General features: G+C 45.0%; 2 protein-coding genes across 9 annotated transcripts in view; both read left to right on the top strand.

Annotated features, from left to right (window-relative positions):
- The first annotated feature begins 17536 nt into the window (after window positions 1-17536).
- On the top strand, window positions 17537-52596 carry LOC139379137 (2-acylglycerol O-acyltransferase 1-like). 3 transcript variants are annotated; one of them, XM_071121968.1, is made up of 6 exons: window positions 17537-18013; window positions 19166-19344; window positions 20741-20945; window positions 27721-27895; window positions 46986-47185; window positions 48996-52596. In XM_071121968.1, exons 1-6 carry the CDS (start codon window positions 17920-17922, stop codon window positions 49160-49162), a joined length of 1020 nt encoding a protein of 339 aa, XP_070978069.1. In that variant the 5' UTR covers window positions 17537-17919; the 3' UTR covers window positions 49163-52596. The 3 variants fall into 3 exon arrangements, with proteins under 3 accessions (XP_070978069.1, XP_070978071.1, XP_070978070.1); XM_071121970.1 differs by having other exon boundaries at window positions 17541-18013; window positions 49053-52596; XM_071121969.1 differs by having other exon boundaries at window positions 17556-18013; window positions 49109-52596.
- An 11053-nt stretch (window positions 52597-63649) lies between these two features.
- LOC139379138 (TSC22 domain family protein 4-like) overlaps window positions 63650-72089 on the top strand; it is a 40660-nt gene continuing 32220 nt past the window's right edge. For 5 of the 6 annotated variants that reach the window (XR_011628373.1, XR_011628372.1, XM_071121972.1 and 2 more), the window contains exons 1-2: window positions 63650-64151; window positions 64305-64380. Coding sequence is in view for 3 of the 6 variants with exons in the window: in XM_071121972.1 (XP_070978073.1) it covers window positions 63988-64151; window positions 64305-64380 (240 nt within the window). In the remaining 3 variants the exon portion in view is untranslated. Of the gene's footprint in view, window positions 64152-64304; window positions 64381-68197; window positions 68257-72089 lie in introns of those variants that run through there. The other variant, XM_071121974.1, reaches the window with a different exon arrangement.

Consider the following 72089-nt stretch of genomic DNA (forward strand, 5'->3'; position numbering starts at 1 on the left):
TGGTGTAAAATACTTGTATGTTTGAGAAATTTGATTTATGAGATTTCTGTTGATTTGTATTTGGTGCCCTGCAATTTCATTGGCTGTTGGCGAGGCGGAACCCCAGTCCTAGACAGGTCAAGTAGCCACGCCCCGAGTGAGGTCAGAAGAGCGTGTCGGTCTGATAGAACCATCCTTTTCGACCAGAGTAATTAAAAGAACTGGCTAAGAATTAACATACTAGACCAGAACATTGCCAGGTTGCTGCAGTGCGTGTTAAGTGGTCTGAATCCTGAATCCTGAATAATCAACATGAGGTGTAGGCTAGAAGTTCTCCTTCCAGACAATCACTGGTACGGCTGATTAGCTGCCCTAAATCAGAAATGGAGGAAAGCATATCTAAGAGGGGCCATCCCACTACGCTTCAAACCCTCCAACCCTACTACGAGTCTTACATCACCATATTCTCCTACCATCATCACCAACGGGAATCGTCGACATGGCTGGCTGTCTTCCAGAGTGAACAACAGTAGAAGAGACAGGTCTGGACCCTTTCGGGTGCCGCTGAAAGGCTAACAAGGCCTGGTTCCGACAGAGATAGATGGCGAGTAAGGGCACTCACAAGTAAATACATTCATGATTTCTTATTCCAAACGGGCGGCAGTTCGTGTGCAAAGTATGATTAATGTGAGAATAGTTCTAGAATGTATCCACGATAAGTGTCCCTTTTTCTCTCTCTCTCCCTTTTACCGCTCTCCATCTCTGTGTAACAAATCATCATATTGTCAGTCCGCTAGGGACTTTCTTCTCATGTATTAAGTGTGCATGTTATCCTGTTTACTCATTTTAGTAGCTAATAAATAAATAATTAAACCAATTGGTGTAGTACTGAATCATGAGTAAGGCTGTTTTTTTTTGCAGATGCATAAGGTTACAACTGTTCAGAATGATGATATGGTAAGAGGTAATGATTAATCAGATGACTGTTTATTGATGTAATAGATACAGATACCTTATAAAGATAATTTCAGGAGATGGTAACTTTTGGGCTAGGGGGCAGTATTCGGATATCTGATGATTGACGTGCCCAAAGTAAACTGCCTGCTACCCAGGCCCAGAAGCTAGGATATGCATATAATTGGAAGCATTGGATAGAAAACACTCTGAAGTTTCTAAAACAAAAATAATGTCTGTAAGTATAACAGAACTGATATGGCAGGCGAAAACCAGAGGAAACTTTTTTTGATGTGAGGGGTTTTCCATTGAAAGCCTATTGACTATATAGGGGTTTAGCGCCCAGATTGTAGTTCCTATGGCTTCCACTAGATGTCAACATGCTCTTCGTTCTTTTTCCTTTCTATTGAATACCCTATCGTCCGGTTGAAGTATTATCGATTATTTAGATAATTGACAACCTGATGATTAATTATAAAGATCATTTGACATGTTTCGACGAACTTTACCGGTACTATTAGGATGTATTCGTCTGCATGTTTTGACCGCCTTTGAGCCAATGGATTACTGAACAAAACGCGACAAAAAAACTTTTTTTGGTTTTGGGGATATAAAGAGGGACTTTTTCGAACAAAACAACCATTTATTGTGTAGCTGGGACCCTTTGGAATGCCAACAGAGGAAGATCTTCAAAGGTTAGTGATTTATTTTATCGCTATTTCTGACTGGAAAATGTTTGTATGCTTTTGTAAGCAGGGCGTCCTCAGATAACCGCATGGTATGCTTTCGCCGTAAAGCCTTTTTGAAATCTGACAAAGCAGCTGGATTAACAAGAAGTTCATCTTTTAACTGTATAACACTTGTATTTTCATGAATGTTTATTATTACTATTTTTGTCATTTGAATTTGGCGCTCTGCAATTTCAACGGATGTTGTCAAGGTGGGATGCTAGCCTCCCAATGAGCTGAAAGAACTTAACTTCTTATGGTATAGAGAATGCTTGCGTCTCACTTGGGGAAAAAAACAGGGAAAATGCAGAGCGGCAAATTCAAATGATGATATAAAATCAAACATTCATTAAATCAAAATGTAAGATACTCAATTTAAGCTACACTCGTTGTGAATCCAGCCAACATGTCAGATTTTAAAAAGCTTTTCAGCGAAAGCATTAAGAAGCTATTATCTGACGATAGCACTATGTCAATAAAGAGGGTAGCATATTTCAAACCTGCAGGCGCTACACAAAACGCTGAAATAAAATATAAAACATGCATTACCTTTGACAAGATTCTTTTGTTGGCACTCCAATATGTCCTATAACCATCACAATTGGTCCTTTTTTTCGATTAATTCTGTCCATATATACCCAAAATATCCATTTATAAAGCGCGTTTGATCCAGAAAAAAACAGCTTACAAAAACAGAATGTCACTACAAAACATTTCAAAAGTTGCCTATAAACTTTGCCAAAATATTTCAAACTACTTTTGTAATACAACTTTAGGTATTTTTAAACGTTAATAATCAATCAAATTGAAGACGGGGCAATCTGTATTCAATACAGCAAGTAAACAAACCATGCTCCTTTTAACATTGTTCCAGGATGTGCTTCTTCTTCTTTGCACAAATGAATAACATCAACCAAATTCTAAAGACTGGTGGCATCCAGTGGAAGTGGTATTAAATGTAAAATGGTCCCTATCAAATATCCCTTGGCAAAGACAACAGAGGGCACAGTCAGAGGCAAAAAAGAAAAAAAAATCTGAACAGTTAGTCTTCAGGGTTTTGCCTGCTACATAAGTTCTGTTATAGTCACAGACATGATTGAAACAGTGTTAGAAACTTCAGAGGGTTTTCTATCCACATCTACTAATCATATGCATATCATATATTCCTGGCATGAGTAGCAGGAAGTTGAAATTGGGCACGCTATTTATCCAAAAGTGAAAATGCTGCCCCCTATACCTTAAGAGGATTTATTAAACAAACTCTTCCGTTGTGCCCCGAATCCTAACTAGTTTATTGTTACATGATTAATTGAATCGAGTAATAATTTAACATAGTTAGCGGATTAAATAAATAACAATCATCAGATTAATGAAAGTAAAGTCAAGACATTGGCTATGATGCTACAAGCTTAGCATTATTATTTTTACCCTTCTCTGTTGATTCTCTCAAACTCTAGCAGGTTGGATGAGGAGCATCGCTGAACAGCTATTTTCAGGTCTCTCCAGAGATGTTAGATCGGGTTCAAGTCTGGGCTGTAGCTGGGCCACTTAAGGACATTCAGTGACTTGTCCCAAAGCCACTGATGCGCTGTCTTGGCTGTGTATTTAGGGTTGTTGTCCTGTTGGAAGGTGAACCTTCATCCCAGTCTGAAGTCCTGAGCTCTCTGGTGAAAGTTTTCAACAGGGATCTCTCTACTTTGCTCCATTCATCTTTCCCTCGATCCTGACAAGTCTCCCAGTCCCTGCCGCCTAAAAATATCCCCACAGCATGATGCTGCCACCACCATGCTTCACCGTAGGGATGGTGCCAGGTTTCTTCCAGACGTGACGCTTGGCATTCAGACCAAAGAGTTAAATCTTGGTTTCATCAGACCAGAGAATCTTGTTTCTCATGGTCTGAGAGTCCTTTAGGTGCCTTTTGGCAAACTCCAAGCTGGCTGTCATGTGCCTTTTACTGAGGAGTGGCATCCGTCTGGCCACTCTACCATAATCACCTGATTGGTGGATTGCTGCAGAGATGGTTGTCCTTCTAGAAGGTTCTCCCATCTCCACAGAGGAGCTATGTCACAGTGACCATCGGGTTCTTGGTCACCTCCCTGACCAAGGCCCTTCTCCCCTGATTGCTCAGTTTGGCCGGGAGACCAGCTCTAGGAAGAGTCTCGTGGTTCTAAACTCCTTCCATTTAATAATTGTCTCGTCTTTGGCATCATTAAAACTGAAGACTTATTTATCAAATAATTCTCTGTAATTATTATTACGCGATTAAACTGATGAATCATGTAACTGTAATTAACTAGGAAGTCTGGGCACCAAGGAAAATATTCAGATTACAAAGTTATAATTTTCCTAATATAACTTTCAGATATTTTAATATCTGCTCAATAGTCCTCGAATTAATAAATTATTATTTACCTCATGTTAGTCTCATTCCAAACGTCGTAAATAGTTGGTTATCTGCACAAACCCAGTCTTCACTATGAGTCATCCATACATCACTTGTCTGAAATTCTTAATTTACTAACTAAGTAATTCACAGAAATGCATAACAAACAGTAGATATGGTTACAAGGAAATGATAGGGGAATGTGCCCTAGTGGGCTAAACCGGTATCGCGGCTTGGTGGACAACAGGGAGTCGACTGAGATGACACACTACAAAGTTGATAATTATAACAATTGAAATGCTAATCCTTTGAATATGAACGCTCACTCATTTAGGAATAATTGCAATCAATATATATATTTACGCTCAGGGTGTCGTCGGGATCTCTGTTGAAAAGTTTGTTTCTGTTGGAGAGTTTGTCCGCCCTCTCTCTCTCTATGCCGTGGTTAGAATGGAAAGTTCAGAGTAACCTCTCTGATCTCCCAATCCCGGATCCGGTATCAGGAATACAGACTCAAGCTCATTACCATAACGCAACGTTAACTATTCATGAAAATCGCAAATGAAATGAAATAAATATGCCATCTCTCAAGCTTAGCCTTTTGTAAACAACACTGTCATCTCAGATTTTCAAAATATGCTTCTCAACCATAGGAAAACAATAATTTGTGTAAAAGTAGCTAGCTAGCATAGCATTTAGCGTTAGCATTAGCGTTAGCATCCAGCACGCAACATTTCAACAAAAACATAAAAGCCTTCAAATAAAATCATTTACCTTTGAAGAACTTCTGATGTTTTCAATGAGGAGACTCTCAGTTAGATAGCAGATGCTCAGTTTTTCCAAAAAGATTCTTTGTGTATTAGAAATAGCTCCGTTTTATACATCACATTTGGCTACCAAAAAAAAACGAAAATTCAGTCCTCAAAACGCGAACTTTTTTCCAAATTAACTCCATAATATCGACTGAAAACATGGCAAACGTTGTTTAGAATCAATCCTCAAGGTGTTTTTCACATATCTCTTCAATGATATGTCGTTCATGGAAGCATGGTTTCTCCCCTCAATCAAATGGAAAAGTACAAGCAGCTGGCAATTGCGCACCGAATTCCACGCAGGACACCAGGCGGACACTTGGAAAATGTAGTCTCTTATGGTCAATCTTCCAATGATATGCCTACAAATACGTCACAATGCTGCTAACACCTTGGGGGAACGACAGAAAGTGTAGGCTCATTCCTTGCGCAATCACAGCCATATAAGGAGACAATGGAAAACAGAGCTTCAGAAATTCTGCTCATTTCCTGGTTGACGCATCATCTTGGTTTCGCCTGTAGAATGAGTTCTGGGGCACTTACAGACAATATCTTTGCAGATTCTGAAACTTCAGAGTGTTTTCTTTCAAAAACTGTCAAGAATATGCATAGTCGAGCATCTTTTCGTGACAAAATATCGCGCTTAAAACGGGAACGTTTTTTATCCAAAAATGAAACAGCGCCCCTAGAGATCAAAGAGGGTAACATTCATTCATGTTGTTATAGAATAGATGTTTCGGCGGTTGACGGGTCCTCGCATTCACAGGTACATAATTCCTAGCTGCAGACTAGTAATGAATATCAAAGACTTGTTCTTATTCTGTCTGTATCGATAGTCTAAGAGTTTAACCACGTGGGATGGTTAAAAGATTCAGCAATCTACTTAAACCTTATTTCCCTCTGTGATAGAGGTACTGGTCTGGTCTCAAACCTTGGCCCTCTCGTTATCGAGGTAAGCTGGACTGAAGTGGGAAAATCCAGGTGGGGTTTGGTCCACGACGCCAGACCATAACTGTGCTCATGGGCGGTCCTCTGATTTAGTTAAACTCCAAAGGGAATTGAACAGTCTAAAATCACATGACATAATTTCACAAATAGTTGAATCTTTACTCATTCATTTTATACAACAATTAGATGTAAGCCTCATAACGGAGTCTCTTGTATAAACATGGTTATGGTAATGTGGTTGTATTGTCTCATGAGTTTCACAAAATTGTACCAAACGGACCAGTTCGTAGATGGATTCTTCACCGATCTTTTATACCTTCTCCAGAACAGGAATATTGTTCGTTGTCATGTTCTGTGAGGTGGAAGAAATCCCCTTGTTCTCTCTATGAAAACTCACACTCTCTATACTGTCTGGCCATGAGGCAGGATTCTCCTCCAGGTATTTACGACGAGGTCGCAGCAGCCTTGGTGTAGGAGAGACAGAGAGAGGGGATTGTGCAGAGGGAGGGGGAATAGTGCTCACTGTACCCAAAGAGGGCAACGTCATGACATAATGATGGAGGCCACTGAGTTCTTGGGTACCCTCAATACTGAAGACATTTTTTGGTACCCTTCTCCAGATCTGTGCCTCGACACAATCCTGTCTCAGAGTTCTACGGAAAATTCCTTTGACCCCACGGCTTGGTTTTTGCTCTGACATGTACTGTCAACTGTGGGACCTTATATAGACAAGTGTGTGCCTTTCCAAATCATGTCCACTCAATTGTCCACTCAATTGAATTTACCACAGGTGGTTAGGGTGTTTAGGGTTAGGTTGGTTAGGGATAGGGTGTTTAGGATTAGGGTGGTTAGGTGGATTATGGTTCGGGGGATTAGGATTTTTAGGGGGAATGGGGTTAGGAGGATTAGGGTTAGGGTGGTTAGGATTTGGGTGATTAGGGTGGTTAGGGTGGTAAAGGTGGCTAGGGTTAGGGGGATTAGGATTAGGGTGGTTCGGGTGGTTAGGGATAGGGGGATTAAGGTGGTAAGGGTGGTTAGGGTTAGGGGGATTAGGGTGGTTAGGGTGGTTAGGGGGATTAGGGTGGTTAGGGTGGTTAGGGTTAGGGGGATTAGGGTGGTAAGGGTGGTTAGGTTAGGGGGATTAGGGTGGTAAGGGTGGTTAGGTTAGGGGGATTCGGTGGTTAGGGTGGTTAGGGTTAGGGGGATTAGGGTGGTAAGGGTGGTTAGGTTAGGGGGATTAGGGTGGTAAGGGTGGTTAGGGTTAGGGGGATTCGGTGGTTAGGGTGGTTAGGATTATGGGGATTAGGGTGGTAAGGGTGGTTAGGGTTAGGGTTAGGGTTAGGGGGGTTAAGGTGGTTAGGGTTAGGGGGGTTAAGGTGGTAAGGGTGGTTAGGGTTAGGGTGGTAAGGGTGGTTAGGGTTAGGGGGATTAGGGTGGTAAGGGTGGTTAGGGTTAGGGGGATTAGGGTTAGGGGTATTAGGGTGGTTAGGGTGGTTAGGGCTAGGGGGATTAGGGTTAGGGGGATTAGGGTGGTTAGGGTGGTTAGGGTTAGGGGGATTAGGGTGGTTAGGGTAAAGGGGATTAGGGTTAGGAGGATTAGGGTGGTTAAGGTTAGGGGGATTAGGGGGATTAGGGTGGTTAGGGTTAGGGTGGTTAGGGTTAGGGGGATTAGGGTTAGGGGGATTATGGTGGTTAGGGTGGTTAGGGTTAGGGGGATTCGGTGGTTAGGGTTAGGGAGATTAGTGTGGTTAGGGGGGTTAGGGTGTTTTAGGGTTAGGGTTAGGGTTAGGGTGGTTAGTGTTAGGGTTAGGGTTGTTAAGGTGGTTAGTGTTAGGGTTTGGGTTGTTAGGGTGGTTAGGGTTAGTGTTGTTAGGGTGGTTAGGGTTAGGGAGATTAGTGTGGTTAGGGTAGTTAGGGTGGTTAGGGTTAGGGTTAGGGTTGTTAGGATGGTTAGTGTTAGGGTTGTTAGGGTGGTTAGGGTTAGGGTTGTTAGGGTGGTTAGGGTTAGGGTTGTTAGGGTGGTTAGGGTTAGGGTTGTTAGGGGGATTAGGGTGGTTAGGGTGGTTAGGGTTAGGGGGATTAGGGTGGTTAGGGTAAAGGGGATTAGGGTTAGGAGGATTAGGGTGGTTAAGGTTAGGGGGATTAGGGTGGTTAGGGTTAGGGTGGTTAGGGTTAGGGGGATTAGGGTTAGGGGGATTATGGTGGTTAGGGTGGTTAGGGTTAGGGGGATTCGGTGGTTAGGGTTAGGGAGATTAGTGTGGTTAGGGGGGTTAGGGTGTTTTAGGGTTAGGGTTAGGGTTAGGGTGGTTAGTGTTAGGGTTAGGGTTGTTAAGGTGGTTAGTGTTAGGGTTTGGGTTGTTAGGGTGGTTAGGGTTAGTGTTGTTAGGGTGGTTAGGGTTAGGGAGATTAGTGTGGTTAGGGTAGTTAGGGTGGTTAGGGTTAGGGTTAGGGTTGTTAGGATGGTTAGTGTTAGGTTTGTTAGGGTGGTTAGGGTTAGGGTTGTTAGGGTGGTTAGGGTTTGGGTTGTTAGGGTGGTTAGGGTTAGGGTTGTTAGGGTGGTTAGGGTGGTTAGGGTTAGGGGGTTAGGGGGGTTAGTGTTGGGTGGTTACGGGGGTCAGGGTTAGGGGGGTTAGGGGGGTTAGGGTTAGGGGGGTTAGGGTTAGGGGGGTTAGGAGGGTTAGGGTTAGGGGGGTTAGGAGGGTTAGGGTTAGGGGGGTTAGGGTTAGGGGGGTTATTTTTTTTATTCACCTTTATTTAACCAGGTAGGCTAGTTGACAACAAGTTCTCATTTAGAACTGCGACCTGGCCAAGATAAAGCAAAGCAGTGCGAGACAAACAACAACACAGAGTTAGAGACCTGACTGCCCATCTATCTTCAGAGTTCGTTCTGTTAGGTGACCTAAACTGGGATATGCTTAATAACAACCTGGCAGTCCTACAATCTAAACTAGATGCCCTCAATCTCACACAAATTATTGGGGAACCCACCATGTGCAACCCTAAATCTGTAAACATGGGCACCCTCACAGATATTATCCTGACCAACTTGCCCTTCAAATACACCTCTGCTGTTTTCAATCAAGATCTCAGCGACCACTGCCTCATTGCCTGCATCAGCTATGGGTCCGTGGTCAAACGGCCACCCCTCATCACTGTCAAACACTCCCTATAACACTTCAGCGAGCAGGCCTTTCTAATCGACATGGCCCGGGTATCCTGGAAGGATATTGACCTCATCCCGTCAGTAGAGGTTGCCTGCTAATTTCCTCACCATCTTAAATAATCATGCCCCATTAAAAACATTTAGAACAAAGAACAGATATAGCCCTTGGTTCACTCCAGACCTGACTGCCCTCGATCAGCACAAAAACATCCTGCTCGCTGAAGTGTTATAGGGAGTGTTTGACAGTGATGAGGGGTGGTCGTTTGACCACGGACCCAGATACATGAGGTTGTATCATGTTGGTATAGCATCGAATTGTCCCCGTGATATGCAACTTTTCAGGGAAGTCAGGAACCAATACACGCAGTCAGTCAGGAAAACAAAGGCTAGCTTTTTCAAACAGAAATTTGCATCCTGTAGCTCTGACTCCAAAAAGTTTTGGGACACTATAAAGTCCATGGAGAATAAGAGCACCTCTTCCCACCTGCGAACTGCACTGAGGCTAGGTAACACTGTCACCACCGATAAATCCACGATAATCAAGAATTTCAAGAAGCATTTCCCTACGGCTGGCCATACTTTATTCCTGGCTACCCCAACCCTGGCCAACATCTCCGCACCCCCCGCAGCTACAGTGCCTTGCGAAAGTATTCGGCCCCCTTGAACTTTGCGACCTTTTGCCACATTTCAGGCTTCAAACATAAAGATATAAAACTGTATTTTTTGTGAAGAATCAACAACAAGTGGGACACAATCATGAAGTGGAACGACATTTATTGGATATGATAGGGGGATTAGGGTTAGGGGGATTAGGGTGGTTAGGGTGGTTAGGGTTAGGGGTTAGGGTTAGGGGGATTAGGGTGGTTAGGGTAAAGGGGATTAGGGTTAGGAGGATTAGGGTGGTTAAGGTTAGGGGGATTAGGGTGGTTAGGGTTAGGGTGGTTAGGGTTAGGGGGATTAGGGTTAGGGGGATTATGGTGGTTAGGGTGGTTAGGGTTAGGGGGATTCGGTGGTTAGGGTTAGGGAGATTAGTGTGGTTAGGGGGGTTAGGGTGTTTTAGGGTTAGGGTTAGGGTTAGGGTAGTTAGTGTTAGGGTTAGGGTTGTTAAGGTGGTTAGTGTTAGGGTTTGGGTTGTTAGGGTGGTTAGGGTTAGTGTTGTTAGGGTGGTTAGGGTTAGGGAGATTAGTGTGGTTAGGGTAGTTAGGGTGGTTAGGGTTAGGGTTAGGGTTGTTAGGATGGTTAGTGTTAGGGTTGTTAGGGTGGTTAGGGTTAGGGTTGTTAGGGTGGTTAGGGTTAGGGTTGTTAGGGTGGTTAGGGTTAGGGTTGTTAGGGGGATTAGGGTGGTTAGGGTGGTTAGGGTTAGGGGGATTAGGGTGGTTAGGGTTAGGGTGGTTAGGGTTAGGGGGATTAGGGTTAGGGGGATTATGGTGGTTAGGGTGGTTAGGGTTAGGGGGATTCGGTGGTTAGGGTTAGGGAGATTAGTGTGGTTAGGGGGGTTAGGGTGTTTTAGGGTTAGGGTTAGGGTGGTTAGTGTTAGGGTTAGGGTTGTTAAGGTGGTTAGTGTTAGGGTTTGGGTTGTTAGGGTGGTTAGGGTTAGTGTTGTTAGGGTGGTTAGGGTTAGGGAGATTAGTGTGGTTAGGGTAGTTAGGGTGGTTAGGGTTAGGGTTAGGGTTGTTAGGATGGTTAGTGTTAGGGTTGTTAGGGTGGTTAGGGTTAGGGTTGTTAGGGTGGTTAGGGTTAGGGTTGTTAGGGTGGTTAGGGTTAGGGTTGTTAGGGTGGTTAGGGTGGTTAGGGTTAGGGGGTTAGGGGGGTTAGTGTTGGGTGGTTACGGGGGTCAGGGTTAGGGGGGTTAGGGGGGTTAGGGTTAGGGGGGTTAGGGTTAGGGGGGTTAGGGGGGTTAGGGTTAGGGGGGTTAGGGTTAGGGGGGTTATTTTTTTTATTCACCTTTATTTAACCAGGTAGGCTAGTTGACAACAAGTTCTCATTTAGAACTGCGACCTGGCCAAGATAAAGCAAAGCAGTGCGAGACAAACAACAACACAGAGTTAGAGACCTGACTGCCCATCTATCTTCAGAGTTCGTTCTGTTAGGTGACTTAAACTGGGATATGCTTAATAACAACCTGGCAGTCCTACAATCTAAACTAGATGCCCTCAATCTCACACAAATTATTGGGGAACCCACCATGTGCAACCCTAAATCTGTAAACATGGGCACCCTCACAGATATTATCCTGACCAACTTGCCCTTCAAATACACCTCTGCTGTTTTCAATCAAGATCTCAGCGACCACTGCCTCATTGCCTGCATCAGCTATGGGTCCGTGGTCAAACGGCCACCCCTCATCACTGTCAAACACTCCCTATAACACTTCAGCGAGCAGGCCTTTCTAATCGACATGGCCCGGGTATCCTGGAAGGATATTGACCTCATCCCGTCAGTAGAGGTTGCCTGCTAATTTCCTCACCATCTTAAATAATCATGCCCCATTAAAAACATTTAGAACAAAGAACAGATATAGCCCTTGGTTCACTCCAGACCTGACTGCCCTCGATCAGCACAAAAACATCCTGCTCGCTGAAGTGTTATAGGGAGTGTTTGACAGTGATGAGGGGTGGTCGTTTGACCACGGACCCAGATACATGAGGTTGTATCATGTTGGTATAGCATCGAATTGTCCCCGTGATATGCAACTTTTCAGGGAAGTCAGGAACCAATACACGCAGTCAGTCAGGAAAACAAAGGCTAGCTTTTTCAAACAGAAATTTGCATCCTGTAGCTCTGACTACAAAAAGTTTTGGGACACTATAAAGTCCATGGAGAATAAGAGCACCTCTTCCCACCTGCGAACTGCACTGAGGCTAGGTAACACTGTCACCACCGATAAATCCACGATAATCAAGAATTTCAAGAAGCATTTCCCTACGGCTGGCCATACTTTATTCCTGGCTACCCCAACCCTGGCCAACATCTCCGCACCCCCCGCAGCTACAGTGCCTTGCGAAAGTATTCGGCCCCCTTGAACTTTGCGACCTTTTGCCACATTTCAGGCTTCAAACATAAAGATATAAAACTGTATTTTTTGTGAAGAATCAACAACAAGTGGGACACAATCATGAAGTGGAACGACATTTATTGGATATTTTAAACTTTTTTAACAAATCAAAAACTGAAAAATTGGGCGTGCAAAATTATTCAGCCCCCTTAAGTTAATACTTTGTAGCGCCACCTTTTGCTGCGATTACAGCTGTAAGTCGCTTGGGGTATGTCTCTATCAGTTTTGCACATCGAGAGACTGACATTTTTTCCCATTCCTCCTTGCAAAACAGCTCGAGCTCAGTGAGGTTGGATGGAGAGCATTTGTGAACAGCAGTTTTCAGTTCTTTCCACAGATTCTCGATTGGATTCAGGTCTGGACTTTGACTTGGCCATTCTAACACCTGGATATGTTTATTTTTGAACCATTCCATTGTAGATTTTGCTTTATGTTTTGGATCATTGTCTTGTTGGAAGACAAATCTCGGTCCCAGTCTCAGGTCTTTTGCAGACTCCATCAGGTTTTCTTCCAGAATGGTCCTGTATTTGGCTCCATCCATCTTCCCATCAATTTTAACCATCTTCCCTGTCCATGCTGAAGAAAAGCAGGCCCAAACCATGATGCTGCCACCACCATGTTTGACAGTGGGGATGGTGTGTTCAGCTGTGTTGCTTTTACGCCAAACATAACGTTTTGCAATGTTGCCAAAAAGTTCAATTTTGGTTTCATCTGACCAGAGCACCTTCTACCAACATGTTTGGTGTGTCTCCCAGGTGGCTTGTGGCAATCTTTAAACAACACTTTTTATGGATATCTTTAAGAAATGGCTTTCTTCTTGCCACTCTTCCATAAAGGCCAGATTTGTGCAATATACGACTGATTGTTGTCCTATGGACAGAGTCTCCCACCTCAGCTGTAGATCTCTGCAGTTCATCCAGAGTGATCATGGGCCTCTTGGCTGCATCTCTGATCAGTCTTTTCCTTGTATGAGCTGAACGTTTAGAGGGACGGCCAGGCCTTGGTAGATTTGCAGTGGTCTGATACTCCTTCCATTTCAATATTATCGCTTGCACAGTGCTCCTTGGGATGTTTAAAGCTTGGGAATTTTTTTTGTATCCAAATCCGGCTTTAAACTTCTTCACAGCAGTATCTCGGACCTGCCTGGTGTGTTCCTTGTTCTTCATGATGCTCTCTGCGCTTTTAACGGACCTCTGAGACTATCACAGTGCAGGTGCATTTATACGGAGACTTGATTACACACAGGTGGATTGTATTTATCATCATTAGTCATTTAGGTCAACATTGGATCATTCAGAGATCCTCACTGACCTTCTGGAGAGAGGTTGCTGCACTGAAAGTAAAGGGGCTGAATAATTTTGCACGCCCAATTTTTCAGTTTTTGATTGTTAAAAAAGTTTGAAATATCCAATAAATGTCGTTCCACTTCATGATTGTGTCCCACTTGTTGTTGATTCTTCACAAAAAAATACAGTTTTATATCTTTATGTTTGAAGCCTGAAATGTGGCAAAAGGTCGCAAAGTTCAAGGGGGCCGAATACTTTCGCAAGGCACTGTACTTGCCCAAGCCTCCCCAAATCCAGATAGCAGATGTTCTGAAAGAGCTGCAAATCCTGGACCCGTACAACTCAGCCGGGCTAGACAATCTGGACCCTCTCTTTCTAAAATTATCCGCCGCCATTGTTGCAGCCCCTACTACCAGTCTTTTCAACCTCTCTTTCGTAGCGTCCGAGATCCCTAAAGATTGGAAAGCTGCCGCGGTCATCCCCCTCTTCAAAGGGGGTGACACTCTAGACACAAACTGTTACAGACCTATATCCATCCTGCCCTGCCTTTCTAAAGTCTTCGAAAGCCAAGTCAATAAACAGATCACTGACCATTTCGAATCCCAACGTACCTTCTCCACTGTGCAATCTGGTTTCCGAGCTGGTCACGGGTGCACCTCAGCCACGCTCAAGGTACTAAACAATATCATAACCACCATCGATAAAAGACACTACTGTTCATCACTGTATTCTTATTGGCAGACTCAACAGCCTTGGTTTCTCAAATGACTGCCTTGCCTGGTTCACCAACTACTTCTCAGATAGAGTTCAGTGTGTCAAATCGGAGGGCCTGTTGTCCGGTCCTCTAGCAGTCTCTATGGGGGTGCCACAGGGTTCAATTCTCGGGCGACTCTTTCCTCTGTATATATCAATGATGTCGTTCTTGCTGCAGGTGATTCCCTGATCCACCTCTACACAGACGACACCATTCTGAATACACCTGGCCTTTCTTTGGGCACTGTGTAAGTTTTTGGTTTTATTCATTTATTGCCACCTGGGCCCGCTGGTGTAACTGCTAAACTGATTACTGACTACACTGTACAGCATGATTGCACTTTGTTTACATTAGTTCTATTGGCTATGTTGACTATGACATTACTTTAGCTAATATGGAGACAAGGATGTAGGCTGTGTCTAGCAGTTTTGATATGGTTAGGCTTGGAAAGGTGTTTTCGCCTGGTCACATACAGCTGATGTGTTGTGCATTGAAGTTCACAAGCAAAGGGAAAAGGTGATCGGAGGAGAGTGCATAGTCTCAAGAAGGAATACAACATGGCTGCTATGAAATTGAGCTGTGTTTACAGGGGTGAATTCATTCTGCTGATTCTGTTAAAAACAGGGATAAACATACCTTGAATTTGTCCAATAGAAACTCTCATTTGCAACTGTTGGGCTAATGATTGCACCCTACATCAACTAGATGCAAGCAAGAGTATGCATGGTGTTATGATTGTGTCACTGTCTGTCCATGTGTCACTGTCTGTCGCCTCAAATTTTTATCTCGATCTGTGTGGACCTACGTTGTAAACTTTCATTCATAGGCTAGGTTGTATCAACCTCATGATGGGTATAGAGAAAATTAGAGTATCATGATAACGTTAGCCTAAACCTATCGCTGTTACGTTGAACTGGGTGAATGGAATATGAATGACAGTCATCCAATATGCTGTAATTGAAATAAGGCCATGCTCATGAAAAAAACAAATCGTCCTCCCTCATCTTAAACGGCACCAACCACCACTGGTAACTGCTTCTTACAGTTTTTTCCAACTGCTTACACACGTTTTCAAAACTGTCTCCTTTTTTTCAAAACTCTGCACACAACTCCCAAAACTGCAGACACGAAATGCAAAATGCCTCACATCTCCTTCAAAATGTAACACTGCATTCAAAATGCCATGAACACATGTCAGAATGAAGCATTTGCATCAAATGGCAAACACTGCTTTCATAATAGTACATTTCTGGATATACCATGTAAACACTGTTCTAAATCTAAAGCTCTTTGGTCTTTCATAGGCTTATATCTACATTTCAATACAATGTTCTACAGTGAAAGTAATCTGCTGAGAGGGGTAACAGGTACACTGTAAACACCAATGCAATGTAGAAACAGAAAATATTTATTAGGCCAAACATTACTGTTGTATACAGTAGCATACAACAAAACCATAAACATATGTAAACCAAAAGTATATTCTTTAGAATACAGTAAAGAACACAATTGTGTGTGTGGGGTCCCGGGGGGGCAGTCCAGGAATTGGTAGGGGGGGGGCAGTCACCAGTGCTAAGCTACCCTTCATCTCTTCTCCGGCCTGGGTCTGGCCACAATACTTCGTCCACATCACAAGATACCTTGGACAGAGGCACCCTCTATGTCCCCACATGCGTCCTCCAATGCCTGGAGAAGCGGCATGCGGGCATAGGGTTGGCGATCATACACTTTCCAGTGCCAGGCTGAGAAGAATTCCTCTATGGGATTTAGAAAAGGTGAATATGGGGGTAGGTACAAAACTACAAATTGTGGATGGGTGGCAAACCGGTTTTGGACCAGAACAGCCCGGTGAAAACTAACATTGTCCCATAAAACCACAAATCTAGCAGACTCCTGATCTGGATCAGGGACAAGCATTGTGTAAATTACACCAGAAAAGTGAGCATATGGCCGGTGTTGTACGGACCCAGTGTGGCGTTGTGATGGAGGACCCCGTTTTGAGTGATGGCAGCACACAGTTATATTACCCCCACGCTGTCCGGGGACATTGGTAAATGCCCTCTGTCCTATTACATTTCTTCTGCGGCGCCTGGTTTTGGTGAGGTTGAAGCCAACCTCATCCACATCAATAAATTCATGGTGAATTACATGGGCATCCAGCTCCAATACTCTCTGTAACAGACAAAAGGATATACAGATGAGTAAATATGGTCTGAAGTACTGGAAGTAGTTTTGCAAACATACCTCTACAAAGTCATGTCGCATATTCTTGTCAGAGTTTCTCTCAAATGACACCTTGTGAAGTTGTCTCATCGTCACTCGGTGCCGTTGGAGGATGCGTTGTATGGTCGACAGGCTTACAGCATTGATGTTGTTAAGTATGGTGTCACTATTCAAGATATGCTCTCTAATCCTAATTGCATTGTTGGCCAAAACCACATTTATAATTGCAGTCTCTTGTACATCTGTAAACAAGCGTCCTCGTCCTCCATGATGTCTTTGCCTTTCCACTCTGTACAGAATTCAAACACATTATGTGTTCAGCATAGGAACTGTAAACAATGTACAAAAACATGTAGTACAGCCTGATAACCAACCTCATTTATTCAATGCAGTGCAGTAAATGGATGGCTTAGAGTTACAAAAGTTTATGCAATACTATGCAGTCATACGTATTTTACAGTACATTACTGTAATGCTAAAATAGTCATTATATAGTTGCATACCTGTTCTCATTTCTGAAGGGTCGAATTATGGACGCCACTGTAAATTGACTCAAGTTGGGCTGGACTCTCAGTCCAGCCTCTCTCATGGTCAAACCGTGGTTGATCACATGATCAACCATTGTTGCCCTAATCTCATCAGAGATGGCTCTCCTTCCTTCTCTTCTTTGCCCTCGTCCTCTTCTTCCTCTTCCTCTCCCTCCTACTCCTCTTGCTCTCTGTCCATTGTTGGCATCCATTGTTCAAAACAGGTAATCTGACCTTTGACATATGTATAGGCCTATACTACAGTAAAGCAGTGATTGGTTAGTGATCAGTTAAGCTATTAGTGTTTGCACATGTGAGGAGTGTGTGTGTGTGACCTGGTAAATAAGTGTAGCATTTTGATTGGTTGTGTTTGGAAAAGGAAAGCAAGTCACTTCCTGTTAGATTTTTGTGTTTTAAGTAGAGAATTGTGTGTAGTGTCCTGAAAAAAGTGTTTTATGCAATTGACAACTGAGTCAAAGGCTGGGAAATAGCTTCTGGTTTTGGATATTTGGTGTGTAGTTTTGCACTATGGTTTTGGATATTTGGTGTGTAGTTTTGCACTATGGTTTTGGATATTTGGTGTGTAGTTTTGCACTTTGAGTGAGAGGTTTCAAAAATCGTGTGACATTAAAAGATTTTGTGTGTAAGCAGTTGGAAAAAACGGTATTATTATTCTGGCTGAAGTAACTATAGCAGGAGTCAAATAAATGCTGTCCTCCCGACCTCTCCTCTGATTGGTTGATGCTTTCCACCTCTCCTCTACTTTGATAGGTTGATGTGGTTCCATTCAAGGAGGAGGGTGGTGACATGAGAGGAGGGTCCACAAGGCAAGCTGTTCTGTTATTTCATCAAGTTTGTTTGCAGAGTTTAACTCCATTAGGAAGGTGAACTAGAGACCAGCAACAACTGAATAACAGAACTTCCACAGCGCTGCCCGAGCCCTTCAGTTTCAGAACTTTTAGTTGCATCAAATTAGGAACTTTCACTCAAAACAGCAACGCGTTTCCTCATACACACACACACAGAAAGACAGAGACAGACAGAGAGAAGGGGACCAGACAGACTAACCCTCACCTTGTAGCCGGAAAGGTTGCGTCTTTCCCGGAGATGAAGATCCAGTTCGCTCCGCTAAACATCCCGCTGCGGAGGAGACTCCAGACAGCTGCTGTGCTGCAGTGGGTTTTCTCTTTCCTGGCGCTAGGTAAGCCTCTCTCTCTCTGTGTGTGTGTGTGTGTGTGTGTGTGTGTGTGTGTGTGTGTGTGTGTGTGTGTGTGTGTGTGTGTGTGTGTGTGTGTGTGTGTGTGTGTGTGTGTGTGTGTGTGTGTGTGACATAACATTTTTATTTGATTTGAAGGGTAAATCAATCAGTTTGTTGCTAAATAGAGTAAATAGTAACTCTGATTAGGCTAGAGAGACTATTTCTCAGCAAAAGTAGGTAACACAAAGGCTTGCACAAATTAATCAATATCTTTATTGACTGTCTGGTCTAATGTCAGTTTAGTGTCTGTCCCCATGACGATTAGACTGGTCCTAGGTTAGTGGTTAGGTTAGTGTCTAATGGTTCAGGTTTGGGCTGGGGTAGTGTGATCTGGTCCTAGATCAGTGGTTAGGGTTGTATAGTATAACGGAGTGATATGGTTCTGGATAATCTAGGAACACCTGCTCCACAGTTTGACTTAGCACTAATGGCGCCATGGAAGAGTTTCCTTTTTTGTGACGCTGCTGGTTAGTACGTTGTCAAGCGGGTGGTCACGTGTGTTTGTGAGCAGAGGACTGCTGGTGGGAGCCCAGTAAACGGGACAGTGGAGAAGCCAAGCAGTTAGCAGCATTCTTCTATCCATTGTAACAGCTGGAGGGAGTTCAGATTCTATAGAGAGGATTCTAGACTTTCTGTGTTTTCTGGTCCATATGATTGGCTCTCTCTGGACTCCATGACCTCACAATGATCTGATCCCTCTAACCCTTACCGTCTAACCCTTACCCTGACTCTGTCTCTGCTACGTCTCAACTGTGAAGCTGGGGTCACCTTGGTAGGAGTAAGGGACAGGGGTACTGTGTGTGTAGAGGGTAGTGGGTGAGAGTGCATGGCTGGCGTTCGCCCACTTGGCTCTGCTCACACACACACCACACACACACACACACACACACGCACACGCACACGCACACGCACACGCACACGCAGACATTTACTCTATGTTCTCCTTTACCAACCATGTGAAATTATTCTCCTCCTGCCAACTCCCCCTCCCCCAGAGAGCAACTGACCAGTGACATGTCTTCATGTCTTCCCTCTCTCCCACCCAGAGAGTAACTGACCAGTGACATGTCTCTCCCCCCCCCCCCCTCCCCCCAGCCCAGTGCTGTCTAGCAGGCTATGTGTTGCTATGCGTCTCTGACTGGTGGGTTCTGGCTGCGCTGTATGCTGGTTGGCTGTATCTGGACAGGGACACACCCACCAGTGGGGGTCGGAGGTCAGAGTGGCTTCGGAACTGGAGCGTCTGGAAACACTTCAGAGACTACTTCCCTCTCAATGTAAGACTCTAAACTATAACCCTAACACTAACAGGCTTCCTACATGGGCCGTAACTCTTTCATTGTGTGCGACGCTCCCATTAATATCAATGAAACCTAGGTCTACTGCACACACCAATTTAAACACACACACCAATACACACAAATCAAATCAAATGTATTTATATAGCCCTTCGTACATCAGCTGATATCTCAAAGTGCTGTACAGAAACCCAGCCTAAAACCCCAAACAGCAAGCAATGCAGGTGTAGAAGCACGGTGGCTAGGAAAAACTCCTTAGAAAGGCCAAAACCTAGGAAGAAACCTAGAGAGGAACCAGGCTATGAGGGGTGGCCTCTTCTGGCTGTGCCGGGTGGAGATTATAACAGAACATGGCCAAGATGTTCTACTGTTCATAGATGACCAGCAGGGTCAAAAGATAACAATCACAGTAGTTGTCGAGGATGCAGCAAGTCAGCACCTCAGGAGTAAATGTCAGTTGGCTTTTCATAGCCGATCATTAAGAGTATCTCTACCACTCCTGCTGTCTCTAGAGAGTTGAAAACAGCAGGTCTGGGACAGGTAGCACGTCCGGTGAACAGCTCAGGATTCCATAGCCGCAGGCAGAACAGTTGAAACTGGAGCAGCAGCACGGCCAGGTGGACTGGGGACAGCAAGGTGTCATCATGCCAGGTAGTCCTGAGGCATGGTCCTAGGGATCAGGTACTCTGAGGGAATGAAAGAAAGAGAGAATTAGAGAGAGCATACTTAAATTCACACAGGACACCGGATAAGACAGAAGTACTCCAGATATAACAAACTGACACTAGCCCCCCGACACAAACTACTGCAGCATAAATACTGGAGGCTGATACAGGAGGGGTCAGGAGACACTGTGGCCCCGTCCGACGATACCCCCAGACAGGGCCAAACAGGCAGGATATAACCCCACCCACTTTGCCAAAGCACTTTCTATCTATCCCTCTCTCTAGCTACCTATCTATCGCTCAATATTTTTCATTAAATTCAATGGGCTTTATTGGCATGGGAAACATATGTTAACATTGCCAAAGCAAGTGAAGGAGATAAACAAAAGTGAAATAAACAATTAAAATGGACAGTAAACATTACACTCACAAAGTTCCAAAATAATAAAGACATTACAAATGTATATATACAGCATATAACTTCCGACTTCAACTGAACTGTATATGGTGAGTGAGCCTTCAACCCTGGTTCTAACTACAGTACCTGTCCCCCCCCCCCCCCCCCAGCTCATAAAGACAGTGGATCTGGACCCTGGTTCTAACTACAGTACCTGTTTCTCTCCCCCCCCTCCCCAGCTCATAAAGACAGTGGATCTGGACCCTGGTTCTAACTACAGTACCTGTTTCTCTCCCCCCCCCCCCCTCCCCAGCTCATAAAGATGGTGGATCTGGACCCTGGTTCTAACTACATCTTTGGGTTCCACCCCCATGGTGTTCTAGTGGCGGGGGGTTTTGGGAACTTCTGTACGGAGGCGTCAGGGTTCTCCTCGCTGTTCCCCGGGCTGACCCCCTACCTCCTGATGCTGCCATTCTGGTTCAGAGTACCCTTCTTCAGAGACTACATCATGTGTGGAGGTTAGTACCCTAACCTCTAACCCCTCACCCTAATATCCTTCTTTAGGTACTACATCATGTTTGGAGGTTAGTAATTCTGACCTCTAACCCCTAACCTTTGATGACTGATCCTGATCTTCAGGGACTACATCATGTGTGTAGGTTAGTAACCCTGAACTCTAACCCCTAACCTCTGACCCTGATATCCCACTTCAGGGACTACATCATGTGTGGAGGTTAGTAACCCTGAACTCTAACCCCTAACATCTGACCCTGATATCCCACTTCAGGGACGACATCATGTGTGGAGAAAAGGCTGAGTGGTTAGTATGTGTAGTGTGTTGTGTGTATACACACTGTATTTTCTCAGTCACAGGGTTGTCCAGTTGTGAAAGTTTCTGTTGAAATATCTGACAATGCTGACCAAGTAGGTAACACTGACACACACACACACACACACACCTCTCCTCCCTCCACTCCTCTGTCAGACAGACTTACTCAACTCTATTTCACAACAGGCAAGTGGCTGACTGTGTGCATACAGTGTGTGAGCTCGCAAGTACTCATCATCCATCCATTCAACATCCTGAATACATGGCTCTCTCTGTGTCTACAGGGGAACATCTTGAATACATGTCTCTCTCTCTGTGTCTACAGGGAAACATCCTGAATACATGTCTCCCCTTCTGTGTCTACAGGGGAACATCCTGAATACATCTCTCTCTGTGTCTACAGGGGAACATCCTGAATACATGTCTCTCTCTCTGTGTCTGCAGGGTCACCTTCAGAACATCCTGAATAGATGTCTCTCTGTGTCTACAGGGAAACATCCTGAATACATGTCTCTCTGTGTCTACAGGGGAACATCTTGAATACATCTCTCTCTCTCTGTGTCTACAGGGGAACATCCTGAATACACGTCTCTCTCTCTGTGTCTACAGGGGAACATCCTGAATACATCTCTCTCTCTCTGTGTCTACAGGGGAACATCCTGAATACATGTCTCTCTCTCTGTGTCTGCAGGGTCACCTTCAGAACATCCTGAATACATGTCTCTCTGTGTCTACAGGGAAACATCCTGAATACATGTCTCTCTCTCTGTGTCTACAGGGAAACATCCTGAATACATGTCTCTCTATCTCTGTGTCTACAGGGGAACATCCTGAATGCATGTCTCTCTGTGTCTACAGGGTCACCTTCAGAACATCCTGAATACATGTCTCTCTCTGTGTCTACAGGGGAACATCCTGAATACATATCTCTCTGTGTCTACAGGGAAACATCCTGAATACATGTCTCTCTCTCTGTGTCTACAGGGGAACATCCTGAATACATGTCTCTCTCTGTGTCTGCAGGGTCACCTTCCGAACATCCTGAATACATGTCTCTCTCTCTGTGTCTACAGGGGAACATCCTGAATACATGTCTCTCTCTCTGTGTCTACAGGGGAACATCCTGAATACACGTCTCTCTCTCTGTGTCTACAGGGGAACATCCTGAATACATCTCTCTCTCTCTGTGTCTACAGGGGAACATCCTGAATACATGTCTCTCTCTCTGTGTCTGCAGGGTCACCTTCAGAACATCCTGAATACATGTCTCTCTGTGTCTACAGGGAAACATCCTGAATACATGTCTCTCTCTCTGTGTCTACAGGGAAACATCCTGAATACATGTCTCTCTATCTCTGTGTCTACAGGGGAACATCCTGAATGCATGTCTCTCTGTGTCTACAGGGTCACCTTCAGAACATCTCTGTGTCTACAGGGGAACATCCTGAATACATATCTCTCTGTGTCTACAGGGAAACATCCTGAATACATGTCTCTCTCTCTGTGTCTACAGGGGAACATCCTGAATACATGTCTCTCTCTGTGTCTGCAGGGTCACCTTCCGAACATCCTGAATACATGTCTCTCTCTCTGTGTCTACAGGGGAACATCCTGAATACATGTCTCTCTCTCTGTGTCTACAGGGGAACATCCTGAATACATGTCTCTTTCTCTGTGTCTACAGGGGAAGATCCTGAATACATGTCTCTCTCTCTCTGTGTCTACAGGGAAACATCCTGAATACATGTCTCTTTCTCTGTGTCTACAGGGGAAGATCCTGAATACATGTCTCTCTCTCTCTGTGTCTACAGGGAAACATCCTGAATACATGTTTCTCTCTGTGTCTACAGGGTCACCTTCAGAACATCCTGAATACATGTCTCTCTCTCTGTGTCTACAGGGAAACATCCTAAATACTTGTCTCTCTCTGTGTCTACAGGGAAACATCCTGAATACATGTCTCTCTCTCTGTGTCTGCAGGGTCACCCTCAGAACATCCTGAATACATGTCTCTCTCTCTGTGTCTACAGGGAAACATCCTGAATACATGTCTCTCTCTGTGTCTACAGGGGAACATCCTGAATACATGTCTCTCTCTCTGTGTCTACAGGGGAACATCCTGAATACATGTCTCTCTGTGTCTACAGGGGAACATCCTGAATACATGTCTCTCTCTCTGTGTCTACAGGGGAACAACCTGAATACATGTCTCTTTCTCTGTGTCTACAGGGGAACATCCTGAATACATGTCTCTCTGTGGCTACAGGGGTACATCCTGAATACATGTCTCTCTGTGTCTACAAGGGAACATCCTGAATAGATGTCTCTCTGTGTCTACAGGGAAACATCCTGAATACATGTCTCTCTCTCTCTGTGTCTACAGGGAAACATCCTGAATACATGTCTCTCTGTGTCTACAGGGGAACATCCTGAATACATGTCTATCTGTGTCTACAGGGTCACCTTCAGAACATCCTGAATACATGTCTCTCTCTGTGTCTACAGGGGAACATCCTGAATACATGTCTCTCTCTGTGTCTACAGGGGAACATCCTGAATACGTGTCTCTCTCTCTCTGTGTCTACAGGGAAACATCCTGAATACATGTCTATCTCTCTGTGTCTGCAGGGTCACCTTCAGAACATCCTGAATAGATGTCTCTCTGTGTCTACAGGGAAACATCCTGAATACATGTCTCTCTCTCTCTGTGTCTACAGGGAAACATCCTGAATACATGTCTCTCTGTGTCTACAGGGGAACATCCTGAATACATGTCTATCTGTGTCTACAGGGTCACCTTCAGAACATCCTGAATACATGTCTCTCTCTGTGTCTACAGGGGAACATCCTGAATACATGTCTCTCTCTGTGTCTACAGGGGGACATCCTGAATACATGTCTCTCTCTCTCTGTGTCTACAGTGGAACATCCTGAATACATGTCTCTCTCTGTGTCTACAGGGGAACATCCTGAATACATATGTCTCTCTCTCTCTGTGTCTACAGGGAAACATCCTGAATACATGTCTCTCTCTCTCTGTGTCTACAGGGAAACATCCTGAATACATGTCTCTCTGTGTCTACAGGGGAACATCCTGAATAGATGTCTCTCTGTGTCTACAGGGAAACATCCTGAATAGATGTCTCTCTGTGTCTACAGGGAAACATCCTGAATACATGTCTCTCTGTGTCTACAGGGAAACATCCTGAATACATGTCTCTCTGTGTCAACAGGGGAACATCCTGAATACATGTCTCTCTCTCTGTGTCTACAGGGAAACATCCTGAATACATGTCTCTCTGTGTCAACAGGGGAACATCCTGAATACATGTCTCTCTGTGTCTACAGGGAAACATCCTGAATACATGTCTCTCTGTGTCAACAGGGGAACATCCTGAATACATGTCTCTCTCTCTGTGTCTACAGGGAAACATCCTGAATACATGTCTCTCTGTGTCAACAGGGGAACATCCTGAATACATGTCTCTCTGTGTCTACAGGGAAACATCCTGAATACATGTCTCTCTCTCTGTATCTGCAGGGTCACCTTCAGGACATCCTGAATACATGTCTCTCTGTCTCTACAGGGGAACATCCTGAATACATGTCTCTCTCTCTGTGTCTACAGGGGAACATCCTGAAAACATGTCTCTCCCTGTGTCTGCAGGGTCACCTTCAGGACATCCTGAATACATGTCTCTCTGTGTCTACAGGGGAACATCCTGAATACATGTCTCTCTCTGTGTCTACAGGGGAACATCCTGAATACATGTCTCTCTCAGTGTCTACAGGGGAACATCCTGAATACATGTCTCTCTCTCTGTGTCTACAGGGGAAATCCTAAATACATGTCTCTCTCTCTGTGTCTACAGGGAAACATCCTGAAGAGATGTCTCTCTGTGTCTACAGGGAAACATCCTGAATACATGTCTCTCTGTGTCTACAGGAAAACATCCTGAATACATGTCTCTCTGTGTCAACAGGAAAACATCCTGGATACATGTCTTTCTGTGTCAACAGGGGAACATCCTGAATACATGTCTCTCTGTGTCTACAGGGGAACATCCTGAATGCATGTCTCTCTGTGTCTACAGGGGAACATCCTGAATGCATGTCTCTCTGTGTCTACAGGGTCACCTTCAGAACATCCTGAATACATGTCTCTCTCTGTGTCTACAGGGGAACATCCTGAATACATGTCTCTCTCTCTGTGTCTACAGGGAAACATCCTGAATACATGTCTCCCCTTCTGTGTCTACAGGGGAACATCCTGAATACATGTCTCTCTCTCTGTGTCTACGGAGGAACATCCTGAATACATGTCTTTCTCTGTGTCTACAGGGGAACATCCTGAATACATGTCTCTCTCTCTGTGTCTACAGGGAAACATCCTGAATACATGTCTCTCTCTCTGTGTCTACAGGGAAACATCCTGAATACATGTCTCTCTCTGTGTCTACAGGGAAACATCCTGAATACATGTCTCTCTCTCTGTGTCTGCAGGGTCACCTTCAGAACATCCTGAATACATGTCTCTCTCTCTGTGTCTACAGGGAAACATCCTGAATACATGTCTCTCTCTGTGTCTACAGGGGAACATCCTGAATACATGTCTCTCTGTGTCTACAGGGTCACCTTCAGAACATCCTGAATACATGTCTCTCTCTGTGTCTACAGGGGAACATCCTGAATACATGTCTCTCTCTCTGTGTCTACAGGGAAACATCCTGAATACATGTCTCTCTCTCTGTGTCTACAGGGAAACATCCTGAATACATGTCTCCCCTTCTGTGTCTACAGGGGAACATCCTGAATACATGTCTCTCTCTTTGTGTCTACAGGGGAACATCCTGAATACATGTCTCTCTCTCTGTGTCTACAGGGAAACATCCTGAATACATGTCTCTCTCTCTGTGTCTACAGGGAAACATCCTGAATACATGTCTCTCTCTGTGTCTACAGGGAAACATCCTGAATACATGTGTCTCTCTGTGTCTGCAGGGTCACCTTCAGAACATCCTGGATACATGTCTCTCTCTCTGTGTCTACAGGGAAACATCTTGAATACATATCTCTCTCTCTGTGTCTACAGGGGAACATCCTGAATACATGTCTCTCTCTGTGTCTACAGGGAAACATCCTGAATACATGTCTCTCTCTGTGTCTACAGGGAAACATCCTGAATACATATTTCTCTCTCTGTGTCTACAGGGAAACATCCTGAATACATGTTTCTCTCTGTGTCTACAAGGTCACCTTCAGAACATCCTGAATACATGTCTCTCTCTCTTTCTGTCTACAGGGTCACCTTCAGAACATCCTGAATACATGTCTCTCTCTGTGTCTACAGGGAAACATCCTGAATACATGTTTCTCTCTGTGTCTGCAGGGTCACCTTCAGAACATCCTGGATACATGTCTCTCTCTCTGTGTCTACAGGGAAACATCTTGAATACATATCTCTCTGTGTCTACAGGGGAACATCCTGAATACATGTCTCTCTCTGTGTCTACAGGGAAACATCCTGAATACATGTCTCTCTCTGTGTCTACAGGGAAACATCCTGAATACATATCTCTCTCTCTGTGTCTACAGGGAAACATCCTGAATACATGTTTCTCTCTGTGTCTACAAGGTCACCTTCAGAACATCCTGAATACATGTCTCTCTCTCTTTCTGTCTACAGGGTCACCTTCAGAACATCCTGAATACATTTATCTCTCTGTGTTTACAGGGGAACATCCTGAATATATGTCTCTCTCTCTCTGTCTACAGGGGAACATCCTGAATACATGTCTCTCTGTGTCCATAATGTCCACAGAAACATGTCAAACGTTTTTATAATCAATCCTCAGGTTCTTTTTAAAATATATAATCGATAATTTATAACCCGCAAATGTCTTTCACAGTAGGAGAGGGGAAAACAATGGCTGTCCAAATTCTGTTGCGCGAGCAAAACTCATGTGACCACTTGACGCGATGTTATCGTTCTGGCTCATTTTTCAAAATAAAAGCCTGAAACTATGTCTGAAGACTGACACCTTGAGGAAGCGATAGGAAAAGGAATCTGGTTCATATCCCTTTAAATCCAGCAAAGGGAGGCTATGGAACATGGAGTTTTCAAAATAGAAGCCCTGATTTTCAACAGGGTTTCACCTGCAATATCAATATTCCCCTGTCAATATTTTGACAGTTTTGGAAACTTTAGAGTTTTCTATCCAATACTAATAATAATATGCATATATAAGCAACTGGGACTGAGGAGCTGGCCGTTTACAATGGGCACCTTTTCATCCAAGCTACTCAATACTGCCCCTGCAGCCATAAAAAGTTAACCAACAATGCAGTTCAAGAAAGAGTTAAAAAAACATTTGCCAAATAAACTATAGCAAAAAAAGAATAAGGTTAAGGGGGTTAAGGTGTTTGTGTGTTTGTGTGATGTGTGTATTATGTGTTCATGCCAGGTCTGGTATCCAGTGAGAAAGCCAGCCTGTCCTACCTGCTCTCAGCTCCTAGAGGAGGTAATGTGGCGGTGGTGGCTATAGGGGGCGCTCCAGAGGCTCTAGACGCCCGACCAGGTGCTCTCACCCTTCAGATTCTACACCGCAAGGGATTCATCAAACTGGCACTAAAACACGGGTAGGCCTGAAGTACAGGTGGATCTGAAACACTGGTAGGTCTGAAACACAGATAGGCATGAAAAACAGTTACGTTTGAACAGGGTTGGGGTCAAATTCATTTAAATTCCAGCGAGCAGTATGGTATGTAGTGGGCAGCCAGACGGGTCATTTTAGAGATTAGCGAAGGGACTTAATTCGGGGAGGAAACAGTTTAGAAAGAATACGCTTGTGTCTATACAAACCACCCTGAACATGCCAGTTCAGGGTCAGGCCTGTTTTGGGAAGGGAGACTGTCTGGGAAGACCAAATAAAAGTAACCTGAATATCAATTGGTATTTCTGCTTCCTGAATTGACTGGAATTGAAATGTAGTTGACCCCAATCCTGGGTCTGAACACGGGTAGGTGGGAAGCACGTCTGAACGCGGGTAGGTGGGAAGCACGTCTGAACGCGGGTAGGTGGGAAGCACGTCTGAACACGGGTAGGTGGGAAAAACAGGTAGATGTCAAACACGAGTAGGTCTGAAACACGGCTAGGTTTGAAACATCTGAAACACGTGTATTGGATATTGTAATTCAATATTACGTGTGGTGTGTTTAATGTTAATGTACTGTATGCGTGTGGTGTTCATTAAGGCCCAGCTGGTCCCAGTGTAATGTTAATGCCCGGCTGGTCCCGGTGAAATGTTAATGCCCGGCTGGTCCCGGTGAAATGTTCATGCCCGGCTGGTCCCGATGAAATGTTAATGCCCGGCTGGACCCGGTGCAATGTTAAAGCCCGGCTGGTCCCGGTGCAATGATAATACCCAGCTGGTTCCAGTGTAATGTTAATATCCAGCTGGTCCCAGTGTAATGTTAATACCCAGCTGGTCCCAGTGTAATGTGTATAGCCAGCTGGTCCCAGTGTAATGTTAATATCCAGCTGGTCCCAGTGTAATGTTAATATCCAGCTGGTCCCAGTGTAATTTTAATATCCAGCTGGTCCCAGTGTAATGTTAATGCCCGGCTGGTCCCTTAATACCCAGCTGGTCCCAGTGTAATTTTAATACCATGCTGGTCCCAGTGTAATGTTAATATCCAGCTGGTCCCTTAATATCCAGCTGGTCCCAGTGTAATGTTAATATCCAGCTTGTCCCAGTGTAATGTTAATGCCCGGCTGGTCCCTTAATACCCAGCTGGTCCCAGTGTCATGTTAATAGCCAGCTGGTCCCAGTGTCATGTTAATAGCCAGCTGGTCCCAGTGTCATGTTAATATCCAGCTGGTCCCAGTGTCATGTTAATATCCAGCTGGTCCCAGTGTCATGTTAATATCCAGCTGGTCCCAGTGTCATGTTAATATCCAGCTGGTCCCAGTGTCATGTTAATCCCCAGCTGTTCCAGCTGGTCCCAATACCCAGCTGGTCCTAGTGTAATGTTAATACCCAGCTGGTCCTAGTGTAATGTTAATACCCAGCTGGTCCCAGTGTAATTTTAATATCCAGCTGGTCCCAGTGTAATGTTAATGCCCGGCTGGTCCCCCAGTGTAATACCAGCTGAGCTGGTCCCAGTGTAATTTTAATACCATGCTGGTCCCAGTGTAATGTTAATATCCAGCTGGTCCCTTAATATCCAGCTGGTCCCAGTGTAATGTTAATATCCAGCTTGTCCCAGTGTAATGTTAATGCCCGGCTGGTCCCTTAATACCCAGCTGGTCCCAGTGTCATGTTAATAGCCAGCTGGTCCCAGTGTCATGTTAATAGCCAGCTGGTCCCAGTGTCATGTTAATATCCAGCTGGTCCCAGTGTCATGTTAATATCCAGCTGGTCCCAGTGTCATGTTAATATCCAGCTGGTCCCAGTGTCATGTTAATATCCAGCTGGTCCCAGTGTCATGTTAATCCCCAGCTGTTCCCTTAATACCCAGCTGGTCCTAGTGTAATGTTAATACCCAGCTGGTCCTAGTGTAATGTTAATACCCAGCTGGTCCCAGTGTAATGTTAATACCCAGCTGGTCCCAGTGTAATGTTAATAGCCAGCTGGTCCCAGCGTCATGTTAATAGCCAGCTGGTCCCCGTGTCATGTTAATATCCAGCTGGTCCCAGTGTAATGTTAATATCCAGCTGGTCCCAGTGTAATGTTTATACCCAGCTGGCCCCATTGTAATGTTAATACCGAGATGGTCCCTTCATGCCCAGCTGGTCCCAGTGTAATTTTACTATCAAGCTGGTCTCTTAATACCCAGCTGGTCCCAGTGTCATGTTAATCCCCAGCTGTTCCCTTAATACCCAGCTGGTCCTAGTGTAATGTTAATACCCAGCTGGTCCTAGTGTAATGTTAATACCCAGCTGGTCCCAGTGTAATGTTAATACCCAGCTGGTCCCAGTGTCATGTTAATTCCCAGCTGGTCCCAGTGTAATGTTAATACCCAGCTGGTCCCAGTGTAATGTGTATAGCGAGCTGGTCCCAGTGTAATGTTAATAACCAGCTGATCCCAGTGTCATGTTAATATCCAGCTGGTCCCAGTGTAACGTTAATACCCAGCTGGTCCCAGTGTAATGTTAATATCCAGCTGGTCCCAGTGTAATATCAATGCCCAGCTGGTCCCAGTGTAATGTTAATGCCCAGCTGGTCCCAGTGTAATGTTAGTATCCAGCTGGTCCCAGTGTAATGTTAATACCCAGCTGGCCCCAGTGTAATGTTAATGCCCGGCTGGTCCCTTAATACCCAGCTGGTCCCAGTGTAATTTTAATACCATGCTGGTCCCAGTGTAATGTTAATATCCAGCTGGTCCCTTAATATCCAGCTGGTCCCAGTGTAATGTTAATATCCAGCTGGTCCCAGTGTAATGTTAATGCCCGGCTGGTCCCTTAATACCCAGCTGGTCCCAGTGTCATGTTAATAGCCAGCTGGTCCCAGTGTCATGTTAATAGCCAGCTGGTCCCAGTGTCATGTTAATATCCAGCTGGTCCCAGTGTCATGTTAATATCCAGCTGGTCCCAGTGTCATGTTAATATCCAGCTGGTCCCAGTGTCATGTTAATATCCAGCTGGTCCCAGTGTCATGTTAATCCCCAGCTGTTCCCTTAATACCCAGCTGGTCCTAGTGTAATGTTAATACCCAGCTGGTCCTAGTGTAATGTTAATACCCAGCTGGTCCCAGTGTAATGTTAATACCCAGCTGGTCCCAGTGTAATGTTAATAGCCAGCTGGTCCCAGTGTAATGTTAATAGCCAGCTGGTCCCCGTGTCATGTTAATAGCCAGCTGGTCCCAGTGTCATGTTAATATCCAGCTGGTCCCAGTGTAATGTTTATACCCAGCTGGCCCCATTGTAATGTTAATACCGAGATGGTCCCTTCATGCCCAGCTGGTCCCAGTGTAATTTTACTATCAAGCTGGTCTCTTAATACCCAGCTGGTCCCAGTGTCATGTTAATCCCCAGCTGTTCCCTTAATACCCAGCTGGTCCTAGTGTAATGTTAATACCCAGCTGGTCCTAGTGTAATGTTATTACCCAGCTGGTCCCAGTGTAATGTTAATACCCAGCTGGTCCCAGTGTCATGTTAATTCCCAGCTGGTCCCAGTGTAATGTTAATACCCAGCTGGTCCCAGTGTAATGTGTATAGCGAGCTGGTCCCAGTGTAATGTTAATACCCAGCTGATCCCAGTGTCATGTTAATATCCAGCTGGTCCCAGTGTAACGTTAATACCCAGCTGTTCCCAGTGTAATGTTAATATCCAGCTGGTCCCAGTGTAATATTAATGCCCAGCTGGTCCCAGTGTAATGTTAATGCCCAGCTGGTCCCAGTGTAATGTTAGTATCCAGCTGGTCCCAGTGTAATGTTAATACCCAGCTGGTCCCAGTGTAATGTTAATATCCAGATGGTCCCAGTGTAATGTTAATAACCAGCTGGTCCCAGTGTCATGTTAATATCCAGCTGGTCCCAGTGTCATGTTAATATCCAGCTGGTCCCAGTGTCATGTTAATCCCCAGCTGTTCCCTTAATACCCAGCTGGTCCTAGTGTAATGTTAATACCCAGCTGGTCCTAGTGTAATGTTAATACCCAGCTGGTCCCAGTGTAATGTTAATACCCAGCTGGTCCCAGTGTAATGTTAATTCCCAGCTGGTCCCAGTGTAATGTTAATACCCAGCTGGTCCCAGTGTAACGTTAATACCCAGCTGGTCCCAGTGTAATGTTAATATCCAGCTGGTCCCTTAATACCCAGCTAGTCCCAGTGTAATGTTAATGCCCAGCTGGTCCCAGTGTAATATTAATGCCCAGCTGGTCCCAGTGTAATATTAATGCCCAGCTGGTCCCAGTGTAATGTTAATGCCCAGCTGGTCCCAGTGTAATGTTAGTATCCAGCTGGTCCCAGTGTAATGTTAATACCCAGCTGGTCCCAGTGTAATGTTAATACCCAGATGGTCCCAGTGTAATGTTAATAACCAGCTGGTCCCAGTGTAATGTTAATATCCAGCGGGTACCAGTGTAATGTTAAATCCAGCTGGTCCCAGTGTAATGTTAATTCCAGCTGGTCCCAGTGTCATGTTAATACCCAGCTGGTCCCAGTGTAATGTTAATACCCAGCTGGTCCCTTAATACCCAGCTGGTCCCAGTGTAATGTTAATATCCAGCTGGTCCCAGTGTAATGTTAATGCCCAGCTGGTCCCAATGTAATGTTAATAGCCAGCTAGTCCCTTAATACCCAGCTGGTCCCAGTGTAGTGTTAATATCCAGCTGGTCAAGTGTAATGTTAATACCCAGCTGGTCCCTTAATATCCAGCTAGTCCCAGTGTAATGTCAATACCTAGCTGGTCCCAGTGTAATGTTATAACCCAGCTGGTCCTAGTGTAATGTTAATACCCAGCTGGTCCCTTAATATCCAGCTGGTCCCAGTGTAATGTTAATACCCAGCTGGTCCCTTAATATCCAGCTGGTCCCAGTGTAGTTAATACCCAGCTGGTCCCTTAATATCCAGCTGGTCCCAGCTGGTCCCAGTGTAGTGTTAATACCCAGCTGGTCCCAGTGTAATGTTAATAGCCAGCTGGTCCCAGTGTAATGTTAATACCCAGCTGGTCTCAGTGTAATGTTAATACCAAGCTGGTCCCAGTGTAATGTTAATGCCCGGCTGGTCCCAGTGTAATGTTATTGCCTGGCTGGTCCCAGTGTAATGTTAATACCCAGCTGGTCCCTTAATATCCAGCTGGTCCCAGTGTAATGTTAATACCCAGCTGGTCCCTTAATGCCCATTGTAATTTTAATATCCAGCTGGTCCCTTAATACCCAGCTGGTCCCAGTGTAGTGTTAATACCCAGCTGGTCCCAGTGTAATGTTAATACCCAGCTGGTCCCTTAATATCCAGCTGGTCCCAGTGTAATGTTAATACCCAGCTGGTCCCTTAATGCCCAGCTGGTCCCTGTGTAATGTTAATGCCCGGCTGGTCCAAGTGTAATGTTAATACCCAGCTGGTCCTAGTGTAATGTTAATACCCAGCTGGTCCCTTAATACCCAGCTGGTCCCAGTGTAATGTTAATACCCAGCTGGTCCCAGTGTAATGTTAATACCCAGCTGGTCCCTTAATACCCAGCTAGTCCCAGTGTAATGTTAATCCCCAGCTGTTCCCTTAATACCCAGCTGGTCCTAGTGTAATGTTAATACCCAGCTGGTCCTAGTGTAATGTTAATACCAAATCAAATCAAATCAAATCAAATCAAATCAAATTTTATTTGTCACATACACATGGTTAGCAGATGTTAATGCGAGTGTAGCGAAATGCTTGTGCTTCTAGTTCCGACAATGCAGTAATAACAAGTAATCTAACTAACAATTCCAAAACTACTGTCTTGTACACAGTGTAAGGCAGGGGTGTCAAAGTCAAATGGACGGAGGGCCAAATAAAAAAATCAGCTACAAGACGAGGGCCGGACTGTTCGAATGTTCATTGAAAAATAAGTCTAGTGAACCTAATTGAACCTACTGAAAACCTAACAAATATATTACAATATGATCAGATAAATAAAGCAATATTTTCTTATGGCTCTGTCATTAATCTTTAATTTTCAACAGACACAAAAGACAAATTTCCTTTATATAAATATCCCCATAACATGAACATTAAATGAAAGAAACCGGTATTCAAGGCACCATCAGTAGACTATATTTTCTATTTTAGCAAAAGTGGGCTAAATTTACTTCAAAGAAAAAACAATAATAGCAATTTTCTATCATCCACTCAACTGAAATATTTTAAAAATATAATTGGATTGAAATACAAAAAAATAAAGTGCAAAAATCTATTAATCAAAAACAACACTTTGTTTAAGGAGAAGTAACATGCAGTGAAAACAAATATTAAATTTTAACTTTTAAACTTGAACTGAGTAAAAACTCTAAATATGTGATTGCACAGTAATGTTCACTTGTTTGAGGTTGAGGGTGATACTTGGTGGTGTCCCATCTTTTCCACAAGTTCATCAATGTTCGGGGTAAGGCTCTGAGCTGAAGAAATCCTCAGAATTGAGTGGAGGTGTTCAGCAGTAAGTCGACTTCTGTGTGATGTTTTGTTCAGGTTCATCAAAGAAAACAGTTGTTCACACAGGTATGTGCTGCCAAACATAGGATAAAGAATATGTACATAAGGATATATGAATGAGTGATGGTACAGAGCAGCATAGGCAAGATACAGTAGATGGTATCGGGTACAGTATGTACAAATGAGATGAGTATGTAAACAAAGTGGCATAGTATAGTATAAAGTGGCTAGTGATACATGTATTACATAAGGATACCGTCGATGATATAGAGTACAGTATATACGTATGCGTATGAGATGAATAATGTAGGGTAAGTAACATTTATATAAGGTAGCATTGTTTAAAGTGGCTAGTGATATATTTACATCATTTCCCATCAATTCCCATTATTAAAGTGGCTGGAGTTGAGTCAGTGTCAGTGTGTTGGCAGCAGCCAGCAGTGTTAGTGGTGGCTGTTTAACAGTCTGATGGCCTTGAGATAGAAGCTGTTTTTCAGTCTCTCGGTCCCAGCTTTGATGCACCTGTACTGACCTCGCCTTCTGGATGATAGCGGGGTGAACAGGCAGTGGCTCGGGTGGTTGATGTCCTTGATGATCTTTATGGCCTTCCTGTGACATCGGGTGGTGTAGGTGTCCTGGAGGGCAGGTAGTTTGCCCCCGGTGATGCGTTGTGCAGACCTCACTACCCTCTGGAGAGCCTTACGGTTGAGGGCGGTGCAGTTGCCATACCAGGCGGTGATACAGCCCGCCAGGATGCTCTCGATTGTGCATCTGTAGAAGTTTGTGAGTGCTTTTGGTGACAAGCCGAATTTCTTCAGCCTCCTGAGGTTGAAGAGGCGCTGCTGCGCCTTCTTCACGATGCTGTCTGTGTGAGTGGACCAATTCAGTTTGTCTGTGATGTGTATGCCGAGGAACTTAAAACTTGCTACCCTCTCCACTACTGTTCCATCGATGTGGATAGGGGGGTGTTCCCTCTGCTGTTTCCTGAAGTCCACAATCATCTCCTTAGTTTTGTTGACGTTGAGTGTGAGGTTGTTTTCCTGACACCACACTCCGAGGGCCCTCACCTCCTCCCTGTAGGCCGTCTCATCGTTGTTGGTAATCAAGCCTACCACTGTTGTGTCGTCCGCAAACTTGATGATTGAGTTGGAGGCGTGCGTGGCCACGCAGTCGTGGGTGAACAGGGAGTACAGGAGAGGGCTCAGAACGCAACCTTGTGGGGCCCCAGTGTTGAGGATCAGCGGGGAGGAGATGTTGTTGCCTACCCTCACCACCTGGGGGCGGCCCGTCAGGAAGTCCAGTACCCAGTTGCACAGGGCGGGGTCGAGACCCAGGGTCTCGAGCTTGATGACGAGCTTGGAGGGTACTATGGTGTTGTACCCAGCTGGTCCCAGTGTAATGTTAATACCCAGCTGGTCCCAGTGTAATGTTAATAGCCAGCTGGTCCCAGTGTCATGTTAATAGCCAGCTGGTCCCCGTGTCATGTTAATATCCAGCTGGTCCCAGTGTAATGTTAATATCCAGCTGGTCCCAGTGTAATGTTTATACCCAGCTGGCCCCATTGTAATGTTAATACCGAGATGGTCCCTTCATGCCCAGCTGGTCCCAGTGTAATTTTACTATCAAGCTGGTCTCTTAATACCCAGCTGGTCCCAGTGTCATGTTAATCCCCAGCTGTTCCCTTAATACCCAGCTGGTCCTAGTGTAATGTTAATACCCAGCTGGTCCTAGTGTAATGTTAATACCCAGCTGGTCCCAGTGTAATGTGTATAGCGAGCTGGTCCCAGTGTAATGTTAATACCCAGCTGATCCCAGTGTCATGTTAATATCCAGCTGGTCCCAGTGTAACGTTAATACCCAGCTGGTCCCAGTGTAATGTTAATATCCAGCTGGTCCCAGTGTAATATTAATGCCCAGCTGGTCCCAGTGTAATGTTAATGCCCAGCTGGTCCCAGTGTAATGTTAGTATCCAGCTGGTCCCAGTGTAATGTTAATACCCAGCTGGTCCCAGTGTAATGTTAATATCCAGATGGTCCCAGTGTAATGTTAATAACCAGCTGGTCCCAGTGTCATGTTAATATCCAGCTGGTCCCAGTGTCATGTTAATATCCAGCTGGTCCCAGTGTCATGTTAATCCCCAGCTGTTCCCTTAATACCCAGCTGGTCCTAGTGTAATGTTAATACCCAGCTGGTCCTAGTGTAATGTTAATACCCAGCTGGTCCCAGTGTAATGTTAATACCCAGCTGGTCCCAGTGTCATGTTAATTCCCAGCTGGTCCCAGTGTAATGTTAATACCCAGCTGGTCCCAGTGTAACGTTAATACCCAGCTGGTCCCAGTGTAATGTTAATATCCAGCTGGTCCCTTAATACCCAGCTAGTCCCAGTGTAATGTTAATGCCCAGCTGGTCCCAGTGTAATATTAATGCCCAGCTGGTCCCAGTGTAATATTAATGCCCAGCTGGTCCCAGTGTAATGTTAATGCCCAGCTGGTCCCAGTGTAATGTTAGTATCCAGCTGGTCCCAGTGTAATGTTAATACCCAGCTGGTCCCAGTGTAATGTTAATATCCAGATGGTCCCAGTGTAATGTTAATAACCAGCTGGTCCCAGTGTAATGTTAATATCCAGCGGGTACCAGTGTAATGTTAAATCCAGCTGGTCCCAGTGTAATGTTAATTCCAGCTGGTCCCAGTGTCATGTTAATACCCAGCTGGTCCCAGTGTAATGTTAATACCCAGCTGGTCCCTTAATACCCAGCTGGTCCCAGTGTAATGTTAATATCCAGCTGGTCCCAGTGTAATGTTAATGCCCAGCTGGTCCCAGTGTAATGTTAATAGCCAGCTAGTCCCTTAATACCCAGCTGGTCCCAGTGTAGTGTTAATATCCAGCTGGTCAAGTGTAATGTTAAAACCCAGCTGGTCCCTTAATATCCAGCTAGTCCCAGTGTAATGTCAATACCTAGCTGGTCCCAGTGTAATGTTATAACCCAGCTGGTCCTAGTGTAATGTTAATACCCAGCTGGTCCCTTAATATCCAGCTGGTCCCAGTGTAATGTCAATACCCAGCTGGTCCCAGTGTAATGTTAATAGCCAGCTGGTCCCAGTGTAATGTTAATACCCAGCTGGTCTCAGTGTAATGTTAATACCAAGCTGGTCCCAGTGTAATGTTAATGCCCGGCTGGTCCCAGTGTAATGTTATTGCCTGGCTGGTCCCAGTGTAATGTTAATGCCCGGCTGGTCCCATTGTAATTTTAATATCCAGCTGGTCCCTTAATACCCAGCTGGTCCCAGTGTAGTGTTAATACCCAGCTGGTCCCAGTGTAATGTTAATACCCAGCTGGTCCCTTAATATCCAGCTGGTCCCAGTGTAATGTTAATACCCAGCTGGTCCCTTAATGCCCAGCTGGTCCCAGTGTAATGTTAATGCCCGGCTGGTCCCAGTGTAATGTTAATACCCAGCTGGTCCTAGTGTAATGTTAATACCCAGCTGGTCCCTTAATACCCAGCTGGTCCCAGTGTAATGTTAATACCCAGCTGGTCCCAGTGTAATGTTAATACCCAGCTGGTCCCTTAATACCCAGCTAGTCCCAGTGTAATGTTAATACCCAGCTGGTCCCAGTGTAATGTTAATGCCCAGCTGTTCCCAGTGTAATGTTAATACCCAGCTGGTCACAGTGTAATGTTAATATCCACACGACCATGCAATCTCCATAGACAAACATTGGCAGTAGAATGGCCCGTACTGAAGAGCTTAGTGACTTTCAATGTAGCACCGATGTAGGATGCCAGTTTTTCAAATGTTTATCCTGCTAGAGCTTCCCCAGTCAACTGTAAATTATGTAATTGGTAAGTGGAAACATCTAGGGGCAACCATAGCCCATCCGCTGTGGTAGGCCACACATGCTCACCGAACTGGACTGCCGAGTGCTGACGTGCCTAGCGCTTAAGAATAGGCTTTCCTCCGTTGCAACCCTCACTACCTAGTTCCAAACTGCCTCTGGAAGCAACTTCAGCACAATAACTGTTTATCGGGAGCTTCATGAAATGGGTTTCCATGGCCAAGCAGTCGCACACAAACCTAAGATCACCATGCGCAATGCCAACCGTCGGCTGGAGTGGGGTAAAGCTCGCCAACATTGGACTCTGGAGCAGTGGAAACGCAGTCTCTGGAGTGATGAATCACGCTTCACTATCTAGCAGTCTGTCGGATGAATCTGGGTTTGGCGGATGCCAGGAGAACGCTACCTTCTCGAATGCATAGTGCCAACTGTAAAGTTTGGCGGAGAGGAATAATGGTCTGGGGCTGTTTTTCATGTTTCGGGGTAGAGCCCTTAGTTCCAGTCAAGGGAAATTACATTCTAGACGCCTCTGTGCTCCCAACTTTGTGGCAACAGTTTGGGGGAAGACCTTTTCCTGTTTCAGCATGACAATTCCCCTGTGCAGAAAGCAAGGTCCATACAGAACTGGTTTGTCGAGATTTGGATGCCGACTGCGAGCCGGCCTAATCGCCCAACATCAGTGCCGGACCTCACTAGTGCTCTTGTGGCTGAATGGAAGCAAGTTCCCGCAGCAGTGTTCCATCATCTAGTGTAAAGCCTTCCCAGAAGAGGGGATGCTGTTATAGCAGCAAACGGGGGACAACCTCTATATTAATGCCCATGATTTTGGAATGAGATGTTCGCCGAGCATGTATCCACATACTTTTGGTCATATAGTTTATGTTACACCTTGGCAGCGTTATCAGAAAGCACAACATTTATTTTCACTGCTACACAGACGATAAACAACTTTTTAGCTGCACAGATAAATTATAAGACTGAATTAGTGATTTAATTACTTGAATGGCTCACTACTTCCTCCAGCTAAATCAAGTCAAGACAGAGGTACTTATTGTTGGACAAAAAGCACAGAGAGAGAATCTGGACATTTTTATTCACGGGCAATAAAGATAAAACACTAGGTAAAAAGCTGAGGTGTTATTTTAGATTCTGAACTCAATTTCGAATCACACATTAGGAATGTGACCAAAATAGCTTTTTACCACCTGAGGAACATTGCCAAGGTGATGCTGTTTCATTCTCAGGGTGATACAGAGAGACTCATTCATGATTTTATTAAAAACAGGCTTGACTACTATAATGCTCTCCTGTCTGGTCTACCCAAGAGAGCCATTGGTCAACTGCAAAACATACAGAATGCTGCAGCACAGGTACTGACCATGACCAGATGGAGAGCACACATTACACCAGTTATACACCAGATAATTTCATTTTTAAAATATATTTGTTTATTTAACATTTATTTAACTAGGCAAATAAGTTAAGAACAAATTCTTATTTACGGCCTACACCGGCCAAACCTGGACAACGCTGGGCAATTGCACGCCGCCCTATGGGACTCCCAATCACTGCCGGTTGGCGCCAGAGGGGATGGCTGCCGTTTTACGTGATCCTAACCAACTGTGCTATTTTGAGTGTTTTTTTGTGTGTTGTTTGTAACATATTTTGTACATAATGTTTCTGCCACCATCTCTTATGACCGAAAAGAGCTTCTGATTATCAGAACAGCGATTACTCACCTCGAACTGGACAAAGAGTTTTTCTTTAATGAGTCTGACGCGAAGGATATATTGTTGTTCCCGGACCAGGCCCAAATCCCCGTCATTCACATGAAGAGGTGCCTTGTGGATGATCTGGATGCCTTGTGAGAATTTGTAGGTGAGTGGATAACCCGGCACTACCATCCGTCCTATTGGCCAACGTGCAATCACTGGAGAATAAACTGGATGAGCTCCAATGAAGACTATCCTACCAACGGGACATTAAAAACTGTAATATCTTATGTTTCACCGAGGCGTGGCTGAACGATGACATGGATAATACACAGTTGGCTGGGTTTTCTGTGCATCAGTAAATCAGAACAGTAAGACGAGGGGTGGTGGTATTTGTCAATAACAGCTGGTGGGCGATCTCAAGATACTGCTCGCCTGAGTATCTTATGATAAGCTGTAGACTACACTATCACACTATCCCTCATAGATATCATCCTAACCAACTTGCCCTCCAAATACACCTCTGCTGCTTTCAACCAAGATCTCAGCGAGCACTGCATTCGTAATGGGTCTGCGGTCAAACGACCTCATCACTGTCAAACGCTCCCTAAAACACTTCAGCAAACAGGCCTTTCTAATCGACCTGGCCTGGGAATCCTGGAAGGATATTGACCTCATCCCGTCAGTAGAGGATGCCTGGTTATTCTTTAAAAAGTGCCTTCCTCATCATCTTAAATAAGCATGCCCCATTCAAAAAATTTAGAACCAGGAACAGATACAGCCCTTGGTTCACTCCAGATCTGACTGCCCTTGACCAGCACAAAAACATCCTGTGGCATACTGCATTAGCATCGAATAACCCCCCTGATATGCAACTTTTCAGGGAAGTTAGGAGCCAATTATATATACAGGCAGTTAGGTAAGCTACGGCTAGCTTTTTCAATCAGAAATATGCATCCTGTAGCACAAACTAAGAGCACCTCCACCCAGCTGCCCGCTGCACTGAAGCTAGGAAACACTGTCACCACCGATAAATCCACGATAATTGAGAATTTCAATAATAATTTCTCTACATTGACCATGCTTTCCATCTGGCTACCCCTACCCCGGTCAACTGCCCTGCACCCCCCACAGCAACTCGCCCAAGCCTCCCCATTTCTCCTTCACCCAAATCCAGATAGCTGATGTTCTGAAAGAGCTGCAAAATCTGGACAACTACAAATCAGAAGGGCTAGACAATCTGGACCCTCTATTTTTAAAATGATCTGCCGAAATTGTTGCAACCTCTATTACTAGCCTGTTCAACATCTTTCATATCGTCTGAGATTCCCAAAGATTGGAAAGCTGCCGCGGTCATCCCCCTCCTCAATGGGGGAGACACTAGACCCAAACTGCTACAGACCTATATCTATCCTACCCTGCCTTTCTAAGGTCTTTGAATGCCAAAATAACAAACAGATCACCGACCATTTCGAATCCCACCGTACCTTCTCTGATATGCAATCTGGTTTCCGAACTGGTCATGGGTGCACCTCAGCCGTGCTTATATCATAACCACCATCGATAAGAGACGTTACTGTGCAGCCGTATTCATCGACCTGGCCAAGGCTTTCGACTCTGTCAACCACCACATTCTTATCGGCAGACTCAACAGAATTGGTTTCTCAAATGACTGCCTCGCCTGATTCACCAACTACTTACTTCTCTGATAGAGTTCAGTGTGTCAAATCGGAGGGCCTGTTGTCCGGACCTCTGGCAGTCTCTATGGGGGTGCCACAGGGTTCAATTCTCGGGCCGACTCTCTTCTCTGTATACATCAATGATGTCGCTCTTGCTGCTTGTGATTCTCTGATCCACCTCTACGCAGATGACACCATTCTGTATACTCCTGTCCCTTCTTTGGACACTGTGTTAACTAACCTCCAGACGAGCTTCAATGCCATACAACTCTCCTTTCATGACCTCCAACTGCTCTTAAATGCAAGTAAAACTAAATGCATGCTGTTCAACCGATCGCTGCCTGCACCTGCCCGCCCATCCAGCATCAATACTCTGGACGGTTCTGACTTAGAATATGTGGACAACTACAAATACCTAGGTGTCTGGTTAGACTGTAATCTCTCCTTCCAGACTCACATCAAACATCTCCAATCCAAAATTCAATCTGGAATTGGCTTTCTATTTCGCAACAAAGCATCCTTAACTCATGCTGCCAAACATACCCTTGTAAAACTGACCATCCTACCGATCCTTGACTTTGGCGATGTCATTTACAAAATAGCCTCCAACACTCTACTCAACATATTGGATGCAGTCTATCATAGTGCCATCAATTTTGTCATCAAAGCCCCATACACTACCCACCACTGCGACCTGTATGTTCTCGTTGACTGGCCCTCGCTTCATACTCGTCTCCAAACCCACTGGCTCCAGGTCATCTACAAGTCTTTGCTAGGTAAAGCCCTGCCTTGTCTCAGCTCACTGGTCACCATAGCAGCACTCACCCATAGCACCCGCTCTAGCAGGTATATCTCACTAGTCACCCCCAAAGCCAATTCCTCCTTTGGCCGTCCTTTCGTTCTCTACTGCCAATGACTGGAACAAACTTCAAAAATCAGTGAAGCTGGAGACTCATATCTCCCTCACTAGCTTTAAGCACCAGCTGTCAGAGCAGCTCACAGATCACTGCACGTGTACATAGCCCATCTGTAAATAGCCCATCCCAACTACCTCATCCCCATACTGTATTTATTTATTATATCTTGCTCCTTTGCACCCCAGTATCTCTATTTGCACATTCATTTTCTGCACATCTATCACTCCAGTGTTTAATTGGTATATTGTAATTACTTCGCCACCATGGCCTATTTATTGCCTTACCTCCCTATTCTTATCTAATTTGGACACACTGTATATAGACTTTTTCTATTGTATTATTTACCCTATGTTTGTTTATTCCATGTTTAACGCTGTGTTGTTGTATGTGTCGAACTGCTTTGCTTTATCTTGGCCAGGTTGCAGTTGCAAATGAGAACTGGTTATCAAGTAGCCTACCTGGTTAAATAGGTGAAATATGGTGAAATATATATATATATTTTTATCTACCAAGAATGTTTTTATCTATATTTTTTGTAGACATCTATTTACCACCACAAACTGTTTCTGGCACTAAGACTGCACTCAACGTAAGCAAACAAGAAAAAACTAATTCAGAAGTGGCGCTCCTAGGGATGCAAATTTAAATCAGTTTTACCTTTCTACCAGCGTGTAACATGTGCAACCAGACAACAACAAAAAACTTTAAACCACCTTTACTTCACAAAGCTCTCCCTCACCCTCCATTTGGCAAATTTGACCATAATGTTATCCTCAACTGATTCCTGCTTACAAGCAAAAACTAAAGCAGGAAGTACCAGTGACTCGCTCAATACGGAAGTGGTCAGATGACATGGATGCTAAACTACAGGACTGTTTTGCTAGTACAGACTGAAATACAGTACCTGTCAAATGTCTGGACATAACTACTCATTCCAGGGTTTTTCTTTATTTTTACTATTTTCTACATTGTAGAATAATAGTGAAGACATCAAATATATGAAATAACACATATGGAATCATGTAGTAGCCAAAAAAGTGTTAAACAAATCAAAATATATGATATATTTGAGATTCTTCAATGTAGCCACCTAAATGCGTTTGACCAATCAGTTGTGTTGTGAAAGGGTAGGGTTAGTAAACAGAAGATATCCCTATTTGCTTTAAAGACCAAGTCCATATTATGGCAAAAAAGCTCTAATAAGCAAAGAGAAATGACAGTCCATTATGACATTGAGATATGAATGTCAGTCAATGTGGAACATTTCTTTGAGTGCAGTCGTAAAAACCATCAAGCGCTATGATGAAACTGGCTCTCATGAGGACCGCCACAGGAAAGGAAGACCCAGAGTTACCTCTGCTGCAGGAAGACCCAGAGTTACCTCTGCTGCAGGAAGACCCAGAGTTACCTCTGCTGCAGGAAGACCGAGAGTTACCTCTGCTGCAGGAAGACCCAGAAAGACCCAGTTACCTCTGCTGCAGAGGATAAATTCATTAGATTTAAATGATTTTACTGATTTAACTGCACCTCAGATTGCATGTAACAGACACATCTCAACATCAACCCTTCATAGGAGACTGCGTGAATCAGGCCTTCATAGTCGAATTGCTGCAAATAAACCACTACTAAAGGACACCAGTAAGAAGAAGAGTCCTGTTTGGGCCAAGAAACACGAGCAATGGAAATTAGATCGGTGGAAATCTGTCCTTTTGGTCTGAGTCCAAATTTGAGATTTTTGGTTCCAAACCCGCCGCGTCTTTTTGAGACGCAGAGTAGGTGAACGGATGATCTCCGCATGTGTAGTTCCCACCGTGAAGCATGGAGGAGGAGGTGTGAGGGTGTGTAGTTCCCACCGTGAAGCATGGAGGAGGAGGTGTGAGGGTGTGTAGTTCCCACCGTGAAGCATGGAGGAGGAGGTGTGAGGGTGTGTAGTTCCCACCGTGAAGCATGGAGGAGGAGGTGTGAGGGTGTGTAGTTCCCACCGTGAAGCATGGAGGAGGAGGTGTGAGGGTGCTTTGCTTGTGACACCGTTGGTGATTTATTTAGAATTCACAGCACAATTAACCAGCATGGCTACCACAGCATTCTGCAGCGACACGCCATCCCATCTGGTTTGAGCTTTGTGGGACTATCATTTATTTTTCAACAGGACAATGACCCAACACACCTCAAGGCTGTGTAAGGGCTAATTGACCAATAAGAAGAGTGATGGAGTGCTGCATCAGATGACCTTGCCTCCACAATCACCCGACCTAAACCCAGTTGAGATGGTTTGATGAGTTGGACCGCAGAGTGAAGGAAAAGCAGCCAACTCCGTAGCTGATGTGAACCAGACCGTTAAACATGTCAACATTCACAAGGCCACGGGCCAGACGGATTACCAGGACGTGTAGTCAGAGCATGCGCAGACCAACTGGAAAATGTCTTTACTGACTTTTTCAACCTGTCCCTGACCGAGTCTGTAATACCTACATGTTTCAAGCAGACCACCATTTTCCCTGTGCCCAATAAAGCAAAAGTAACCTGTCTAAATGACTACTGCCCCGTATCACTCACCTCTGTCGCAATGAAGTCACTTGAAACCGTGGTCAATCAACACCATCATTCCAAAAACCCTAGACCCACTCCAATTCGCATACTGCCCCAACAGATCCACAGGTGACACAATCTGAAATGCACTCCACACTACCCTTTCCCACCTGGACAAAAGGAACACATATGTGAGAATACTGTTCATTTGGGTGGCGCAGCGTCCAAAGGCACTGCCTCTCAGTGCTAGAGGCGTCACTACAGACCCTGGTTCAATTTCAGGCTGTATCACAACCGGTCGTGATTGGGAGTCCCATAGGGCGGCGCACAATTGAACCAGCGTCGTTCGGGTTTTGCCGGGGTAGGCCGTCATTGTATATAAGAATTTGTTCTTAACTGACTTTTCTAGTTAAATAAAAATAGCATAGTGCTCACAAAGCTCATCACCAAGCTAAGGACCCTGGGACTAAACACCTTCACCTGGATCTTGGACTTCTTGACGGGCCACACCCAGGTGGTAAGGGTAGGCAACAACACATCTACCACGCTGATCCTCAACACCGGTGCCCTTGAAGGGCACCGGTGTTGAGGATCAGCGTGGTAGATGTATGCTTAGTCCCCTCCTGTACTCCCTGTTCACCCACAATTGCGTAGCCAAACACAAATCCAACACCCTCATCAAGTTTGTTGACGGCACAACGGTGGTAGGCCTGATCACGACAACGATGAGACAGCCTATAGGGAGGAGGTCAGAGACCTGGCAGTGTGGTGCCAGGACAACAACCTTTCTCTCAACGTGAGCAAGACAAAGGAGCTGATCGTGGACTACAGGAAAAGGAGGGCCGAAAATGACCAACAAAGGGCACGATAACGCCTATTCAGGAGACTGAAAAGATTTGTTATGGGTCCCCAGTTCCTCAAAGTTCTACAGCTGCACCATTGAGAGCATCCTGACCATTTGCATCACCGCCTGGTATGGCAACTGCTCGGCATCCGACCTTATAGCACTACAGAGGGTAGTGCGTACGACCCAGTACATCACTGCCAAGATAATACATCCACCAAGCCTCCTGCCATCCAGGACCTCTATATTAGCCACTCAAGTCATAGACTATCTGCTATCGCGCGGTTCCAGAGCACCAAGTCTAGGTCCAAATAGCTTCTACCTCATAAGACTGCTGCTGAACAATTAATTAAATGGCCACCTGGACTTTTTACATAGACCCCCCTTTGTTTTTACACTGCTGCTACTCGCTGCTTATTATCTATTCATGGTCACTTTACCCCTACCTACATGTACATATTACCTTAATAATTACCTCGACTAACCTGTATCCTGGCACATTGACTCAGCACCGGTACCCCCTGTATATAGCCTCGATATTGTAATTTTTACTGTGATATTTTATTTATTTTTAAGGGCTTGGAAGTAAGCATTTCACAGTACGTTCTACACAAGTTATATTTGGCGCAAGTGACAAATAAACATTTTATTTGATTTTTAAAGGCTCTGCACTGGCTGCCTGTGAGTTTAAGATTATTCCATTGGTTTTTAAATCAATCCATGATTGTGCACCCCCAGACATGCTTTAAGTTATGTACCCAGTAGGTCCCTCAGGTCCTCTGGCCTTTTAACTATCCCAAAGCCTAGGACCAAGAGGCATGGAGAGACAGCCTTTAGCTACTATGCCCCCATCCTCTGCAATAGCCTGCCAGAGAACCTGAGGGGCCCTAACTGGGGACATTTTTAAAAGAGATCTTAAAACCTTTCTAGCTTTGATTTTGACTTTTATTCATTCAGCTTTAATTGTTATTCTTTAGTTTTTGATCCTCATACGTTTGTTGTGTAGTATTGCAAGTTTTTTATTTGTTTTTTCCTGTGAAGCGCATTGCGTTGAATCCATGCCTGAAATGTACTGTATCTATAGGGCTCAGTTAGTACCTGTGTTCTCCTTTGGGGAGAATGAGCTCTTCGACCAGATGACCAACCCTACCGGCTCGCCGCTCCGCTGGCTACAGGACCACCTGCAAAGGCTCATGGGAGTGGCACTGCCGCTGTTCACCGGGAGAGGAGTGTTCCAGTACAGCTTTGGTCTACTGCCCTACAGACAGCCCATACACACTGTTGGTATGAGACACACACACACTTTCTCCCCTATCTCGCCAGTGAGTATTTGTATTTATTATGGATCCCCATTAGTTCCTGCCAAGGCAGCAGCTACTCTTCCTGGGGTTTATTATGGATCCCCATTAGTTCCTGCCAAGGCAGCAGCTACTCTTCCTGGGGTTTATTATGGATCCCCATTAGTTCCTGCCAAGGCAGCAGCTACTCTTCCTGGGGTTTATTATGGATCCCCATTAGTTCCAGCCAAGGCAGCAGCTACTCTTCCTGGGGTTTATTATGGATCCCCATTAGTTCCTGCCAAGGCAGCAGCTACTCTTCCTGGGGTTTATTATGGATCCCCATTAGTTCCTGCCAAGGCAGCAGCTACTCTTCCTGGGGTTTATTATGGATCCCCATTAGTTCCAGCCAAGGCAGCAGCTACTCTTCCTGGGGTTTATTATGGATCCCCATTAGTTCCTGCCAAGGCAGCAGCTACTCTTCCTGGGGTTTATTATGGACCCCCATTAGTTCCTGCCAGGGCAGCAGCTACTCTTCTTGGGGTCCAAAAAGATTAAAGCACTTATATTACATATAAAACTAAATATAAAACTGTACATCATATAAAATTATTACACCACTACATATCTACAATACAAAATGTTTAATACCACCACATAACAATATCACAATGTATGCATGTGTCTGTGCCATTGTGATTCTCTTCACAGTCCCCGTTGTTCCATTATGTGTATTTTTACCAGTTTTTAAAAAATCTGATACTCCTAGAGTTTCATGTAGTCATGGCTCTATGTAGCACTGTGTACCTCCCATAGTCTGTTCTGGACTTGAGGACTGTGAAGAGACTTCTGGTGGCTTGTCTTGTGGGGTAGGCATGGGTGTCCGAGATGTGTGCAAGTATCTTGCAAAAACAAGTAGTGATGAAGTTGATTTCTCCTCCTCTTTGAGCCATGAGAGATTGACATGCATGTCATTAACGTTAGCTCTCCGTGTGCTTTTAAAGGCCAGCATTGCTGCCCTGTTCTGAGACAACTGCAATTTTCCCAAGTCCATCTTTGTGGCACCTGACCATCCCAGTGGGTTATAGAGAGAGAAATATGGATGAAACCTCTTCCTCTCTACCCCCTCCCTCTCTCTCCAGTGGGTAGGCCTATTCCAGTGGTCCAGACCCCCCCCTCTCTCTCTCTCCAGTGGGTAGGCCTATTCCAGTGGTCCAGACCCCCCCCCCCCCCCTCTCTCTCTCTCTCTCCAGTGGGTAGACCTATTCCAGTGGTCCAGACCCCCCCCCCCCCCCCCCTCTCTCTCTCTCCAGTGGGTAGGCCTATTCCAGTGGTCCAGACCCCCCTCTCTCTCTCTCTCTCCAGTGGGTAGGCCTATTCCAGTGGTCCAGACCCCCCCCCCCCCTCTCTCTCTCTCCAGTGGGTAGGCCTATTCCAGTGGTCCAGACCCCCCCCCCCCCTCTCTCTCTCTCCAGTGGGTAGGCCTATTCAGTGGTCCAGACCCCCCCCTCTCTCTCTCTCTCTCTCTCTCCAGTGGGTAGGCCTATTTCAGTGGTGCAGACCCCCCCCCCCCTCTCATCTCTCTCTCTCTCTCCAGTGGGTAGGCCTATTCAGTGGTCCAGACCCCCCTCTGTCTCTCTCTCTCTCCAGTGGGTAGGCCTATTCCAGTGGTCCAGACCCCCTCTGTCTCTCTCTCTCTCCAGTGGGTAGGCCTATTCCAGTGGTCCAGACCCCCCTCTGTCTCTCTCTCTCTCCAGTGGGTAGGCCTATTCCAGTGGTCCAGACCCCCTCTCATCTCTCTCTCTCTCTCTCTCCAGTGGGTAGGCCTATTCCAGTGATCCAGACCCCCCCCCCCCCTCTCTCTCTCTCTCCAGTGGGTAGGCCTATTCCAGTGATCCAGACCCCCCCCCCCCTCTCTCTCTCTCTCCAGTGGGTAGGCCTATTCCAGTGGTCCAGACCCCCTCTCCCACTAAGGATGATATAGACGGTCTCCATTCTCTCTACCTGGAGGGCCTCACTACGGTGTTTGAAGACAACAAGGAGAACTACGGCATTGCACCAGACAAACACCTCCACTTCATCTAGACACACATCTGTGTGAAGAGTTGTTCACACGTATAATCAGAAAAAAATAAGATTTACAGATTAACCCAAAGATGCTGCAACACCTTCTAGGTCAGAGTTCTAGCTTTTTTTTCTACTGTTATTGACTTGTTTATTGTTTACTCCATGTGTAACTCTGTGTTGTTGTCTGTTCACACTGCTATACTTTATCTTGGCCAGGTCGCAGTTGTAAATGAGAACTTGTTCTCAACTAGCCTACCTGGTTAAATAAAGGTGAAATAAAATGTAAAAAAATAGCTGGAGGTTAGGGTTCTGTAGAGTTTTATAAAACATCACAATACATTGCAGAGCGTTCAATTTGCCTGCTGTGGGGCAAGGAGACCCTCAGCTCTGCTAAAACCACTGACAACTGCGTGCCATTTTCAAGGAATTGTTAAATAAATGTTGTAATATCAGCATCTCTTGAAGAGCTTAGTCAGAACAACAAATGTCAGATTATTCCATGCAAAACGATTGCACACATGTAGCTCTATCATCAGAGTTATACAGCAAGTAACTGCATGCTTTCATGATCAGTAAACATCAATGATCATGTCATTTCAGATACGGGAGGGTAGCCTATCTATGTCTCAATATTGGCATCCGTTTATTGGATATTTGAGTGATATGAAATACACTGAACAAAAATATCATTGCAACATGTAAAGTGTTGGTTTCATGAGCTAAAATAAAAGATCCCAGAAATGTTCCATACAAACAAAAAGATTATTTCTCAAATGTTGTGGACAAATTTGTTTACCTCCCTGCTAGTGAGTGTTTTTCATTTGCCACGATAATCCATCCACCTGTCAGGTGTGGCATATCAAGAAACGGATTAAACGCCAATTACACAAGTAAAATGGCAGCGGAAGAAATGGCAGCCTTTTTACGGTGCCTAACCAATTGTGCTGTTATGTGGGGGTTTTTCACGTCATTTGTGACTTATTTTGTACATAATGTTTCTGCCACCATATTTTACGGCAATAAAAGAGCTTCTGGATATCAGGACAGCGATCACTCACCTTGGATTAGACTAATATTTTTTCTTCAACAAGCAGGATGCACAGGATGTACTTCAGACACCCGACAAGGCCAACATCCCTGTTATTTGCAAGAGGAAGAGACGCAGATACAGAGGACACAGAGCAGCGTCACTCGTAAGGATCCGCAGACGGCGAGTGGGAAAGCTGCCGTTAGCGTCAATATTACTTGCCAATGTGCAATCTTGGACAATAAATTAGACGAGGTACGATCGCGAATATCCTACCAACGGGACATCAGAAACTGTAACATCTTATGTTTCACAGAATCATGGCTGAATAATGACATGGATATTGAGCTAGCGGGTTACACGCTGCACCGGCTAGATAGACCAGCACACTTCGGTAAAATGAGGGGGTGCGGTCTGTGCATATATGTAAACAACAGCTGGTGCACGAAATCTAAGGAAGTCTCTAGATTTTGCTCGCCTGAAGTAGAGTATCTTATGATAAGCTGTAGACCACACTATTTGCCTAGAGAATTTTCATCCATAATTTTTGTGGCTGTTTATTTACCACCACAGATGGATGCTGGCACTAAGACCGCCCTCAGTCAGCTGTATAAGGAAATAAACAAACAGGAAACCGCTCACCCAGAGGTGGCGCTCCTAGTGGCCAGAGACTTTAATGCAGGGAAACTTAAATCAGTCTTACCAAATTTCTATCAAAATGTTAAATGGGCAACCAGAGGGGGAAAAAATCTAGAATTTTAACCAGGTAGGCAGTTTGAGAACATGTTCTCATTTAAAACTGGGACCTGGCCAAGATAAAGCAAAGCAGTGCGACACAAACAATAACACAGAGTTACACATGGGATAAACAAATGTACAGTCAATTACACACTAGAAAATGTGCCTTGTTAAACGTTAATTTGTGGAATTTCTTTCCTTCTTATTGCATTTGAGGCAGTTGTGTTAGGACAAGATAGGGGTGGTATACAGAAGATAGCCCTTTTTGGTAAACAACAAAGTCCATATTAAGGCAAGAACAGCTCAAATAAGCAAAGAGAAACGACAGTCCATCATTAATTTAAGACATGAAGGTCAGTCAATGTGTAAAATTTGAAAGTTTCTTCAAGTTCAGTCACAAAAACCATCAAGCGCTATGATGAAACTGGCTCTCATGAGGACCGCCACAGGAAAGGAAGACCCAGAGGTCATTAGAGTTACCAGCCTCAGAAATTGACTGTGTGAATCAGGCCTTCATGGTCAAATTGCTGCAAAAATCCACCACTAAAGAACACCAATAAGAAGTGTCACGTCTACTCCTGCTCCTCCCCTTCGGCATTCAACGTCTCTGGTACACCACTGGTCCTGGGATCCATCATTACGCACACCTGGCATCAATCATTACGCGCACCTGCATGTCATCATGAGGCTCACCTGGACTCCATTACCTCACCTATTACCGCCCCTATTTCTGGCACTCCCTTAGGTTCTTTCCCCAGTCAGTATTGGTCCTGTGTTTATGCAAAGACGCTAATGTTATCTCGTTCCATGTTTGTTGTTTTATTCAACGTTTCACCTGCTTCTCAACATACAGCATCATCATTGGGCCAATAAACAGAGTAATGTAAATTAGACCGGTGGAAATGTGTCCTTTGGTCTGGAGTCCAAATTGGAGATTTTCGGTTTCAACCTCCGTATCTTTGTGAGATGCGGTGTAGGTCAACAGATGGTCTCCGCATATGTATTTCCCACCGTAAAGCATGGAGGAGGAGGTGTGATGGTGCTTTGCTGGTGACACTGTCTGTGATTTATCTAGAATTCAAGGCACAATTAACCAGCATGGCTACCACAGAATTCTGCAGCGACACGCCATCCCATCTGGTTTGGGCTCATATGTTCTTCCACAGGACAATGACCCAACACACCTCCAGGCTGTGTAAGGGCTGTTTTACTAAGGAGAGTGATGGAGTGCTGCATCAGATGACCTAGCCTCCACAATCACCTGACCTCAACCAAATCGAGATGGTTTGGGATGAGTCGGACCGCAGAGTGAAGGAAAAGCAGCAAGTGCTCAGCATATGTGGGAACTCCCAAGACTTTTGGAAAAGCATTACATGTGAAGCTGGTTGAGTGCCAAGAGTGTGCAAAGCTTTCATTAAGGCAAAATGTGGCTACTTTGAAGAATATAAAATATATTTGGGTTTCTTTAACACTTTTTTTGGGGGGGGGGGGTTACTACATGATTCCATATGTGTTCATTACTTTTGATGTCTTCACTATTATTCTACAATGTAGAAAATAGTACAATAAAGAAACCCTGGAATGAGTACGTGTGTTCATACTTTGAATGGTACTGTATCTACAATACAAAATGTATAATACCACCATACAACAATGTGTGTGTTTGTACCTTTGAATGTCTTCACACACAGGTACAGACAGTATTCTACTGCTTGCATCAGTTACCTGATGTGGGATAGTGTTCCATGTAGTCATGGCTCTATGTAGTGCTGTGAGCCTCCCATAATCTGTTCTGGCTTGGATTGTGAAGAGACCTCTGGTGGCTTGTCTTGTGGGGTAGGCATGGGTTTCTGAGATGTGTGCAAGTATTTTAAACGGACAGCTTGGTACATTCAGCTTGTCAACCAACACCTCTTACAAAAACAAGTAGTGATGAAGTTGATCTCTCCTCCTCTTTGAGCCATGAGAGATTGACATGCATGTCATTAACGTTAGCTCTCCGTGTGCTTTTAAAGGTCAGCATTGCTGCCCTGTTCTGAGACAACTGCAATTTTCCCAAGTCCATCTTTGTGGCACCTGACCACACAACTGAACAGTAGTCCGTCCAGGTGCAAAAACACTTTCTCATGTTAAATACTGTTGACGTAATATGGCTGGCTACAGGTTCATCTGCCTCACCTAAAGCCCATTCTGGTGGGAAGCTGCTATAGACCAAGTGCTAACAGTCAGTATCTGGATAATATGTGTGAAATGCTTGATAATGTATGTATCAACAGAGAAGTATATTTTCTGGGTGATTTAAATATTGACAAGCTGCCCACTCAAGAAAAAGCTTCAAACTGTAACCAGTACCTGCAACCTGGTTCAGGTTATCAGTCAACCTACCAGGGTAGTTACAAACAGCACAGGAATGAAATCATCAATATGTATTGATCACATCTTTACTAATGCTTCAGAAATGTGCTTTAAAGCGGTATCCAAATCCATCGGATGTAGTGATCACAATAAAATAGCCATATCTAGGAAAACCAAAGTTCCAAAGGCTGGGACTACTATAGTCTATAAGAGGTCATACAAGAGGTTCTGTAGTGATTCATATGTTGATGTAAATCATATTTGTTGGTCTGTGGTGTGTAATGAGGAGCAAACAGACGCCCCACTTGAAATTGCTTATTCCAGGTACTAATAAGCACACACCCATTGTGTTTGACCAGATACAATGCTATTACACAGTGAACAAACTGACGTTCAGCACGCTTATAGGGAAGGACACTCAACAAGCACAGCACTTATACAAATTACCCATGATTGGCAGAGAGAAATTGATAATAAAATGATTGTGGGTGCTGTCTTGTTAGACTTACAGTGCAGGTTTGACATTATTGATCGTAGTCTGCTGCTGGAAAACGTATGTCTTATGACTTTACACCCCCTGCTATAATGTGGATAAAGAGTTACCTGTCTAACAGAACACAGAGGGTGTTCTTCAATGGAAGCCTCTCAAATATAATCCAGGTAGAATCAGGATCTAGCAGCCTTTCGGTTACTGGCCCAACGTTCTAACCACTTGGCTACATGCCACCCCACACCTACTCCTGTTACCTGCTGCACTGCTGCTTGGAATCCACCTGGTGATCTGTTCACCATCTGCCCTGGTCTGTCTTTACCTGTCTGGTACAGGTACCCCCACTACACTCCACCCCTCTCTGTTCACCGTCTGCCCTAGTCTGTCTCCCCCTGTCTGGTACAGGTACCCCCACTACACTCCACCTCTCTCTGTTCACCATCTGCCCTGGTCTGTCTCCCCCTGTCTGGTACAGGTACCCCCACTACACTCCACCTCTCTCTGTTCACCGTCTGCCCTGACCTGTCTCCCCCTGTCTGGTACAGGTACCCCCACTACACTCCACCCCTCTCTGTTCACTGTCTGCACCTAGTCTGTCTCCCCCTGTCTGGTACAGGTACCCCCACCACACTCACCCCTCTCTGTTCACCGTCTACCCTGGTCTGTCTCCCATGTCTGGTACAGGTACCTCCACCACACTCACCCCTCTCTCCCTGGCCTGTCTCCCCCTGTCTGGTACAGGTACCTCCACCACACTCACCCCTCTCTGTTCACCGTCTGCCCTGACCTGTCTCCCCCTGTCTGTTACAGGTACCCCCACCACACTCACCCCTCTCTCCCTAGCCTGTCTCCCCCTGTCTGTTACAGGTCCCTCCACCACACTCCCCCTCTCTCCCTGGCCTGTCTCCCCCTGTCTGGTACAGGTACCCCCACTCACTCACCCCGTCGATGAGATTGGGAGCGTGCTCGGCCCGCCTTTTACTGTAGTTCACGATCAGCTCCTTTGTCTCGCTCACATTGAGGGAGAGGTTGTTGTCCTGGCACCACACTGCCAGTTCTCTGACGTCATCCCTATAGGCCGTCTCATTATTGTCGATGATCAGGCCTACCACTGTTGTGTCGTCAGCAAACTTAATGATGGTGTTGGAGTCGTGTTTGGCCACGCAGTCGTGGGTGAACAGGGAACAGGGAATACATGAGGGGACTAAGTACACACCCCTGAGGGGCCCCAGTCTTAAGGATCAGCGTGGCAGATGTGTTGTTGCCTAAGCTTGCCACCTGGGGGCGGCCCATCAGGAAGTCCAGGATCCAGTTGCAGAGAGAGGTGTTTAGTCCCAGAGTCCTTAGCTTAGTGATGAGCTTCGTGGGCACTATGGTGTTGAACGCTGAGCTGTAGTCGATGAACAGCATTCTCACATAAGTGTTCCTTTTGTCCGGGTGAGAAAGGGCAGTGTGGAGTGCAGTAGAGATTGCGTCATCTATGGATCTGTTGGGGGGAATTGGAGTGGGTCTATGGTGTCCGGGAGGATGCTGTTGATGTGAGCCATGACCAGCCTTTCAAAGCACTTCATGGCTACCAACGAGAATGCCACGGGGCGGTAATCATTTAGGCATTTTACCTTTGCTTCCTTGGGCACAGGGACTATGGTGGTCTGCTTGAGACGTAGGTATTACAGACTCAGTCAGGGAGAGGTTGAAAATGTCTGTGAAGACACTTGACATTTGGTCCACTAATGCTTTGAGTACATGTCCTGGTAATCCGTCTGGCACAGCGGCTTTGTGAATGTTGACCTGTTTAAAGGTTTTGTTCACATCGGCTACTGAGAGCGTTATCACACAGTCATCCAGAACAGCTGGTGCTCTCGTACATGCTTCATGGTTGCTTGCCTCGAAGCGAACATGAAAGCATTTAGCTCGTCTGGTAGGCTCGCGTCACTGGGCAGCTCGCGTCTGGGTTTCCCTTTGTAGTCCGTAGTAGTTTTCGAGCCCTGCCACATCCGATGAGCATCAGAGCCAGTGTAGCATGATTCAATCTTAGTCCTGTATTGACGCTTTCCTTCTTTGATGGTTCATCTGAGGGCATTAGTATGGATTAGTCTCTCGCTCCTTGAAAGTGGCAGCTCTAGCCTTTAGCTTGATGCAGATGTTGCCTGTAATCCAGAAACCATATGGGATATGTACATACAGTCACTGTGGGGATGACGTCATCGATGCACTTACTGATGAATCCGATGACTGAGGTGGTGTATTCCTTAATGCCATTGGATGAATCCTGGAACATATTCCAGTCTGTGCTAGCAAAACAGTCCTGGAGCGTAGCATCTGTGTCATCTGACCACTTCCGTATTGAGTGAGTCACTGGTACTTCCTGCTTTAGTTTTTGCTTGTAAGCAGGAATCAGGAGGATGTAATTATGGCCAGATTTGCCAAATGGAGGACGGGGGAGAGCTTTGTATGCATCTCTGTGTGTGGAGTAAAGGTGGTCTAGGACTGATTTTTCCCTGGTTGCGCATGTGACATGCTGGTAAAAATGTGGTAAAACTGATTTAAGTATGCCTGCATTAAAGTCTGGCCACTAGGAGCTCCGCTTCTGGGTGAGCATTTTCTTCTTTGCTTATAACCTTATCGAGTTGGTTGAGAGCGGTCTTAGTGCCAGCTTCGTTCTGTGGTGGCAAATAGACGGCTACAAATAATACAGATGAGAACTCTCCTGTAGATAGTGTGGTCTACAGCTTATCATAAGGTACTCTACTTCAGGCGAGCAATACCTCAAGACTTTTTAAATATTTGACATTGCGCCCCAGCTGTTATTGACAAAAAAACACACACCCCCACCCCTCGTCTTACCAGAAGTAGCGTCTCTGTTCTGCTGGTGCATGGAAAATCTCACTAGCTCTATATTGTCCGTATCGTCGTTCAGCCACGTCTCGGTGAAACATAAGATGTTACAGTTTTTAATGCCCCGTTGGTAGGATAATCTTAATCGTAGGTCATCAATTTTATTTTCCAATGATTGCACGTTAGCCAGTAGAATGGAAGGCAGTGGGAGTTTACTCACTCGCCTCCGGATTCTCAGAAGGATGCCCTGCGGCCCCTTTTCTGGCGTCTTTCTTTACGCAAAAGGCGTGGATCTACTCAACTGACTGGCTTTCTTGATGTCTATAGTATTCTCTTGGGTATGCAATCTGGTTTCCACTCAGGTTATGGATGTGTCACTGCAACCTTAAAGGTCCTCAACGATGACACCACTGCCCTTGATTCTAAGCAATATTGTGCAGCTATGTGTGATGTATTGTTGTCTCTACCTTCTTGCCCTTTGTGCTGTTGTCTATGCCTAATAATGTTTTTACCATGTTTTGTGCTGCTACCATGTTGTGTTGCTACCATGTTGTTATGTTGTGTTGCTACCATGCTGTGTTGTCATGTGTTTCTGCCTGGCTATGTTGTTGTCTTAGGTCTCTCTTGTCGTGATGTGTGTTTTGTACTATATTTTTATTTTATTTCTCATTTTTAATCCCAGGCCCCGTCCCCGCAGGGGGCCTTTTGTCACGATCCTCTTCCTGTAAATGACTGGACCAACGTGCAGCGTTGTCATGATATTTTATTAAATCAAAACACTTGAACAAAAGAACAAAGAGGAAACCGAACAGTTCTGTAACGAAACTAAACCATACAGAAAACAACTACCCACAAAAACCCTGTGGGAAAAAGCTACCTAAGTATGGTTCCCAATCAGAGACAACGATAGACAGCTGTCCTTGATTGAGAACCATACCCGGCCAAAACAAAGAAATACAAAAACATAGAAAAAAGGAACATAGAATGCCCACCCAAATCACACCCTGACCAAAACAAAATAGAGACATAAAAAGCTCTAAAAAGGTCAGGGCGTGACACCTTTTGCCTTTTGATAGACCATCATTGTAAATAAGAATTTGTTCTTAACTGACTTGCCTAGTTAACTAAAGGTTAAATAAATAAATAAAATCTGCAAACCATGACAGATAAGTATGAGGCTAAATGGAGCAAGTGCGACTCATGTGTCTAAAATCAGTACTCTAAGCTCCCAAGTGGACTCTGCTATGAAGCAGAATACCACCCTTAGGTACCATCTGGAGGAAGTCCAGAATGGTCCCGCGCTACAGCGTGACTACCCAACCAAGCAACCGGAGTCTGGTACTCAAAGGATAGAAGGTTTCAGACATTGCCTCCCTCATGTGTCCCTAAGTTTTCTCCTCTTGGCCATTCGACAGTGAGTAATGTGGCGCCTCGTCGCCAACAAAGCCAAGACTTGGCTTCTCCTCTTGGCTTTTCAGACCCAATTTCCCCACAGGATGAAGCCAACCCTCTCCGCCCGCTTGGCACAGAACGTCTTGACAAACTCGTCAAAAATGTCCCCATCTTTGACACCGTTCCAGGTCAGCCAAACGATACTGAGACGTTCCTAGCTGAGGTTCTGACAGGGTTTACTTGTTGAAGCGAACGTTGAATAGACACATCTACAACAGCAACACATGCTAAATGAGTACAGCTTTGAAATTAGAATTCAGTGGTTCTGCGACTCGCAAATACAATAGCTCACTGGCTAACATTGTCAAACAAGCTCGGAATGAACACCCACAAGCTTACTATCATAGGCTTCGTTCAGCTTTGGCCTACTCACTGAAACAGGAATGGAAGAGCTATTGCCATTCAAACAAATGTTTCTGTCAAACATGCATCTCACCTTCATTACCTACTTGGGCCATACAGCACATGTTGGCTTGCATATCTTACAACTCAGAGAGCTTGCAAGCACAGCTTTTGAGGCATAAAAAGCTCGCAACACTAAGAGCCCTGACATCTTAAATAAAAATCTATAAAATAAAATAAGTACAAGTCAGCTACTACAGCGACTGAAAAGACTGCAACACTTAACAAAGAGCTGCAGTTAGTTTCAGAATGGGTGGCAAGGAATAAGTTAGCCCTAAATATTTCTTAAACTAAAAGCATTGTATTTGGGACAAATCATTCACTAAACCCTAAACCTCAACTAAATCTTGTAATAAATAATGTGTAAATTGAGCAAGTTGAGATGTCATGATCAAAACATATTGATACAACAGTGGTGGAATATGGGCCTGAAGGCACACAGTGTGTTGTGAAATCTGTGAATGTATTGTAATGTTTTTTAAATTGTATAAACTGCCTTCATTTTGCTGGACCCCAGAAAGAGTAGCTGCTGCCTTGGCAGGAACTAATGAGGATCCATAATAAACCCCAGGAAGAGTAGCTGCTGCCTTGGCAGGAACTAATTAGGGTCCATAATAAACCCCAGGAAGAGTAGCTGCTGCCTTGGCAGGAACTAATGAGGATCCATAATAAACCCCAGGAAGAGTAGCTGCTGCCTTGGCAGGAACTAATGAGGATCCATAATAAACCCCAGGAAGAGTAGCTGCTGCCTTGGCAGGAACTAATGAGGATCCATGATAAACCCCAGGAAGAGTAGCTGCTGCCTTGGCAGGAACTAATGAGGGTCCATAATAAACCCCAGGAAGAGTAGCTGCTGCCTTGGCAGGAACTAATGAGGATCCATGATAAACCCCAGGAAGAGTAGCTGCTGCCTTGGCAGGAACTAATGAGGGTCCATAATAAACCCCAGGAAGAGTAGCTGCTGCCTTGGCAGGAACTAATGAGGATCCATAATAAACCCCAGGAAGAGTAGCTGCTGCCTTGGCAGGAACTAATGAGGATCCATAATAAACCCCAGGAAGAGTAGCTGCTGCCTTGGCAGGAACTAATGAGGATCCATAATAAACCCCAGGAAGAGTAGCTGCTGCCTTGGCAGGAACTAATGAGGATCCATAATAAACCCCAGGAAGAGTAGCTGCTGCCTTGGCAGGAACTAATGAGGATCCATAATAAACCCCAGGAAGAGTAGCTGCTGCCTTGGCAGGAACTAATGGGGATCCATAATAAACCCCAGGAAGAGTAGCTGCTGCCTTGGCAGGAACTAATGAGGGTCCATAATAAACCCCAGGAAGAGTAGCTGCTGCCTTGGCAGGAACTAATGAGGATCCATAATAAACCCCAGGAAGAGTAGCTGCTGCCTTGGCAGGAACTAATGAGGATCCATAATAAACCCCAGGAAGAGTAGCTGCTGCCTTGGCAGGAACTAATGAGGATCCATAATAAACCCCAGGAAGAGTAGCTGCTGCCTTGGCAGGAACTAATGAGGATCCATAATAAACCCCAGGAAGAGTAGCTGCTGCCTTGGCAGGAACTAATGAGGATCCATAATAAACCCCAGGAAGAGTAGCTGCTGCCTTGGCAGGAACTAATGAGGATCCATAATAAACCCCAGGAAGAGTAGCTGCTGCCTTGGCAGGAACTAATGAGGATCCATAATAAACCCCAGGAAGAGTAGCTGCTGCCTTGGCAGGAACTAATGAGGATCCATAATAAACCCCAGGAAGAGTAGCTGCTGCCTTGGCAGGAACTAATGAGGGTCCATAATAAACCCCAGGAAGAGTAGCTGCTGCCTTGGCAGGAACTAATGGGGATCCATAATAAACCCCAGGAAGAGTAGCTGCTGCCTTGGCAGGAACTAATGAGGATCCATAATAAACCCCAGGAAGAGTAGCTGCTGCCTTGGCAGGAACTAATGAGGGTCCATAATAAACCCCAGGAAGAGTAGCTGCTGCCTTGGCAGGAACTAATGGGGATCCATAATAAACCCCAGGAAGAGTAGCTGCTGCCTTGGCAGGAACTAATGAGGATCCATAATAAACCCCAGGAAGAGTAGCTGCTGCCTTGGCAGGAACTAATGGGGATCCATAATAAACCCCAGGAAGAGTAGCTGCTGCCTTGGCAGGAACTAATGAGGATCCATAATAAACCCCAGGAAGAGTAGCTGCTGCCCTGGCAGGAACTAATGGGGATCCATAATAAACCCCAGGAAGAGTAGCTGCTGCCTTGGCAGGAACTAATGGGGATCCATAATAAACCCCAGGAAGAGTAGCTGCTGCCTTGGCAGGAACTAATGAGGGTCCATAATAAACCCCAGGAAGAGTAGCTGCTGCCTTGGCAGGAACTAATGGGGATCCATAATAAACCCCAGGAAGAGTAGCTGCTGCCTTGGCAGGAACTAATGAGGATCCATAATAAACCCCAGGAAGAGTAGCTGCTGCCTTGGCAGGAACTAATGGGGATCATAATAAACCCCAGGAAGAGTAGCTGCTGCCTTGGCAGGAACTAATGGGGATCCATAATAAACCCCAGGAAGAGTAGCTGCTGCCTTGGCAGGAACTAATGAGGATCCATAATAAACCCCAGGAAGAGTAGCTGCTGCCTTGGCAGGAACTAATGAGGATCCATAATAAACCCCAGGAAGAGTAGCTGCTGCCTTGGCAGGAACTAATGGGGATCCATAATAAACCCCAGGAAGAGTAGCTGCTGTCTTGGCAGGAACTAATGGGGATCCATAATAAACCCCAGGAAGAGTAGCTGCTGCCTTGGCAGGAACTAATGAGGATCCATAATAAACCCCAGGAAGAGTAGCTGCTGCCTTGGCAGGAACTAATGGGGATCCATAATAAACCCCAGGAAGAGTAGCTGCTGCCTTGGCAGGAACTAATGAGGATCCATAATAAACCCCAGGAAGAGTAGCTGCTGCCTTGGCAGGAACTAATGGGGATCCATAATAAACCCCAGGAAGAGTAGCTGCTGTCTTGGCAGGAACTAATGGGGATCCATAATAAACCCCAGGAAGAGTAGCTGCTGCCTTGGCAGGAACTAATGAGGATCCATAATAAACCCCAGGAAGAGTAGCTGCTGCCTTGGCAGGAACTAATGTGGATCCATAATAAATACAAATGTGTCTAAAAAATGTAATTGATGGTTAAAGTAATTGAACCATTGTCAAATGCACCGTTAGAGATGTACTATGCAGAAATCGCTCCGCCATTTCCTGGTTACTAAAATTGTAATAGTTAATATGACAAAACAAGCAGTCATTGCGTAGAGAATCGTTGTACCATCTAAACCGCTGTGGAATATCTTTTACATAGACAAAAATATTGTAGTTCCAGCTGTACAAAACTGTAAGTAAAATACATAAAAACTAAACTTCAGAACAGGAAGCATAGAAATAGAGCACATAGAACAGCTCTAACACTTCTTAGACTTGCTTTCAATGTGAATGAAAGAGCTATAACTCACATCTCTATGTGAATTTGGTCAGGTTACCCAAAAAGTTACATATTGTATCTTTAATTGGTTTAAGAATTTAAAGTGTTTTTTTGATGTGAACCGTTTGTGAACTCGTTTTTGCCATTTGGCCTCCAGAGTCCTTTATTTCAGAGTTGTGTCAGTGAGGTGGTCGGATTTAAATTGGCTACCATTTATCACATAGTTTGTGTAGGCTGCAATGTGCAGCCTAAAATGTGCAGGCTGAAATGTGCAGGCTGAAATGTGCAGGTTGAAATGTGTAGGCTGAAATGTGCAGGCTAAAATGTGTAGGCTGAAATGTGTAGGCTAAAATGTGTAGGCTGAAATGTTTAGGCTGAAATGTGTAGGCTGAAATGTGTAGGCTGAAATGTGTAGGCTAAAATGTGTAGGCTGAAATGTGTAGGCTAAAATGTGTAGGCTGAAATGTTTAGGCTGAAATGTGTAGGCTGAAATGTGTAGGCTAAAATGTGCAGCCTGAAAACATGGCAGATATTGGATGAATTAAACAAATGTATATCTTCCTTCTCAGCTACAATTATTTGAATAATTTAATGGATGTTTTGTGCACAAAAGTGATGACTAAAGTGTCTTATTATGAATATTCAAATCTGACTTCTCTAAGTGGCCATGTTTGGAAATTGTCTTTCTGGGCTGGGCATCAGCCTTGAAACCATTGTGCCGAAAATCTCCCCCCTGACAGAATCCCCCCCCCCCCCCCCCTTTGCGTTCTTCATTTTATTTGCGTTCTTCATTTTATTTCACCTTTATTTAACCAGGCAGGCCAGTTGAGAACAAGTTCTCATTTACAACTGCGACCTGGCCAAGATAAAGCAAAGCAGTGCGACACAAACAACAACACTTGGAATAAACAAACATTCATTGCTGCAACTTGCTTGCTAGTTGAGATTTCTGCTCTGCATTCCGTTGTCAGTTTAGCCTACATTTCACTGATCTTAGTAGCAGAAAGCATTTTTGTCTGCAGTTTTCTATTTGGCTATTTGTTTCAAGTGTATGTGGCGGTTCTAGCTTGTATGGCGTCCTGGGCGAACTCCCCCTTCAGCGCCCGCCAACCGCACCCGCACCCGGGCGGAAAGATGCCATGTCGCCTGTACCTAAACCCTCTACTGAATTTGTATTAATCTATAAATAAATCTCTTTGCCAAAATTCGTCATCTCTCACATGTCTTATTCGACTAGTATTTTTTAAAGTGTAAGGATAATAATTCAGCCATAGTTGTTCTGAAATGTTCATTGCTTGCCAACATTTTACCCCTTCCTCTATGTTTAATATAACACACATACATTAATTATTAATTTCGGTTGCCTATCCTGACTAAGTTTGATCAAAAGAAAGTATTTGACTCTGATGTGTGTCACAGAAAGTATTTGACTCTAGCCACAAAAATAAGGAAATTAGATGGGGGGGGATTCTGGCAGGGGGAGATTTTTGGCATAACACCGGAACCCTTGCCCCTACAACCTGGAAGGCTGTAGTAATCGGATCTGGCCAGCAGGGGTCACCAGGGCACCATAAACACGAGGCTCCACGGGGGCGTAACTTCCGGATTTAAAAAAGTTGTCAACAGTTTGCTAAATAGAAAAACATGTAGCTAGATACTGAGACCAGAACCGTTCTTTTATAGCTGAATGAGAAAGCTACCCGTCTTTTTCCAGCAGAGAAAGAGAGACGGGGGAAGGAGTGACTGAAGACAGACAGACGGCGCCGCTGCGGAAAGCAGAAGTAGTTAGTTACAGTAGTTAACTAGCTAGCCAGAATGTTTAGCTACTGTAGCTAGTTAGCGAACTTGTATTGTGATAAGTATAAGTACCAGGCCAGCTAAAAACGGACTGGTGTGTGTGATAACTCCAGCCTGCTCTCCCTCTCCGTGACTACACTACTGATGCCGGTCTCGGCCGGGACTCCATGGAAGAGCTGCTAGCACAGGACGGAACAAGGAACGGGACTGCAACCGAGGCTCACCCCTGCCCGGGCAAGCCCTCTGCCCATCTCACTGGTCCAACGGGATATTATTACCGTGGGGTGAGCCTGGATCGGGAGTTACGGCCAACCGACCGAGCGGCGATGGGGTCAGAAGTACTTTTCCAACTTTTATGAAAGGTCTTATAATACATTTGAGATTTATTTATACCTACATCAAACTGGTTAAGGTTATACAGTGTGTTTGTCCGGCAGTGATGAGATGTCATGTAGCTAACTCCTATAGAAGCTACCATCTATAGATGTTCGACAGACACGGTTGAAACCCCTGGAACCTGCTTCTCCCGCTACAGAATCCGGGTAGAGATCCAGGACAAGGTACGTCATCTTTTGCCTGAAACAAATTTCACCAAGAAGGAAAAAATACTTTTAAAATAAAGTTGTGCAGGAGAGTGAGATTTAATTGAGAGGGACACGGTGAATGGCACAATGGTGTGCAACTGCAGCCCCCAATGTGGACTTCCTCTATCTGCAGGAAGGAGTATTGCATTAGTTCCTGCATGAACCCCCACCCAAAGTGTGACACTTTTGAATGTGGGTCAAAAGGGAAATAAAAGTATTATGCGTTTTTTCACTGGTAGACAGTATCCTTCGCTCCCGCCATGCTGAACACCTGCCCTCACCATCAAACTGCAGGAAAACAGTGCCCGACAAGCTAGGGCGAAGGTCACTGTCTTCCGGTCGCCCCTGCTTCCCGCTAGTACAGACGGCGGTGACGCTAACTAGCTAGCCAGCACACGGTGTTGCTCCAGCTTCCCACCTGCTGTTAGACGGGGGAGACCGGTAGACGGTGTACTTAGCCCCTGGGTACACAGGAGGCGGGGGAAACACTGTGTGCTAGCTATCTAGCTTGGGATAGCTTTGTTAGCTAGCACACGGTGTCGCCCCCGCCTCCTGTGTACCCAGGGGCTAAGTACACCGTCTACCGGTCTCCCCCGTCTAACAGCAGGTGGGAAGCTGGAGCAACACCATGCCTGACAGGCTGGGGCGAAGGACGCTGTCTACCGGTGTCGCCTACCGCTAGCTACTCCGGTAGGTAGGAGGCGGGGGCTAGTTAGTTAGCTTGCAAGTTAGCTAGCAGACGATGTCGCCTCACACCTGCTGTGTACCGGAGTCCTCCTTATGACTAGTTGGCTAAGTTAACACAGTGTCCTTCGCTCCTGCCTGCCTCACACCTGCTGTGTACCGGAGTCCTCCTTATGACTAGTTGGCTAAGTTTACACAGTGTCCTTCGCTCCTGCCTGCCGAACACCTGCTGTGTACCGGAGTCCTCCTTATGACTAGTTGGCTAAGTTAACAGTGTCCTTCGCTCCTGCCTGCCGAACATCTGCCGTCGCTGTCTTTAACTGAATTGCGGGAAAACAGTGCCCGACAGGCGGGTGCGAAAGACACTACCGGTCTGTGCTAACTATAGCCATCTACTGTTGTCACCCCCACTACTTCTGTGGGGTTTATCGGCGGTTGCATTACCACCATCGACTGTACTGGAGCGCCCCTGCCTCCCGCCTATGTACGTACTGTAGTCCTAATTAAAAAAAAAAAAAAACAAAGTCTAAAGAGGGGTTCTTACAGATTCCGGAATGCTCAAATTGTGGGCTGCAGTTGCACCCTTCTCGAATGGCACAGAAGGGGCTCGGATCCGTATTGATGTGTCACGCCTTGTGCTGCGTAGAGGATCCATTGTGGGTTATGACTGATGACGTCATTGATCTGAATTAATTTCAAGCACATAGCTGAGTGATTGTTGAACCGATAAGTGTCAAACCCTTCCCCTTTAGGGTTAGCAATAGGTTAGTACTACACTGGTCTGACATTAATACTTATCTGTCCTCTATGAAGACCCTTGCCCTACTGTATATCATTGTCCACGATGAAGACCGGTGTTGTAAAGTACTACTGTAATATCTATATTTGGTGAAACCTTTTACTCCTCGAAATATCACGATGTGTACTTAATTTATTTATATTTCAAGATATTGATAAAGCCTAACTGCTAAAAATACAGTTTTGATTTGTGAAGTTCAAAATAGTCTGGCAGCCCAACTGATTGGCAAACTTACTGCAAATTAAGAAATCATGTGACTAAATAAACTATACTATGAAACAAAGATACATTTATATAAAGGAAAGATAATAAAAAGCTTTGGAGCACCTGAACTGAAATTCTGGGAAAAAAGCCAACTCGACTCCATTGTTCATTGAATCAGATGGCTTATTCATCACAAAGCCCACTGATATTGCCGACTACTTTAATTACTTTTTCAGTAAATAAATTGACAAAAGCCAGAGAAAATGCAGAGCGCCAAATTCAAATAAATTACTATAAAAATCAAACTTTCATGAAATCAAATCCAAATCAAATGTATTTATATAGCCCTTCGTACATCAGCTGATATCTCAAAGTGCTGTACAGAAACCCAGCCTAAAACCCCAAACAGCAAGCAATGCAGGTGTAGAAGCACGGTGTCTAGGAAAAACTCCCTAGAAAGGCCAAAACCTAGGAAGAAACCTAGAGAGGAACCAGGCTATGTGGGGTGGCCAGTCCTCTTCTGGCTGTGCCGGGTGGAGATTATAACAGAACATGGCCAAGATGTTCAAATGTTCATAAATGACCAGCATGGTCCAATAATAACAAGGCAGAACAGTTGAAACTGGAGCAGCAGCACGGCCAGGTGGACTGAGGACAGCAAGGAGTCATCATGTCAGGTAGTCCTGAGGCATGGTCCTAGGGCTCAGGTCCTCCGAGAAAGAAAGAGAGAAGGAGAGAATTAGGGAGAGCACACTTAAATTCACACAGGACACCGAATAGGACAGGAGAAGTACTCCAGATATAACAAACTGACCCTAGCCCCCCGACACATAAACTACTGCAGCATAAATACTGGAGGCTGAGACAGGAGGGGTCAGGAGACACTGGCCCCATCTGATGATACCCCTGGACAGTGCCAAACAGGCAGGATATAACCCCACCCACTTTGCCAAAGCACAGCCCCCACACCACTAGAGGGATATCTTCAACCACCAACTTACCATCCTGAGTCAAGGCCGAGTATAGCCCACAAAGATCTCTGCCACGCCACAACACAAGGGGGGAGCGCCAACCCAGATAGGAAAACAACGTCAGTGACTCAACCCACTCAAGTGACGCACCCCTCCTAGGGACGGCATGGAAGAGCATCAGTAAGCCAGTGACTCAGCCCCTGTAATAGGGTTAGAGGCAGAGAATCCCAGTTAGAAAGAGGGGGACCGGCCAGGCAGAGACAGCAAGGGAAGTTCGTTGCTCCAGTGCCTTTCCGTTCACCTTCACACTCCTGGGCCAGACTACACTCAATCATATGACCCACTGAAGAGATGAGTCTTCAGTAAAGACTTAAAGGTTGAGACCGAGTTTGCGTCTCTGACATGGGTAGGCAGACCATTCCATAAAAATTGAGCTCTATAGGAGAAAGCCCTGCCTCCAGCTGTTTGCTTAGAAATTCTAGGGACAATTAGGAGGCCTGCGTCTTGTGACCGTAGCGTACATGTAGGTATGTACGGCAGGACCAAATCAGAGAGATGGGTAGGAGCAAGCCCATGTAATGCTTTGTAGGTTAGCAGTAACACCTTGAAATCAGCCCTTGCCTTAACAGGAAGCCAGTGTAGGGAGGCTAGCACTGGAGTGATATGATCACATTTTGGGGTTCTAGTCAGGATTCTAGCAGCCGTATTTAGCACTAACTGAAGTTTATTTTGTGCTTTATCCGGGTAGCCGGAAAGTAGAGCATTGCAGTAGTCTAACCTAGAAGTAACAAAAGCATGGATAAATTTTTCTGCATCATTTTTGGACAGAAAGTTTCAGATTTTTTTTCCATGTTACATAAATGGAAAAAAGCTGTCCTTGAAACAGTCTTGATATGTTTGTCAAAAGAGAGATCAGGGTCCAGAGTAACGCCGAGGTCCCTCAGTTTTATTTGAGACGACTGTACAACCATCTAGATTAATTGTCAGATTCAACAGAAGATCTCTTTGTTTCTTCGGGCCTAGAACAAGCATCTCTGTTTTGTCAGAGTTTAAAAGTAGAACGTTTGCAGCCATCCACTTCCTTATGTCTGAAACACAGGCTTCCAGCGAGGATAATTTTGTAGCTTCACCAGCAGCACTAACATCTAGGAGCAGGAGGACAGATGCAGAGCCTGGGTCTGACGCCACTAAAAGGTCATTTACAACCTTCACAAGTGCAGTTTCAGTGCTACGATGGGGTCTAAAACCAGACTGAAGCGTTTTGTATACATTGTCTTCAGGATGGCAGTGAGTTGCTGCGCAACAGCTTTTTCTAAACTTTTTGAGAGGAATGGAAGATTCGATATAGGCCGAATTTAGTTAAAAAAAAATATTTTCTGGGTCAAGGTTTGGCTTTTTCAAGAGAGGCTTTATTACTGGCACTTTTAGTGAGTTTGGTACACATCCGGTGGATAGAGAGACATTTATTATGTTCAACATAGGAGGGCCAAGCACAGGAAGCAGCTCTTTCAGTAGTTTAGTTGGAATAGGGTCCAGTATGCAGCTTGAAGGTTTAGAGGTCATGATTATTTTCATCATTGTGTCAAGAGATGTAGTACTAAAACACTTGTGTCTCTCTTGATCCTAGGTCCTGGCAGAGTTGTGCAGACTGGTGTTTAGCTGGCGTGTTCAACACCATATGATGTGTTTAGCTGGCGTGTTCAACACCATATGATGTGTTTAGCTGGCGTGTTCAACACCATATGATGTGGTTAGCTGGCGTGTTCAACACTATATGATGTGGTTAGCTGGCGTGTTCAACACCATATGATGTGGTTAGCTGGCGTGTTCAACACCATATGATGTGTTTAGCTGGCGTGTTCAACACCATATGATGTGGTTAGCTGGCGTGTTCAACACCATATGATGTGTTTAGCTGGCGTGTTCAACACCATATGATGTGGTTAGCTGGCGTGTTCAACACCATATGATGTGGTTAGCTGGCGTGTTCAACACCATATGATGTGGTTAGCTGGCATGTTCAACACCATATGATGTGGTTAGCTGGCGTGTTCAACACCATATGATGTGGTTAGCTGGCGTGTTCAACACCATATGATGTGGTTAGCTGGCGTGTTCAACACCATATGATGTGGTTAGCTGGCGTGTTCAACACCATATGATGTGTTTAGCTGGCGTGTTCAACACCATATGATGTGTTTAGCTGGCGTGTTCAACACCATATGATGTGTTTAGCTGGCGTGTTCAACACCATATGATGTGTTTAGCTGGCGTGTTCAACACCATATGATGTGTTTAGCTGGCGTGTTCAACACCATATGATGTGTTTAGCTGGCGTGTTCAACACCATATGATGTGTTTAGCTGGCGTGTTCAACACCATATGATGTGTTTAGCTGGCGTGTTCAACACCATATGATGTGTTTAGCTGGCGTGTTCAACACCATATGATGTGTTTAGCTGGCGTGTTCAACACCATATGATGTGTTTAGCTGGCGTGTTCAACACCATATGATGTGTTTAGCTGGCGTGTTCAACACCATATGATGTGTTTAGCTGGCGTGTTCAACACCATATGATGTGTTTAGCTGGCGTGTTCAACACCATATGATGTGTTTAGCTGGCGTGTTCAACACCATATGATGTGTTTAGCTGGCGTGTTCAACACCATATGATGTGTTTAGCTGGCGTGTTCAACACCATATGATGTGGTTAGCTGGCGTGTTCATTGCGCAGCAATGTGTTCACTGGTCTCAGCCAAATGTGTCAATGTTCCAGAATGCTATTTTGGGACAACACCGTTCTTAAACCTGATGCGGTTTTATAATGTGACAGATACAGCAGGTAGAAATGTAGAGGGAATATCTGAAGATGCAACAGGGTCTTACTCTCTTTGGACAGTAGTAGAAGAAGAAATGCTGTTTTCAATATCAGGAAATCTTTGCTTTATTGCTATGGTGGGATTTTGGCCTATGTAAAACATCCAGGTTTCAAACATTGATATGGCTGGCGTTGCAATTTGTTAGGTTATGGAGAAGTATGACATTAGAAAATCATTCCAATGTTGGGCAAATAGGATGATGTCTGTGGTCCGCCGGCACGGAGGTTTCCTGTTCCGGGAGTTGGGGCATGTTCCTTGTCTGTAGGCTGTGGCTTGCTACTGAGGAACTCTGACAGGAACTGAATGCACACTAAAATGTGCAAAGTATTTCTGCATCACTGTGCCTGGCTGGGGGCTGTGTGAAGACAGATACAGTTTTAGAAGGCGTAAAAATGTGTTTAATTTACCTGAAACTGAAGTGAGACTGTCCCTGTGTTCCTTAGCTATTTACATTATTTTGTTCAGATGCTAGGTTGATTTTCAATGTTTGAGTTTCAACTGCTAGGGAAGATAAGCAATACTAGTCAGACTCTCGATCTCACAGGCACAAACATGACTCGCATTACCACGGTAACCTCCCGCCCTTTAAAGGGGCAGGTGAACATTTTTGTCTCATATTTTGGTTAAAAGTGGTCACAAAATTCAACAATATAGCACATTACTTCTCAGCAGTAATACATGTATTGTTTTAGAAACATTTCAAAGCATGCACGCCCAGGTTTTGTTAGTGTAATTTTACTGGGAAAAAATATTTGTCTGGTTAAAAAAATCTGAGTGGCTGGTGGACCAAAAATAACATTTTAGGCTCTGTCCATTAGCAAGTTGTGGTGCTGAAAAAGGTCAAGGTGACCATTATTCAGTGACGAGGTTGAAGCAGAGGAAGCGAAGGCTGGGAACAAGTTATTTAATCTATATTGTTGTGTTGTTTAATGGGGCAGCTGGTGGTGGAATGGAATGTAAATATCTTCAGTTTATTCAGTAACCACTTCACAATAACATTGGTCTCTCTTAGATATATCTTCAAAAAAATATAGAACTAAGACTAGATATAGCCCTTGGTTCACCCCAGACTTGACTGCCCTTGACCAACACAAAAACACCCTGTGGTGGACCGCACTAGCATCGAATAGTCCCCGCGATATGCAACTTTTCAGGGAATTCAGGAACCAATATACAGTCAGTTAGGAAAGCTAAGGCTAGCTTTTTCAAACAGAAATTTGCATCCTGTAGCACTAATTCCCCAAAGTTTTGGGGCACTGTAAAGTCCATGGAGAATATGAGCAGCACCTCCCAGCTGCCCACTGCTCTGAGGCCAGGAAACACCACCGGTAAATCTATGATAATCGATCATTTCAGTAAGCATTTTTCTACGGCTGGCCATGCTTTCCACCTGGCTACCCCTGCCAACTGCTCTGCACGGTCAGCCCCCTCTTCAAAGGGGGAGACACTCTAGACCCAAACTGTTATGGACCTATATCCATCCTGCCCTGCCTTTCTAAAATCTTTGAAAGCCAAGTTCCCACCGTACCTTCTCCACGATATCATAATCGCCATCGATAAAATACAGGACTGTGCAGCCGTCTTCATTGACCTGGCCAAGGCTTTCGACTCTGTCAATCACCGCATTCTTATCGGCATACTCAAAAGCCTTAGTTTCTCAAATGACTGCCTCGCCTCGTTCACCAACTACTTCTCGGACAGAGTTCAGTGTGTCAAATCGGAGGGCATGTTGTCCGGACCTGTGGCAGTCTCTATGGGGGTGCCGCAGTTTTCAATTTCCGGGCCGACTCTCTTCTCTGTATGCATCAACGATGTCGATCTTGCTGCTGGTGATTCTCTGATCCACCTCTATGCAGACGACACCATTCTGTATACTTCTGACCTTTCTTTGGACACTGTGTTAACAAACCTCCAAATAATGAGCTTCAATGCCATACAACACTCCTTCCATGGCCTCCAACTGCTTTTAAATGTTGGTAAAAACTAAATGCATGCTCTTCAACCGATTGCTGCCTGCCCGACTAGCATCACTACTCTGGACGGTTCTGACTTAGAATATGTGGACAACTACAAATACCTAGGTGTCTGGTTAGACTGTAAACTCTCCTTCCAGACTCACATTAAGAATCTCAAATCCAAAATTTAAT

This window comes from Oncorhynchus clarkii, chromosome 21 (genome assembly GCF_045791955.1).
Source record: "Oncorhynchus clarkii lewisi isolate Uvic-CL-2024 chromosome 21, UVic_Ocla_1.0, whole genome shotgun sequence".
Classification (NCBI taxonomy): Eukaryota; Metazoa; Chordata; class Actinopteri; order Salmoniformes; family Salmonidae; genus Oncorhynchus; species Oncorhynchus clarkii.

Excerpts from the sequence above, each read along its gene's own strand:
- LOC139379137 (XM_071121968.1), top strand. The coding sequence starts at position 17,920 with ATGAAGATCCAGTTCGCTCCGCTAAACATCCCGCTGCGGAGGAGACTC. Across the intron at positions 18,014-19,165 it reads TTTCTCTTTCCTGGCGCTAG|CCCAGTGCTGTCTAGCAGGC; the intron begins GTAAGCCTCTCT and ends CCCTCCCCCCAG. Across the intron at positions 19,345-20,740 it reads GAGACTACTTCCCTCTCAAT|CTCATAAAGATGGTGGATCT; the intron begins GTAAGACTCTAA and ends CCCCCTCCCCAG.